The 72,089-nt window shown below is 36.7% G+C and overlaps 1 protein-coding gene and 1 pseudogene across 1 annotated transcript in view; one reads left to right on the top strand and one right to left on the bottom strand.

The window, feature by feature from the left end:
* TMEM47 (transmembrane protein 47) overlaps window positions 1-9,510 on the top strand; it is a 30,478-nt gene extending 20,968 nt beyond the window's left edge. The window contains exon 3 of the mRNA XM_040468980.1: window positions 6,131-9,510. Coding sequence (XP_040324914.1) covers window positions 6,131-6,309 — 179 coding nt within the window. The 3' untranslated portion in view covers window positions 6,310-9,510. The remainder of the gene's footprint in view (window positions 1-6,130) is intronic.
* Window positions 9,511-21,125: 11,615 nt separating this feature from the next.
* Window positions 21,126-67,812, bottom strand: LOC121025997 (40S ribosomal protein S2-like; annotated as a pseudogene).
* Between the last annotated feature and the right edge of the window lie 4,277 nt (window positions 67,813-72,089).

The following is a 72,089-nucleotide window of genomic DNA, read 5'->3' as shown; positions in this document are numbered from 1 at the left end:
TCACTAAACATTTAGTGAAATTAAAGGAGTTGCATCATTCTGAGTCCTCCTCTTTTATTGTCTGGTTTTGCAGATCTTTTTTATTCCCCAGGGGGACTTAGGATGATTGTTTCCATTTTTCAAAGGACTTTAGTACAAATTGAGAATTCTCAGTCTTATAATTCAGATTTTAAATAACGGAATCCCCACTAATTTTATTAATGATATTTCCTTTCTGTTTTATGTGCAAAAAGCCTTCTGCAATTAAGTGTTAATACAGAATAGTGATTTCCCCCCTCCCCAGGGTCCTGTAACTGCTTTCCACCTCTGAGTTATATCTGATGAGAGGCTTGTGTTTTGCAGCCCTCCTCACCATCCTGTCACATGTATGAGGTGGCTGAAAGTATTTTCAGTCTAGATTTTGGCAGAAAAATCAGTGTCCAGTTTAGATTTCAAACTAAAAAGGAATTCTACTCACAGATCTTTATCAGTATGAAACTATTCTCTGGCTAGAACATTTTATAGTATCAGTGCAGTAACTAATTTCATATGTACTACAACTCTCAGTAGTTACAGATGAAATTTCAAAAGGAAAAGGAGACGACTTCATATTAACCCTTTATGGGCAAATGTTTCATTCTCCAAAATGCCATTTTCTTTTTGTAAGTTCGGTATTTAGGGACTTGGCTGGTAAGTCCTATCAATTCTGTCTCTAAATTATCTTCTAATTCTGTAGTTTCTTTTATGTACCACAATTGCTGCCTTAGTTGAGGGTATAACTCTTCCTCATGTAGAACGTCTCAGTTCCCAAATTTGAACTTACCCTACTTTATTTTTCAAATTTTAATATCCGACTTAAAATGTGTACATGACTTTCCTTCATTTCCCTTTCCTAGAATCCAGTTATTGAGTTTATCTTTTATCGTCTTTTCTTCCCATTCTCTGACCTGTGTCCATGCGTTGACCAGCCTCCTAAGTGCCTTCCTTCTCCAGTCTTCTTCAGTTTATAGTCTATCTTGCACACAAACGCATGAGGTGTAGTTCTCAAATACAAATCTGGCCTTGTCGCTTCTCCCTCTGGCTTCCCCAGAGGCAGAACCCAAGACAAGAAGACAGTGCAAACACTTAATCTGGGAGGTAAAAGAAGGGAACAGAAGGTGAGACAGCGAAGGGAAGGGAGCCAGTAAAGAGTACATTATCAAACCAGTTGTTGCTGTACACAGCTGGAGCTTCTCTTGGAAAAATTCTGGAAACCAATTTTACAACAGACACCTCAGAGTTCTTTCATTGGAAGGACTAGGGAACTGGGGTATTTAGAAACCAAATTCTGAGAGTCATTGGTAAGGGCTAAGGTGATGCTGGGGAGACAGCAGTGTTAATTTCTCAGAGCACCAGGCTACAATCAGGCAAAGTAGCTTTAGTGGCCAGAGGAAAAGTGAGGCCAAGAAGGGCAGGTGGTGCTCACAGCTGGAAGTTGGGCTGACATGCACCCGGGTGATGAAGATGAAAGTCTATGGGTAGGGTGCTGACAGCATCTACAATTAACCTCTGAGGGGCGCCTGGATGGCTCAGTCATTTAAGTGTATGACTTAGGCTTAGGTCAGGATCTCATGGTTCTTGAGTTCAAGCCTGTCATGGGCTCTCTGTTGTCCTCTTCCCACTCTGCCCCTCCCCTACTCTCTTTCTCAGAAATAAACAAACATTTAAAAAATACTTTATTAGAGGGGTGCCTGGGTGGCTCAGTTGGTTAAGCATCCGACTTCAGCCCAGGTCATGATCTCACAGTTCGTGAGTTCGAGCCCCACATCAGGCTCTGTGCTGACAGTTCATTCTGGAGCCTGTTTCCCATTCTGTGTCTCCCTCTCTCTCTCTGCCCCTCCCCCACTCACGCTCTCTCTCTCTCTCTCTCTCTCTCTCTCTCTCTCTCAAAAATAAACATTGAAAAAAAATTTAAAAATACTTTACTAGAAAAAAATAAAAATAATCTCTGAGATGTCTCCCTATAGAATCCAATCTGTTATTTTTATGACACACTAAGCCTTTTAGAGTCTGAACCAAACATTTCTATGTGAATGTAGCCTTTATTCCAACCCTGTGATGTTTCTATAGGTACATCCTCTTATACTGCTAAGCTTTGTACAAGCTGCTGCTTTTTCCTAGAGGTCTTTTCATCTTTGTCTGCTGACCAAGTCCCATCCAGTTCAAATGGTGCTTCCTCTCGGAAGCTTTCCCTTCTTTCTCCAGGCAAAAATGGTGTCTGGAATATTGAGTTCAATAAACGTGGAATGAATGGATAAGTGAACATGCCTCTACTATTAGTGTTGAATACATTCGTTTATAATTACCTGTGTGTCTGTTTCCACCATAGAGCATGAAATATGACTGGTCAAGGGCCATGTTCTATCTGTCTTACCCCTTTCACCTACTACACAGTGAACATCCAATAAATGTTTGTTGAAATATCCCATTAAAAGAAAATGTTGAATATTTCAATACTGAATGTTTTCTGTTTCAATATTGAAACACTAAAAAATATCCCCTTAAAGAAAACTAGACATAAGACAAAATTAGTACCTCTAAGTTCTTGTCATGCTTCTAGCCACCAATTTCATGCTTAGTAATTTTGTTGCCTCTTTTCAAACAAGTGGAGAGAGGTATAAAATGAACTTCACATTCCCTTCAAATTCTAAAATGCTCCACAACTTTACTCATGTTGCGTCTGACATAGAGCATAGAGAATACCACATACAATGCCTATTATGTTTCATTGATTGGTGGTAAAGTAGAAATATCAGTATGATGATATTTTCTTGAGTCCTGAACTCTTCAGGTTTGTTTTTTGTTTTTGTATTCTTTTTTTTTTTCCACAGCATCTACAAAAGGCAAGGAGGCATTTTTACCTGTGTATGTGTATTTTTATTAGATGGAGAAAGTTATTTACAAATGCAGGCTTATGTATTTTTTTTTCCCTCAGTTTTGCTATTACATGCATTTCAGTGATTCTAAAGAGAGAAAAATAATTCAGAGGCATAAAACATTTTAGGGTAATTTTCATCTGGCTACAACACAATAAAGTTTTATCTCTAAGAAAGCTGCTCAGGAGAATATGACAGTGGAGCCTAATGCAGTTGTATTTCCACTTTTCCACTGGAGGGAAATTATATCATTGTATTATACCATGGAGGCCAAATACTTGCTAAATAAAACACATTGAAATGAATATTAAAAGCAGTCTAGGTAAACAACTCACCCTAGAGACTGGCTGTCTCACAAAAGAACCCATAGAGCCCTTCTAGAATAGAATTCAGATCAGTTATTGCTTCTGTGTTCAAACTCCTTTAGCAGCTGTCCATCACACTTAGAATAAAATCTAGACCCCTGCCCATAGTTCACAGGGCCATGCCTGAATGGGCCTCTGGCTCTCTTTTCCGTCTCCTCTCCTACCAGTCGCCACCGTGTTCTCTGTCCTGTGACCACAGCATCCTTACTGATGCTCCACTGCAACCAGCATGCACCTGCGTCACCGGTTTTACGCTACCTGTGCCATCTACCCGGATTGCTTACTCCTCACTATAGTGGCCTGCACCCCTAACTTCATTCAGGACTGTGTTCAAATGACTCCTCCCTAAAGAGGCTTTCTTCAGCTTTTGATCTGAAAGAGCAGCCTGTATCCCTCGATCTTGTTTTTTTGATTTCTTGTATTATCATGTCTGCCATATCCTGTACTTATTTAACTAATGGGGGTAGCAACTTTTGTTTTCAGTGCCTTAAACTGTATCACTTTAGAAACATTCAAACATTCTTATTGAATGAATGAATTTGTTGAATGAGTAAATGAATTACTATTCCTAATTCACTTATATTTCAGTCACATCCTGGCAGGATCAGGCATCCTTTGACTAGCAACCAGAGTAGAGAAACCTGAGGAGAAATGCCTTTTTTAAAAAACTTAGTAACTTTGGAATTTGTTTTCTGTAGTTCATGGTTGATAGGAATTGACTTCTTGTTCTTTTTAAGACATTTAAAACATGAAAGCACTCTTTCCCTCACAAAGACACAGAGCCTGCTGAATTTTTTAAAGTTAGCACATATTTACACATATTTAGCACTTACTGGCTGTAAGTAGAGGAAGTGTGGGTTATATAATGGGTTGTCAGTTGTCCTAACATGGACTTAAAATCTTTTCTGAGATTTTTAAACTATAAACAAGGTGTGGTTTCCATTTTGGATGTCAAGAGATTCTCCTTTTATACGGACCTACTTGTCCATCCACTCTCCATGGTGTGGAAGTGTGGTAGGCCACTGCTGATCTGGAGCAGTGTTGAGTTACATGGCAAAAATGTTTCAAATTCTTATACCCAGCTCCAGAAAGGTTACTTGACCCCCTAGTCAGAGCCTTAGAGAAAGTAATGATTGTGTGGAATCATGCTCTCAGGGGTTTTCTGGAGTTCATAAGCTTTATACTAGAAATAGAGGACCATTAATGTAGAGTTGCTAGGAACATTAATCATATTGGTAATAAAGATATTTTATAGGTTCTGAGAATTGATGAGCATAGACTTTAAAACGCAAAAGTCCAGCTTAATTAAACACACTATCCATCCTATTGCTTTTTAAAAAATTTAATAGTGTATCTTTTTTACTATATCAAATTTTATTCTTGTCTCAGTTGTTCACATTTTTGTTGTACTTTTGGAATTTACAGCATCTTTAAGGTGACTTAAATAATAATCATTTTAACCAAACATTTATTTTATGTAGCAGGGTGGCAAACTTTGTTTTATAAAGGGCAAGATAGTAAGTACTTTGGGCTTTGTGAGCCACATGGTTTCTATTGCAGTCACTCAAGTCTGCTATTGTAGTGCGGACAATACATAAATGAATGAGCCTGGCTGTGTTCTGGTAAAAGTTTTTTTCAGAAACAGCAAACCAGATTTGGTAGTTTGCCAAGCCCTGTCACATATTACATAGTACCCCAGATTTTTTTAAAGATTGTAACTTGAGGGTGGAAGCTGTCATATGGTAGAGAATGAGGCAGACACATCCCATAAATGATAGTTAAGTTGATTTAAATACAATAGAAATTATATAATATTTGATCCCACATGAAGTTATGATTTTGAGTGGAAGACATCATCTCTTGTGTAATCCCATGTCTCCCATATAGAAATAGCCACAGGATAAATACCACTTTAATTTTAGATATATTAAAAAACACCCTTGCCTTTCCGGATTATTTGGTTTGTTTTATTTTATTAGCTATGACTCATCACAGTTTCTCTTTAGCCCTGACTGACAGCCAACTAAATTAAGATTTAGCTAAGAACTAAGAGCTAAGTTTTGTGCTCTACTGTAGTAGCCATCATTAGTTTATGTTTTCAGTACCATCATCTCCCAGGCCTTCATTGATTTCATTCTGTTTTGAAAGTAGGTGAAGAATGAATATATAGATGTCATCTGTTATATCTCATGCAAAGGTATTATTAAATGTCACTTCTTGAAAAAAGATGACTTTTGAGCCCCTTTTTAAAGATGAGAGGAAAAGGATGGAAATAGTTTTTGAACAGAGGAATATAAGTAAAGACATCCACAGTAGGAGTTGCTGGAATGGTCAGCTGAGTTACATGGTATTGAGAATCAGCAGCAAGAAATAGCATGTCTTGAATCACAGGTTGACCAGTTTCATCAGTACAAATGAGTTCAAATTCCTCAACTCCTCAAGAGCTTAAATAAATCACAGGCATTTTAGCTGGCATTTGGGGTCACTGCTCTTGGGGAGCTATTTACAAGTTTGGTATAGTGGAACAGTTTAGTGTATGGGACTACTGTATGCCATAACAGTGATAATTATACATGTATGTTTGTAAAGTGCGAATCACTACTTTGCTCAAATAATTATATTGCACTAATTATTTCATCAAATACCATTATACTGAGGTACTAATTATTAAGAGTAATTGCTACTATATTGTGAAACAGTGTTAAAAAATTGTTAATGTTTTGAGGTGTGCCATCTGGAAATAAGCAGTGTTTCAAATTTTTTGGCTTTTATGTTTGATTAGAAAGTAATTCTCATATATATATTTATATGTTATATTATTTTATTTTCTACAAATAACATTTTTCTAATTTTGACTTGCTTTCCTTTCAGTTGTTTTACAGGTTTGCAGCCTGGTCCTTTACCCAATCAAGTTCATTGAAACTGTGAGCTTGAAAATTTACCATGAGTTCAATTGGGGTTATGGCCTGGCATGGGGTGCAACTATATTTTCGTTTGGGGGTGCCATCCTTTATTGCCTGAACCCTAAGAACTATGAAGACTACTACTAGAACCGACAGTCTCAGATTTTCAAAACAACCAACTATCCAACAAAAGGATTACGTCTGTATCTTTTCTAACTCACTGTTTTCTAAAACACTTGTGGAGCATCAAACAGTTTGCTCATTTGATTTAATATCTTTTGCCTTTTGGCTATCAACACTGTAACCAGCTTTTACATTCATTTTAGGGACCTGCACAAATTAAGAGAGCTGATTAGACATAGGCAAATGCTGCAAACTTGCAATATGTTCATGTCATTTTTCTTGACAAGTGAAGGGTCTATATGACAGCAACCATTGTGAGAAGCTAGTTGGAATGAGAAATGCCTGAATCTCCTATTGCCTGCAGGGGAACAGCTGGCATAAGCAACATTTAGAGGTTCCTTTGCTCTGACAAGGATTCCTCTGTTGGAGTCCTTTATCACCTGCTTACCCCGCCCAATGACTACATTGGCCATTGGTTATTTGCTTGAATGAGCTTTTGAAAAGTGAACTGCCCTTCAGCACTTAATGGGAGTTCTGAATGTAATTGGTTAATGGTACAACTTCCACCTTTAAGAATACTCTATTTTAATGCGAGGCAATGCTTTGGCAATCAGCAGCTCCCTGTGAAGGGAGTCAAGACTTGGAGACACGTGCTTTTCATTATGTGGTTAGAAATTGTGCCTCATCCATATCTAGAATAAGGAAAATTGGGAGTCTTTACTTTCCCTGGGGCAACTAGAAAGAAATATGCATGAGTTGCTTTTGTCCTAAGTACCCTTTATGTCATTTACCAAACATGACAGCAAATAATTGTGCGTATGTAACAAGCTTGAATATTTTTATAAAGGTGAACCATTAGTATAAATGGTAATAAGTTGTTCCCTGGCCCTATACATGCATTTGCCTATTACACGTAAAAGTAATATTTGCTCTAGTGAAGTGATTTGAACACTAACCTTGTACACGTTAAGAGGCTTAGATTGGTATTCACACTTACTTACTGTACAAAAGTACATATACCTTAAAGCTTTTGCTCTATGTTCTCTACTGTTTCACTGGAAAGTTTTAATAGAATTGTATAAGAAGAAAAACTGAAATGGTGTTACTCTGAAAATTCATGATTCTTCTGTAAGCACTGTAGTTCAAAAGAGAGTAGCAATTAGAATGATCGTTTTGTTAAAAATTCAGTAAAATAGAAGGCTGCTTTTTTTCAAGTACTTTAAATGTCTTTATTAAAAAAATAAAAGAATAGCGATAGATTTCTATAAATGTCTAACTGTCTCAGTAGAGGAGTAGAATTCATCTGGTTATCACCTGGTCCTCTGGGGTTAACTAATGGGCTAACTGATTTGTGTACACAATTATGATGGATTTATGTCAAAGGAATCATTTGTTGGCTGTTCAAATGGAAGGAAATATCAGTAATAGGGAATGAGTTTGCAACTAATCTCACCCTGCAAACTTGTGTTAATCCTGTTGAATATACAAATTTGGATAGTTTAATTATAAACATATTTTTATATCAAATATACAGTTCTAATATGAAAGTTATAAATAGTTATTTTTGTTAACAAAAACACTAAAACAGTATGTTCTGGTTTTGGCCCTTTTGCAGAAGGAAGCATTGGAAAAATCATTTAAAACGTACTTATGTTCTATTGTATTGCAAAATCCGTTAAGAGCAGGACCTCATCAATAGTATTTAATAATTTGCTTTACCTCCCAAAGCAGAGTTCTGCCTTCAGTTTGTCTTAAGAACTGTTGCCAAAACAACAGAAAAAAAAACTATTTTATTATTCAAATGCTTAAAAAAAAAAACCTTATCTTGTGACTTTTCTATAGAATCACAAAGTAAATATCAAGAACCAGGCTTAATCTTATTTTAGCAATGACAGGCAAAAGGAATTAAATGCATCCTAGAGAGAAACCTTTATTAAAGTATATGATTCTTTATAGAATCATGAGAAACTATGGGTAGAAATTTTGCAGAAAGATATTAGTATTATAGAATCTTTTGAAGCAATTTTCTTGAGAAATAATAAAATCTGGGCCAGTCTTGCAGTTAATTGCGTATTGTCAGGGCAGCATGAGAAATACGGTATTTGTCGAATGGGGATTTCATCTCCTACACCCTCTCTATTGTGAGAGAGTCTCTTTATTCCTGAATAATGGAAGAACAGTACTTTGGTGCTGACATCAATGAGGCACTTTTCTTGGTTCTAGTAGAGGATGCAGTGTGCTGTTAGACCAATATCACATCTCCAGTCTTAGCAAGTTTTCATTGTCTGTCAATATGACAGGCTGGAAAATGACAGAATACGTTATAGGCTTAAGGCACACGTATTTGCAGTTCACTGAAAAGTAGATTTCTTATATGACTTTTTCCCCCTTCCCAGTGAAGAGCCCTATGCTATATTTCTACTGTCACTAATATTTAAAAGTATTTCATTGCTAACAGGCTCAGTACAACATGAAAGGTGTTGATCATCCAAAATACTGTTTTGTCTATCAGAATAAACACAAGTGAATTTTCACCTACATTATGTCGTTGCAGCTTTAGGTTTGTTTGATGTTTTCTTACAAGCAAAACTGTTAAGTACAAATCCATTGTTTATCTTAGATACATACACATACACACATAGAGCATAAAGTACTCAGCAGGGCTAGTTATTTGGATTTCTTGCACAACTATTTAGCTTTTTGTAAGTTCAACATGTAAATTTTAAAAGACAAATATAGAGAGACCTATGTGTTTGAAATATAAATGATATATATGGATTAGCATGTACCTGTATATTATTAAACATGCAATGAACTGACTGGTAAGTGACGTCTAATTGTATGGCTAGCAATGTAATTTATTCAGACTGTATTTTTGTACAGAGCAGCGCACACTAACCTATGCCTCTGTGTCCTCTTTAATGCCTAAAACTGTGCCTAGAAATTTCATCTGTCTTAATAAAATTATACTTCATGCTGTTGATGCTATAGTTTCTCTACTGCTGTTCTATATTTATTATTTTTAAATATATGACATGTTTACTACTTAAATATGAATCCATGGTATTCTGGTTATTTTTTCTAACAGTCCTCTGGGGGAAACCTGTTTATCACTCCAGTGGTTTTGAGTTTGCAGTTTCACGAATGGTTCTTCATTTCATGGTTTTTGTAGCTGACATGAAATTATCTATGTGGAAAAAATAAAAATAAAAGTGGTTTCACTGATGTGGTGTGACCTGTGTCTTCTCTACTGTGTAGACCCATTAACAGGTTCCTAAATTACATGTCTTCAGTTCACATTTTCCTTTATAATATATACTTTTTCAAAAACAGAACATAATATGACATGTTTATTTATGTAAGACTTTTTAAAACTAGTTGTTTTCATATTCTCTCCCAAGATTCTTTTCTGTCCTCTGCAGGTGAGTTATATGAACAATAAAAGAAAGAATGTTGACTTGAAACTTTGTTTTGAAATGCACTGGGAGGAGATAACAGATTAGGCTATCCTTTTTCCGCCTCTACTGACACAGTTAGAAACAGGAGTAGCAAGGGGTTGACAATTCTATTTTGGGTTTTGTTTCATTTTCAGCATTTGCAATGTATGTTAAAACAGCCTTTCCTGCACTATTTCTAATTTTTAATTAGAGAAGCACTTTGAATTTTCAGTGCACATGCACATGTGTATGTGAAGGAGTTCATAAAGTCAAAATTTTGCATCAGCTTTACATATAAATGGTGAGTGTGCTTGGAAAGAAATTTAAATTAAGTGATAAAATTCACTTGTATGATTGCCAGAAATTTTTCTTGAGGATAGAAATAGAACCACATATAATTGAATAAACTTTCTTGTGTTGATAAAATCAGTTTGAACATGAATTACATATATTTGTAAGGATATCCTTTCATGTGTCATATGAACCCTTAAATTTTGAAAGGTTCTCAGTATTTTTTCCTGCCAAAAAATATTGTAAATCATCTGCGAGCCTATGCTATATTTAATATCAAACTTCCAAAACTACACATATTTAACAACTATAAATTCTAACATTTTCACAAATTTTCTATCATCTTGGAAATTTGCCTTTCAATGGCCTTATTCTAATTTGATGGAGTAGCATCATTCATTTGATGGATTAAAATTTCAATATAAATTATTTTCATTTGTATACAGAATTCTCCTGAGCAAAACATGTTTACAAACATGTCCTGCCTGGTAATTATCCATGACCCACTTTCTCTGAATTTGGAAGACATGGAGACATAACTTCATTCTGATTTGACAAGGGAATATCCTTTGCCTTCAGGGATTTCATTGTGTACATGAAACAGGAAAGTAATTTCAATTTGCTTTGCCATAATGGCCATATAGCCTGTTAGCAGTTTCTTTTATTAAATCAGGCCCATCCTATGTCAACACGGTGTCCCATTTTGAAGGTTTTCAAGTCATTCAGGTTAGAAAATAAATTGGTAGTGAAATTACTTTCTATTCTGTAGAATGATCCACCAAATACCTGGATTTCTGGTTTACCAAATTCTCATGACCTTCTGCTAACAGCTTTTCAGGAGTGCATTCGTAAATGAGATTAAAAGAGCAAATAAAAATTAGAATTATGTGCTTAGCATTTTCACAGGAAGCTCTAACTTACTGAATAACATCTATGTCAACTATTGGAACATGGTATCATAGCTACTTAATGCCAAAGTTAAAATCACACTAAGTAACAAAATGCCACCTAACAAAATGCCAACAGTTTTTCTTCTATGAGTTAGGTCTTCAGACTGGGAAGTCCTCAGATTTTGAACAACTGAATGTTGCTATGAAGAGAGAGTCCATATATCTATACTTGGAAAATCTGTTTTCAAAGAGTCACCAGCTGGGTGACTCATACATTTATATTCCAGCAGTAAGTCTAATGGTTCCAAAGTATAACTAAGAGAACAGGAGCTGAACTGTTCAAGTGGGAAGAATAATATGTATTGTTTCTAAGCCAAGATTAACAGCACACAAAGAATGGTGTTCTTTATAAAACTAAAGCCGTGTTGAGTGGTTCACCAGAGAAACTCAGTTTTGGCAAGCAATGATTTCCAAGTTGAATGACTTCATAGGAATAATGATTATAAAAGAAACTTGGAACAGGTACGTGGAAAATCATGTCATCAAACCAGCAAAAACCTTGAATACTTCCATTTCTGCATGTGACAAGAATTAATGAAGAAAATAGTATCTAAACATATATATACTAATTATATATTGTATATAATTACACATTACATAGATGTGATGATGGTACTTAAGAGTGCCCCTTGGTTGCTTTGAATTTATCATTATAAAGGTAAAATACGAAATATCACACAGCCTATTTATTTTTTTTTATGAAAATGTGGTTCACAAGAAGAGTTCAAAGATATTGTTTCAAGTCTGAACAGACTTAAGATTATTATGAATGGGGAGTTAAATTTTTAAGGGTTAAATGGAGAAGAAACACTACTTTGCTGGTCTTTGGTACCATATGTTAACTGAAAAGACATAATGTGCTCATGCTTGGCAACCTCTCCTAGACAAACTTCTATATCAAAGTGTTTTTGGAAAGTAAGTCCCCCTTTGTGGCCATATCACTGCTCACTGGTAGTGTGGCAACTCCTGACATCAAGAACAAGTTTTCCAATTTTTAATATTTAGGTGATTCTTCTTAAACATTATCTAGCTATTACAAGTATGTTAAGTATTTGCATAGTGATGTGTCTGAAAGAAGCAAAGTGAGAAATTGCAATTGTAGGGAAGGAAAATTTTCCTCTACCATTCAAGGTTTGTCCCCCGCCCCGCCTGGTCTTAAGAATTAAATTGACATGAGACAGATAAACAGGAGAAAATCAAATTTCATTACGTACATATGGGGACTCTAAAAGACTATGACACCAGAGGCAGTCAGGCAATTGAGGCTTATATGCCCTCGAGAGCTAAGGAAAAGTGGGTAGGGGTCTGGGGATACAAAGGGAAGGAAGGAAGTTCACAGGAAGATGAGAAAGTAAATGTTTGGTAAACAAATATTTGCTGAGCCACCCAGAAACAATGGGACAGTCTGATCAAACAGGACTTGATATGGTTCCTCCCTGTCCACCACACCTAGTTCATATTATACTGTAGTTATGTATGGGGACAGCTCTCTCCTGAAGCATATCCTCTAAATCCTTTTAGGCAGTTATGGGGGAGTCAAAGAAGAAAACAACTTGAGTGTTCTATTTCTTAAAAACAATGAGCCTAAAGTAATCCACAAGCCAAAAGGCACATTTTGGGGTGGGAAATTTTGCTTCCCTAAATGATAAAACTTTTAACATTCATGATCATGAAAATTATGTTTCTCATTCAACTGTGAATGCTGTTCACTGTTGGAACAACTTTGGCATAAATTTGACATAATACAGAAATCCTTATGTATTTCACATAAAATTTCCAGTTAAATTTTCTGAAGACCTTGATATTTTTAAATGCTGCTTAATGAAGCAGAATTTCGGGAAATCTATTCTCAGAATATTTCTGTGCAAACCTTAATATTTAGCACATACCCTTCTAGCCAATTTTCAAGATATGGAATACTGTGAGTTACTTTCTCCCATTTTTTTCAGGCATGTATAAAATTATCTTTTCCCCTATGTGTATCAAAAGTCATTAGCATATAGTTAGCCAGGTATTTGAGCTTTAGGAAGCTCAAGTATGATCCTAAACACAGCAACCTCTTGCTGCCAGTGATTGCATAACATTTTTGAATTAGAAATGCTCTAGAAGTTGAGGCAACAATTAAGACTTCTCATGCCCATTCAAACCAAAAGCACTGTTTGGCCTCAGATTTCTTTGACTATTGTGCTATTTGGATGGTGAAAACATGTGTAACATGTTAGGAAAACATGCTGTTTTCCTAAACTAAGCCTGGTTTTGATTTCTTAGTATAAACATGTACAAATTTCATGCATTTAGATGCTTAGGATGGTTTGCATATTATCTATTTGGGAAGTGGTACATTTTTAGATTTACAATTTAATGGAAATACAAAGTTATAGTCAGAGTAAGTATTGGGGAAAATTATCTATAAGAAAAGGAGATCAAACAGTTTGATCTTCCAAGTTTTACCATTTAGTCATAACTGTGTGGTATAAGTCTGTGTAGATATGAGAGTAGAAGCCTGACAGGTTGGTGTAATTGATTAGCTTTGGAATCTATGCTCCACCCATAATGATTTTTCTGAGAACAATAGTGGACTTGGGAGGCGGCCGTATTTGCACCACATGACCCTGCCCCCCTGGTCAGAGGTAATTACAGCAGAGATGGTTCCTGCCTTAAGCTAGACTCCTCTGTTTCTCTTGCCCATTAATGTGGAATTGGTCTCTGCATGTAGCTAGTAATAAAATGCATAAACCATGGGGTTTTGGGGTGTGTGCAGGGATGCAAAGAAAAACTACAGAGAATAAAGGAAAGAAGTAGATACGCAGAGAGAAACAGTCAAAAAGGACCATGTAAGACACAGAGATATGAAGGAGTACCAGTTCCTAGTGAGATCAAGCTGACTTGTGTTCCATGAAATACTCTGTGCCCTTCCAATAATTTCCTGTTTTGATTAAATCAGTTTTAGTTGGAAACAATAGAACTTCTATTAGACAAAGCACCCTTTATTAGAGGGTTCAATATTCGAGTTGTGCTAAATGTCCAAAGAAGAATTGGGAAGTACATGAAGATTTCTTTACACACTTCCCATCCCAACCCAGGGTTCCCAACACTCTATTTCCCTGTCAAAATTTGCTTCCAGTTGTCTCATTCACAGTACAATGTCTTATTCACAGTACAATGTAGCTCAGGGAAAATATTTTAATGTGAACTCTCTCTTCTCAGTATATATTTTTTTCCAGGATCAAAGTCATATGCTGAGAGCGAAAGACCGATAATTATCAGATGGCATGAAAGCTGCCCTGGAATCTCTGAAGCCACTCATGGTAATTTCTCCTCCATCTTACATCCAGAACGCATTGGTAATCACCATTAGCCCATAAGGGCTGTTGCACCTCACAACTCCAGATTCACATGTGTTCTCCATGAATGTCAGTCTTGCTGACTTTGCCTATTTCTTTGCACTTATGGCTTATCTTGAGGATTTCAGAGTAATACCGCACACACAATAACATCAACCAAGGTTTCCATTACCTTCACTATAGTGCTGCTGTGGGCTCAGGTAAATCAAGCTCAAGTAGAATCAAGCATGTTGCAGCAAACCCATTAATTGCTGCGTAAGCAAGTCATCTTAATGGTTACAGTTATTCTTGGATCACCCTTTGGCTACAAAGTGGCTCCACACATGAAAAAGTAGTTATATACAAGCACAGACAACTAAACCCAAGGTCAAAGACTAGTCTCTCTCACATTGGTGTTCCCAACTCAACCTAGGATTAAACAAGGGATGGAGAGTAAAACCTCCCTCATTCTTGCTATTGTGTCCTCCTAAATGCAAATCCCTGTCTCTGTGTGTGTATTTTAAGAAGAAGAATATTCTTGTTCATGAAAATCCATTGATGAAATATGTATTTCAATATCAGATGCACTATGATATAGATACTAACACCTTCAAGAGGAGGCTTGTTCCTTCATGCAATGAGATAAAAAATATTTAGGTGTTTAAATGACATACTAGATGATATTTTAGTTCTTGGTGCAAAATACTATAGGCAAATTATCTCTCATCTTCACAGCTGTCGTTCAGGGACTAAGTTATCTACTTAGAGAGTTTTTTTTTTTTTCTCCTATTTAATTTCAAAATTAAGTTCTATTGATGGATGTAAATTTCAGCTGTGATGGACATTTTTTTCTATGAGTCTGGATGACAGCAGATGGCCTCATGCCCTTAAGACGAACTGAGTCAGAACCAGAAGCATTCACCGGTCTAATACATGATCCCTTCTTTCTGTGAACAGTATCTTCAAATTATCTGGAGAAGCCACATGCATGCAGAACATGAGACAAAAGAATGGTACTGACAAAGGGTACTAATGCAAAAGGGGACCCTTAAGACTAAATTCATAGAAGACTTCAGGGATATGGCAGGACTTTCTCTGGGCCATTTTAGTTGTTTTAGTATCTGATATCACAAAATACTCTACATCATCATTTTCTCATTTGTTTAAATTTCTCAGGCCTTCGAAAGATCCTCAAACACATTTAACAAAAAGTCCAATCCTTTAGCACAGTCTTTTTTCCTGTGGTCTGAACAGCAAAAGCCATTTGTTTTTGAAATACCAGGCAACTGTCCCATTTCCTGGGTCAAGGGAAAATGCATGCCTTGTTATTTTCCATTTTTATTTGGATCTAATAATGCAAGGCAAAATCATTTTACATTCCTGACTCCTTCATCAGGAGAATGACATAAGAATCCACATAACAAACATAGCACAAGGCAGTTAGGAGTGCTGTATTTTACAAACTATATTTAAATGCTGCAGGAATAAGAATAGGGTCTTAAAAATACATCAGGTCAGGACTTGCTTCCTCCTTTTTCCAGTCTTTAAATGCAAACGCATGCATACTGACAACTCTCAGAAGAATAGCCCTAATGAGAATTTCTCCCTTTCCCAAGGGGTGCCCTCTGCCACCATCTATTTATGGAATAATAGTGGGCTCCCTCCTTCATTCTCACATCGTACATTTAAAAGAGCAATTTCCATTTTTAAAGTATTGCTGAAAGGAAAGAAGTCGTCTTTTATCACAGTCAGGAAAGGTCAGCAAGTCAGTAATCCTCCATTCACTTACTGACAGAAATATCCTTTCCTCCCACAGCAGACCAGAAAAGTGATTTATTTGAGATTGGCATTAATACATAAAATGGCCAGTACACCTAGCTATGCCTGGGCAATCCCTTACATGGTCCAGAGGCTTCTTTTATTACCTGCTAACGCTGTGAATTGAATCTGTTGGAGCAAGCATTGTAGATAGGATTCTCAATACCCTCCCAAGCGCTCTTCCATAATATCTAATCCTGGCAAGGCCAAAATATTTTCATAATGAAGACCAACCAAGAAGCTCTGTTTGCTTCTGTGCCCAGATGTTGACCTTTCCTTTGCATTTGCGTGCACATACACACAGATGACCCTATTTACAGAAGTTTTCTTTGTTTGGCGCAAACTGCGTATTTGTTTTTAGTCCTTCAAATATTCAGTAAGTTTTATTGTGTTTTTAGTATCGGCCCAATATTGTACAAGGCAATGGGACATTACTAAAGGTATAATCTGAGAATTCACAGGTTTTTTGATTCAAGGAGGGAACACAAAGCATTTCACATAGAAACAATAATTCTGCAGTATATTGTGGAATATTTGCAGTTCTCAAAGTAAGTTCACTGATTTTTTTTTTACAACCTAATACTTTACAATATAGAGTATATAGCAAGATTTTGACCAAAATGAATACATGGTTAAACAAAATGATATATGTAAGAATCAGTCTGAATTTTCCTGTCCAGTCATAGGCTAAATATTTTCTTGCGGAAAACAAAGCAAATCTCTACTTGTGACCTGTATCTTGTATAAACTAAGACATCACTGATTGTAAGATTGTAGGTACCAATAAGAAAGGAAAAACCGGGAATGGGTGGAAGGGTGGTCTAACAGGAGTCCTCCAACTAAAACTGGGTCACCAAAGGCTATAGCTTCAGTATAAAACTAAACATTTCAATAGAGTGGCCACAGAGAAAGGTACAGCAAAAGAACCGTAACATTTCAACCTCATCACTGGGTGGCAAATTTGAACAACTGGTCACTACTCGCGCAAGTTTGAGATCTGAATTCACACTTTCAGTGTGGTCCAAGAAACCTCAAGCAGAGAATTTAATTTAAAATGGTCTCAGATGGGTTAGTGCCTCAAGTTGGCTGGCAAAAGCAAATGAAAATTCTCTCTGGAAGACCTTAATTTTGATCGAGGCTGACAAAGACTGAGGATACAGTTGATTATAAGATGCACTCTGATTTCATAGGTGTGAGGAAATATGTTTTAGGATTAAGGAAATATGGTTATTACTTATTTGTAAGTGATTAAAAGACTTTCACCTCAGAATTAGTTCTTACTTATGATTAAAATATTGGAGATTTAAGAAGAGTTGCTATATATCCTAGTTATTATTTTTCAGTGTCTTTAATTTTAGGAGACTTATCTATCTTCTGAGATATATTTCCAGCCTAGCAATTCCAAGCTAATATGTCCTTATTCACAAAATAATAATGGTGAAAGTATTAGATAAGACTTTAAGTAGTTTATTTGAAAGATATGGTCTCTATAAGCAACGATTTTAAAAAAAAGCACAATGTTTAATGGTAGCTTAGGCTAAAGGAATTTAGATAAAACAGAAGATAATCAAGGTGCTTCCATACATGATGTTCTAATTAATATTGTTTGGTTGTTTTTAAATCTGTTTTTATTGTGAAAGAAAACACATGCAAAAGTGTACAAATACATATGCAGAGCTCAGTAATTTATCACGGAGTGAACATCCATATAACCATAACCAAGATCAAAAGCCAGAAATTGTCATGCTTCTTTCATCACTTTCTTCCCACTTTCCCTCACCCTAGAGATAATCATTTCCTTGTTTCCTTTTTTTTAAAAAAATAGCTTGACTACATAACTATTCATCTGGTACATTACAGTTTTATTTAGTCTGCTTTTTGAATTCAGGAAAATGGGCATACACAGTAGTTGTTTTGTTTCTGTCTTAGTTCGTTCGACATATGTCCTTGATATTTATCCATGTTGCACGTAAACTGAGTTTGCCCGTCTCACTGCCTTATAGTATTCCTTTATATGAAGATGCCACAATTTATTTATCCAGTCTACTGTGGCTGGACATATAGTTTGCTCTCAGGGTGGACTATTACAAATATTGATGGTATGATTATTCTTGTCCAGATCCCTTGATAAACTGTGCATACACTTCTGTTGTGTATTTATAATTTGGAATATAATTGATGGGTTATTAAGGATTCACATGTTCAACTTAATAATCAAGCAGTTTTCCAAAGCAGTAGTATCAATTTATATGCCCAGCAGCCATGTAATAGAGTGCCAATTTTTTCAGGCTTTTTTTTTTTTCTTTAGTCATCTGGCCTGTGGGAAATTTTGTCAATGACTTTTAAGAATACATAAATATTGGCATATAGCATTGTATGTTTAAACTGTCAGGATTGAAAATTATTGACAGGCTAGGACACTGAAGCAATGACAGTAAGGTAAAATTCAGCAGGAATTATACAAAGTGACATCATCTGATCAAGTACATTATGAAGAGACTCAGAACTTCACTTGAAATGGGAGGTCACGAAGGTGTAGGGATTAGGGGGAAAAAAGTGCTATCCAAATCCATATTAAGCAGGGTGAGTTTTCTCTCAGCCTACTTGTATATGCCCGTCCCTTAATGAGGACTTATCATTTCTCTCAGTAGATGTTTGTTAGTTAATGTAGAAGTGAATGAATGAATGACTGAATAGTTTGTGTTGAAAACTGAACACCAGAGAAGGACACTCAAGAGCAAAACTCTTCTGAGTGTTCTCCCTCTTTCCTCTTTCCTATTTCAGAGGACAGAGAAAAACAGGTGACAATTATCAGAGAAACAAATGGTTAAAATAGGAAATGGCTAAATCAAGCCTAGGATTTTTTTGGAGACGTTGATAAAGCAATAGGCTTTGTATAAATCATTTAAGTCTTTAGTTATGCTTTCTGGAGAACTCTCTTTTCCTGTTATGTTTAATCTATTTTTTTGGTTCTTTTTCCTTTTTTCTTCTCTGTTCTTCCAAGTTCACATTTTCTTTCTTTCTTTTTAAAAGTGTCATTTCTGTGTTTTATTAAAAAAAAGACTTGCAGACAAAAGCCTCCCAAATCAAGATGTCCCTCTTCCTATTTCTCTTCAGTTCTCCCCATTATTCATTTCACCCAGTATAACATTCTAGTTGTATTTTTTGAAGAAAATAATAATTTGGGGGTTGACATACATAAAAATGAAAAATCAAATGGAATTTTAAAAATTCATGCCCATAGAGAATCTTCCATGTAAATAAAGTCACACCTCATAAACTTAATGCCTATTAGCATCTCCAGACTTTTCTTTTTTATGTTTATTCCAATTTCCAGGAATAATCAGCTTCTTGTTTTGCACCATTTGTATTTGCATGCCTCCTTGAAGCTGAGGAATAAATGCCTGTTTCACTGCTATTTCCCTAGGTTATTTTGGTTCAGTGGACTGATGTGTGTAACGCTTCATAAAATTAAGAAATATGTTATTAATGCCTTCATTTCCCCTTCAGGTTTTTTGTATGATCTATGCTACAGATTGCATTTACTGTAAACTTAATCTATTTTTAATGACACTTGCCAAGAAAACCATAGCTTTATTTTTCTGTTTACTTGGTAGTTGCCTAGCAAATAGCAGCGGTCTATCACCGATTCGGAAGGAAGGTGGCATGTTAAATTTCACCATTTATCAGTTTTCCCTGTGTAACTGGCATATGAAAGAACAGTGCATTTTAAATCATCTTGTGCTTGCCTGGGGTTTCTTTTTTTATGAGACAAAGAAAAAACTTAGTTGAAATTTTACAGCATCTTTGAAAAGGAGTTGCAGCTTCATAATAATGACTTATATTTTTAGTGTGCTTTAGCATTGACAAAGCACTTTGAAAAAAAAATAATCTCATTTCATCTTCACAAGAACAAAGCCATTCAGTATACTGGTTAGAATATGGCCTCTGAAGCCAGACTCCCTAATTTCAAACCTCTCCTCTGTTATTTACTGTGTTCAGTGTTCTGAGCCTGGGCAGTTTACTGAACTTTTCTCTGGGTCACAGTGTTTTCTTTTGTCCACTGAGGATGATAATAGTGCCTAAAGATTTGTTGTGTGAATAAAATGAATCGTTTGTATCTGTTAGTTATTGCCACAATAATAGGTGTACTGATATAAATCTTCTGGGGTTTATAACTGAAAGTTTATAGCTGGAGGTTGGCTAGAGGTTGGCTATACTAATCATGCCTGGTCTCCTGAACAGGTGTGGGAGTGGGCTGTATGTCAGTTGATCTAGGATGGCCTAGGCTGGAATGACTGGAAGTCCTTAACTCTGTCTAGATGTGTTTTATTCTCTAGTGGTCTATCCTGGACATATTCACATGGCAAGAGAGGACAAGCCCCACTGCTGAAGTTCACTTCAAACCCCTGCATTCACTCACCCATGCTAACATTGACAAAAATAAGTCAAGTTGTTGAGCCCAGACTCAAGGGACAGGGTAGATCAGCCCACTAGTGATGGGAGGACACTAAAAATGGATTATTGCAAAGGGCCCGAATAGAGCGAGGGGTAAAAAAATGAAGTTATTATAATCTACTATAACATGTCAAACAGCAAAGTGCCTATAAGACAGAAGATTCAATAAATGTGTAACTCTTACTACTAGGTTGATCCAAATGAAATTATCATTTTTGTAGATAAAAATGATCAAATATCAGCAATTTTATATGATTCAACCTCAAATTACCATTACAACTTCCCGTAAAAAAAGAATTACCATCTACAATTTTCAGTGGAAGAAATTGAAGCCTAATTAATTTTCAAGGTTACTCAGCTAGTAAATTTTAGTTCTTTTATTTCAATGTAGTCTTCTGACTCTAAATCCAGGTGTCTTCTCTTACATTACAGCTGCATTACGAGATGCTTGGTGATAGATAAATTATTGCAACTATGATATGAGTTTATATATAACATAGAGTCATAATTTCCCAACTTTTTAAAAAACGGGTTTTAATTCACTTTATTCTTTTCATATAAAACTATGTAGTGACCACAGCTGGAGCCAGGGACCTTACAAGATGGTCAGTGAATTCATCATTGAGAGACTTGGTGAACAGTCTCTTTCCAGAGGTGGGAGGTGAGATAACTATAGGTCTTGGAAATGGCATCAAAAGTGGCCTTGGTGAAGTTACTCCCCATGGCAATGCAGCCTCTGATTGAGGTGTAGCAGGTGTCATTTCTGGCCATCATCAGTAGCTTCTTGGGCAGTGCCTCTGGGGGCAGCGATGAGGTACACCAGCACAGAGCCACAGCGGCTGGTCACCTTGCATGGGACAGTGTGGGCCTTGCCCTGATCTTGTTCCCCCAGGAGACTCACTGCATGGGGATGATGGGGATGATGATTGCCAGGAGGATGGCCTCAGGGATGGAAATGGCTATCTTTTTGGAGCACTTAACACCCAGACCAACCTGTCCCTTGTAATCTCACATGGCAACAAATGCCTTAAACCTGGTCCACCAGCCAGCGTGGGTCTGCTTTTGCACGGGCATAATCTTCAAAACCTCGTTTTTCAGGGATGCCCCCAGGAAAAAGTCAATGATCTCAGAGTCCTGATCAGCAGGGAAAAGAGAGAGATCTCCTCCAGTGGACTTGATCTTCATGTCCTTGACCAGGTGGCCCAGCTTGGTGATGGGGACCCACTCTTTGTCCCGAACCTTGCCCTGGGGAACCTCGATCCAGACCATAGCTGGACTGGGTCGCAGATGCCACTGCCGACGTCTCTGCTGAAGCCCAGGTGGCCTTTCAGGGCCCTCCAGGGCCTTCTGCAGCACCAGCGTCATCCGCCATTTAGTGTTTTCTCAGAGAAGAGGCTAATTTCTCAACTCTTTTATCCTCATAAAACTCATGCCCTGCTAGTGAGTACAGACCTCTGAAATACCTGGTCTTTTGCCAACAATAACCCTGTAGCATTCCATCTCCTGGTTACTAGCTCCTAGAAATAGAAACGAAGCTGGTAGTAGCTAAATGCTATATTACTACTCTTAGAAAAGCCATGTCAAAAGCACTTGTGAATTTGTGAGTTATAGCTAATTACATTATTTTATGCCTGTCTCACTTATAGTTTCCTAAACACGGTGGCTATGATATTTTTTCACATTTATTTCTTGTTTGTATATCTAATTATATTTTAGCCAGTTAAACAAATACATTCTGTATAAATATACATTTGGATTATTTTTACATATGTGCCTATAACATATTTAGCATTAAACTATGCATCACAATGTTTCTAGAGATGCCCTGTGTATTGTCTTTCACATGGCCTGTACTCAAATTGACTAGATTAGTAAATAGACATATAGTTACAAAACAATTGATTTCCCTGTGTGTGGATTTGGGTCAATCAATTAAATGAACACCCAAATCAAATTATCCTTACATTTACAAATCATGTTTCATATAGCTGAGATGGAGAGAATATTTATAAAGAGTAATAAACTATTAAAGCTCCTCATTATCATATATTACTGCTGAATTAAGTTTCCTTATCTGTCAGTTAGTATCTTATTTACAATACATCCAATTTCATTGCCCCCCCTTCCTACTCCCACTTCAAGATTATTGAAGGATTCTTCATTCTCTGAAAAACTGGTAATTTTGTGGCTCCAGAATTGTTGCTTAATACATTTTAAATTAAATGATTATGCCGATTTATTTTGTTGGTGTTGTCAGATCAAGAAGGACATATATTTATTACTAGTGTGAAAAGCCATCACATGTTATCAGCACTAGTGATGCACTAAAGACTCACACACTCCTTAAGCACTCCTTTTTTTTTTTTTTTTCTGCTCTGAGCCTGAAAAATGTGTGTACATGGAACACCTGCCATATGCCACCTAATGGAAGTGACAGAAGAGGCCATCACAGGGTCTGTAACTGATTCTTATTTCTGTCTTGTACTAGTTAGGTGACTTTGGGAAAGATATTTAAATTCTGCATTCTCTCTCTAATATTTGTATAAGCTCTAACTCAGTGTTACTTGGTATCAAATGAGATCTTGTGTACATTTAAGTGCCACACAGTAGTTGGTCAGGCTCTGAACTGCAGAAACCAGAGAGTCATCTGAGAGATATCTGCCTATACATCTAGTGAAAGAGAAAATGAAAAGCAGCCCACACAGCCTGTAAAGCTAAGGAAGTTACCAGTCAGATCTTCCAGTTACGGTACTTTATTTTAGGGGGTTTCTTTTTTTACATATTATAATTACCACGGATTATTTTGATTTGAGAATGTAGACTGCAGTATTTTTTAAACTTCTTTTTTACTGTGATACAGCAAGTAATGCATTTTTATTTTAGATCATTACACACATGCTGCACACATACATACACATCTGAAAGAAAAGTTTCAAAAATTGTTGCTACCTGTGTTCCTGTCTAATACTTTCTACACTGCCTTGTTCTATTGTAATTTTTTTATTTAAAAAAATGGCTGATCAGTGTCCCAGCAGCAATGTGTTACAATATATGTTTTAAAATACTCTGAAGTAGGACAGGTCAGAATTTAAATCATCCCAATCATGCACTTACTAGCATACTGACTGTGAATAAATTAAACTCTCCGATTCCTCATTTTTACAGTTTTATAAGAATTATAATAATTATATATTATATATATATTATATATATAATATATAATTATATATTATAAGAATTATAATAGAAATAAACCTTATCTCATAGAGACATAGTGAGGATTATATCAGATAATTAATATAAATCACAAAGTATAGTAGATGCTCATTATTTGCAGGTTTCAAATCACTACCTTTAATTGCATTAGAAATAAAGCTGTAAAAATGTATCTGACTGTATTCTATTAAATTCAGAAAAGTCAGAAAATAATCTGGATACTTCAGATTCTCAAATTTATTACTCCCTTGACTATGTCATGGAGAGAGAAATCAAATATTACTTTAGGATGCTTAATATCCATGAAGACCAAACTTAATATCCAAACACTGCTGACCTAGTTCAGTAGGAAAAGCCATGAATGCTTCGGAAGCATCATTCTGGAACTTGACAAGTGCCTCACTGCACAGAGCCATTCAGGGCACTGGCCTGGTATAATTTAACTCTGTTCCCAAAACCTCTAAATTCAGGCCAACATTTGTAAACACCATTGCACAACTGATTGCAATGTCACCCTACTTTCTCTTTTCCCTCCTCACCCTAATTCATTTCCCCAAGATGACTCAGAGTTTAAATTTATCTGAATCTTCCAAGTGTGTCTAAGAAAAGTATATCATTGTTAGTCACCTCTCTTTGGGCTTAGAATACCTGGCCAAATCAGACGTCTCTCTGTTTACTACTAGTGTGAGAAGCAGAAATTCACCTTAATTTAATTAGTATTTTCTCTCTAATTTAGTAATGCAAATGATTATATTCTGCCCTGTAGATGCTACAATGCACAGTGCAATGAGAACCTTTTGGCTAGCAACCCAGAAGAGTGAATCAATGGAAATGTTTAAGCAAATGACATGCTTACTTAAAATTCATTTCTCTTTAATGACAAGAAAATTTATTTTCAAATTGCAATCTACAGGTGTTTGCTACCAGACCCTTTCAGTAATTTTGGCTTTTCTTAACACCCACCCTCTTTTGCCATGCCTAGTAAATATTGTTGACAATGGGTTTCAAAACATTATGCTGGTATGTTATGTTTCTAAGTCCTATGGATTGCATATCATGTCTTCTTGATATCATCTGAAACATACTGTGTTCTTATGAGGAAACTGGATGATTACTTAATTGCAGTGTTTCTGTTGTCACTCCATGTGCTACTGAATAGAAATGAGAGGAATATGGTTTCCAAAATAGAATTCCCTAGCTAAGCTAGAAATCTGATTTTCATATCTCACTCATCAGGTGAATATAAGCCAAAAAAAAAAAAAATCCTCCATCTGAATGGAAATATCTCATGCCTAGTCTCTGATGAAAGGTGAAGCTTATTTTGATCCAATCTATTTCAGTCACTTTTCTATTAAAGAATCTTAAAAATATTTTTGTGACTTGTGACATGTTCAGGTAACCTTAAAAATAGAGTAACTTTAACCTTGCAGGAAATCAAAGAGGAGTTAAGATGGTGGAGCAGTAGGGGGACCCTAGGCTTGCCTTGTCCCTGGAACACAGCTAGATAAAGACCAAATCATTCTGAACACCCAAGAAATCAATCTGAATGCTGAGAGAACAAACTGCAGAAACAGGGGGAGAAAAGAAGCCATTTTTTAGAAGGTAGGAAATGAGGAGACATGATTCCTGGAAGAAAAGAATCCCAGGTGCTGCAGAGGGGAGGGGGCCTTGATTTCAGAGAGAGAGAGGAGAGAGAGAGATGGAGAGAGAAACAGAGACTTCACAAGAGAAACACTTCCCCAAAACCACTGACTGGGAGAATGAGAGCAGCTGATTATTGCAAATTTTTATAAGCAGTAGCACTAAAAGTCTCAAGTTTTAAAAGTCGTGCTACTGCTGGGGCCTGGTGGGCATAGTGGTGCTTCTGTGGGGAAGGAGGGCAGAGGCCTGGGGGCAGCCAGTGTGGTCTGAGGATCCCCTGGGTCACACTGGGACAGACAGCTCCCCTTCTTGGAGCACATTTGGGAGAGGTGGCATGGCCTATCAGGGGACAAAAGAGCTGGCCTGTACCAATGTGCTGTCCTATTCATTAGCATAGGAACAGAGACACCTGATGAGGGCAGCAAACCTTGGTGCCAGCTTTTTGCTGTGCTTTACCGTAAACTCCAACCCCTGTGCAATCATGCAACTGCCTTTCTGGAACTAAATGACACCAGCTGCAGCATGGCAAGACCCTTCCCCAGAGGATCAGTGAGGGTCCACACCATACCGGGTCCCTAAAATTCAGAGTTTTGAAACTCAGCTGAGTGCTTGAGATAGAACACAGGAGTTCTGTGCTGTCTGGCAGGCAGACAGCCCAGACATAGGGTAAAGGCAGAGATCTGATGGAAGCCAGAGACACAAGAGGGGAGACTGTTCACTCTTCTGTGACAGCTTTCTGGACAACAGCAGATGCGAACTCCCTTCTCTGTGGACAAGAGAGCTGGGGAACACCATTTTCTGGCCCATCAGCACCAACACCCTTCAGTGAGTAGCACAGCACCACCAAGTGGAGGCTGGACCCACTTACACCAAGTCCTGCCTCCCTGCGCCCTACAGGTATATCTTTACTAGGGCAAGTTGGCCTGAGAATCAGCACAGCAGGCCCCTCCCCCAGAAGACTAGCACAAACCCCTCACGCATACCAAATCTATTGATCATACAGTATTGCAAACCTTCAGCTTTAAGGGAAATCATATTTATCCTCTTTTAACAAACAGACAAAAACATACCTAGTTAAAACTTGCCACACAGTGGACAAGGTCCAAACACTCCTCACTGTAGGCAAGGAGAAACTGCAGAGGACTGACCTGAGGGAAAGAGCAACCAAAACACAACAGCAGAGTGTACACTTTGAAACACTTCCTGAAGCACCAGGCCCTGGACAGTATAGGACCTCTTCTTAATACAGCCATTACTCTCAGGAGCAGGAAGTAAAACAGGCTATGCTAACACACAAAAAGACAGTGACCTAGACAAAATGACAAAATGGAGGAATTCACCCCAAAAGAAAGCACAGGAAGAGGTCATGGCCAGGGATCTAATCAAAACAGATATAAGTAATATGCATGAACCATAATGCAAAACAACAATCATAAAGATACTAGTGGGGCTTGAGAAAAGCATAGAAGGCACTAGAGAACCCCATACTGCAGAGATAAAAGAACTAAAAACTAGCCAGGCCAAAATAAAAAATGCTATAACCAAGATGCAAAACTGATGGATGCAATGACAACAAAGATGGAAGAAGCAGAGGAACAAATAAGTGATATAGAAGATAAAATTATGAGGGTACCTGGGTGGCTCATTTGGTTAAGGATCTGACTCTTGGTTTCAGCTCAGGTCATGATTTCACGGTTTGTGAGATGGAGCCCTGTGTCGGGCTCTGCACTGACAGAGAGCAGTGTATAGAAATACAAGCCTATCTCAAGAAGCAAGAAAAGTCTCAAATACACATCCTAAACTTACACTGAAAGGATCTAGGAAAGGAATAACAAATAAAACCTAAGGCCAGCAGAAGGGAAATAATAAAGATTAGACCAGAAATAAATGATATGGAAACAAACAAATAAATAAACAAAAACTCCAGTAAAACAGATCAATGAAACAAAGAGCTGGTTCTTTGAAAGAATTAATAAAATTGATAACCCCCTAGCCAGATTTATCCACAAGAAAAGAGAAAGGACCCAAATAAATAAAACCATGAATGAAAGAGGAGAGATCACAACCAACACAAATACAAAGAATTATAAGAGAATATTATGGAAAATTTTATACCAACAAATTGGATAATCTGCAAGAAATGGATGAATTCCTAGAAACATACAAACTACCAAAATCAAAACAGGAATAAACAGAAAATTTGAACAGACCCATACCCAGCAAAGAAATTCAATCAGTAATGAAAAATTTCCCAACAAACAAATTTCCCACGCACCTGTCCAGGGCCAGATGGCTTCCCAGGGGAATTCTACCACGTTTAAAGAAGAGTTAATACCTATTTTTCCTAAACTGTTCCAAAAAATAGAAATGGAAAGAAAACTTCCAAACTCCTTCTATGAGGCCAGCATTACCTTGATTGCAAAACCAGACAAAGACCCCACTAAACAGGAGAATTATAGGCCAATATCCATGATGAACATGGATGCAATAGTCTCAACAAGATACTAGCAAATCAAATCCAAGAATACATTAGAAGAATTATTCACCATGATCAAGTGGGATTTATTCCTGGGCTGTAGGGCTGGTTCAATATTTGCAAATCAATCAACATGATACACCACATTAATAAAAGAAATGATAAGAACCATATGATCCTGTGAATAGATGCAGAAAAAGCATTTGACAAAATACAGCATCCATGTATTTCAATTTATTGCTTTATTTGGGGGGAGGGCAGAGAGAATGGGGAGAGAGAATCCCAAGCAGGCTCTGCACTGCCAGCATGCTCCCAGTTTGGGGTTTGAACTCACGAACTGTGAGATCATGACCTGAGCCAAAATCAGGAGTAGACACTTAACCAAGTGAGCCACCCAGCACATCAGCATCCATTCTTGATAAAAACCCTCAACAAAGTAGGGATAAGGAGGAACACACCTCAACATCATAAAGGCCATTTTTAAAGATCCACAGCTAATATCATACTCAACGGGGAAACACTGAGAGCTTTACCTCTATTGTCAGGAACAAGATAGGGATGTCCATTCTAACCATTGTTGTTAACATAATACTGGAAGTCCTAGCCTCGGCCATCAGACAACAAAAAGAAATAAAAGGAAGCCAAATCAGCAAAGAAGAAGTAAAGCTTTCACTATTCACAGATGACACAATACTCTATGTAGAAAACCTGAAAGACTACACCAAACAACTACTAGAACTGAAATATAAATTCAGCAAAGTTACAGGATATAAAATCCATGCACAGAAATTGGTTGCATTTCTATACACCAATAATGAAACAGCAGAAAGACAGAGAAATCAAGAAATCGATCGCATTTACAACTGCACCCAAAACAGTAAGATACCTAGGAATAAGAGGTAAAAAGATCTTTACTCTGAAAACCATAGAACACTTATGAAAGAAATTGAAGAGGACACAAAGAAATGGAAAAACATTTCATAATCATGGATTGGAAGAACAAACATTGTTAAAATGTCTATACTGCCCAAAGCAATCTACACACTTAATGCAATCCCTATCAAAATATCACCATCATTTTTCACAGAGCTAGAACAAACAATCCTAAGTTTTGTATGGAACCACAAAAGATCCCGAATAGCCAAAGCTATCTTGAAAAAGAAAAGCAAAGCTGGAAGCATCACAATTCCAGACTTCAAGTGATATTACAAAGTGGCAATTATCAAGACAGTATGGCACTGGAACAAAAACAGACACATAGATCAATGGAACAGAATGGAAAACCCAGAAATGGATGCACAACTATACGGTCAACTATTATTTGACAAAGCATAAAAGAATATCCAATGGAAAAAAGACAATCTCGAACAAATGGTGCTGAGAAAACTGGAGCAACATGCAGAAAAATGAAACTGGACCACTTTCTTACATTATACACTAAAATAAACTAAAAATGGATCAATGTGAGACCGGAAACCATCAAAATCCTGGAGGAGGGACGCCTGGGTGGCTCAGCTGGTTAAGTGCCTGACTTAGGCTCATGTCATGATCTCGTGGTTTCTGAGTTTGAGCCCTGCGTCAGGCTGTGTGCTGACAGCTCGGAGCCTGGTGCCTGCTTTGGACTCTGTGTCTCCCTCTCTCTCTGCCCCTCCCCCACTCTCACTCTATCTCTTTCTCTCAAAAATAAATAAACATTAAAATAATAAAAAAAATCCTAGAGGAGAACATAGGCATCAACCTCTTTGACCTCAGCCACAGCAACTTCTTACTAGACATGTCTCCTGAGGCAAGGGAACAGAGCAAACATCAACTACCGGGACTTCGAGATAAAAAGCTTCTGCACAGCAAAGGAAACAATCAACAACACTAAAAGGCAACCAATGGAATGGGAGAAGGTATTTGCAAATAACGTATGAGACAAAAACGTCAGTTTCCAAAAGATATAAAGAATTTATTAAACTCAACACCCAAAAAATAAAAATCCAGTTAAGAAATGGGCAGAAGACATGAACAGACTTTTTTCCAAAGACATTTGGATGGCTAATAAACACATGAAAATGTGCTCAACATCATTCATCATCAAGGAAATACAAATCAAAACCATAATGAGATACCACCTCACACCTGTCAGAAAGGCTAAAATTAACACAAGGAACAACACGTGTTGGCGAGGATGTGGAGAAAGGGGAACCCTCTTACACTGTTGGTGGGAATGCAAACCGGTGCAGCCACTCTGGGAAACAGTGTGGAGGTTCTTTGAAAGGTTAAAAATAGAACTATCCTACAACCCAGAAGTTTTACTACTAGGTATTTACTTAAAGGATACAAAAATACTGATTTAAAGGGGCATGTGAACCTTGATGTTTACAGCAGCACTATCAACAATAGCCAAATTATGTAAAGAGCCCAAATGTCCATTGACTGATGAATGGGTAAAGAAGTAATGGAATATTACTCAGCTGTCAAAAATAATGAAATCTTGTCATTTGCAATAATGTGGATGGAGCTAGAGTGTATTACGCTAAGCAAAATAAGTCAGAGAAAGACAAATACCATATGATTTTGCTCTTATGTGGAATTTAAGAAACAAAACAGATGAGCATATGGGAAGGTGAAAAAAAAGAGAGGGATGCAAACCATAAAAGACTCTTAACTATGGAGAACAAACTGAGGTTGATGGAGGGAAGTGGGCAGGGAATGGTACTTGGATGATGGGTATTAAGGAGGGCATTTATTGTGATGAGCGCTAGGTATTATAATTAAATGATGAATCACTAAACTATGCCTGAAATAAATTGTACCATATATGTTAATAAACTAGAATTTAAATGTAAACTTGAAATAGGGGCACTTGGGTGGCTCAGTGGGTTAAACATCTGACTCTTGATTTTGGCTCAGGTCATGATCTCATAGTTCACGAGTTCATGCTGCACTGACAGCATGGTGCCTGCTTGGGATATTCTCTCTCCCTCTCTGTCTGCCCCTTTTCTCCTTCCTTCTCTCTCTCTCTCTCTCTCTCAACATAAATAAATAAACGTTAAAAAACTTGAAATAAAAAAAAACTACCAGAAATTATCATTAATAAAATTATTTAGGGGCGCCTGGGTGGCGCAGTTGGTTAAGCGTCCGACTTCAGCCAGGTCACGATCTCACGGTCTGTGAGTTCGAGCCCCGCGTCGGGCTCTGGGCTGATGGCTCGGAGCCTGGAGCCTGTTTCCGATTCTGTGTCTCCCTCTCTCTGCCCCTCCCCCGTTCATGCTCTGTCTCTCTCTGTCCCAAAAATAATAAATAAACGTTAAAAAAAAAAAAGACACTTCATTAAAAAATAAATAAATAAATAAAATAATAAAATTATTTACCTGCTCTGTGTTTAATGACAAGCTTTTTGGGAAAAAAATACCACTGTGGAATAAGATATACTCAGAGATTTCAATGATACATATTTTAGGATTTGATATCTTAATAAATTTATTTTTTTCCAGAATTTTTTTTTTCAATGTTTATTTATTTTTGGGACAGAGAGAGACAGAGCATGAATGGGGGAGGGGCAGAGAGAGAGGAAGACACAGAATCGGAAACAGGCTCCAGGCTCCGAGCCATCAGCCCAGAGCCTGACGCGGGGCTCGAACTCACGGACCACAAGATCGTGACCTGGCTGAAGTCGGACGCTTAACCGACTGCGCCACCCAGGCGCCCCAATATCTTAATAAATTTAAACTGAGGAAAAAAAAAAACAGGAAAGGTTAATCATTCATAAAGTAGTGCCTGCATTATTTGTAGGCATTCTGTATTTTTATTATTTCATTACATCTTTGTATGTTTATAAAAGGTGCTTAGTTCCAGGGTCTCTGGGTGAATGATAATGACCTGTCTCTACTTAGGTCCACTGCCTTTTGTATCAGGTAAATTTTTAGGTTTGACATTTCAGTGAGATTGTGATTATGCCATTGATATGTATGTGTAATCTTAGGATACTCCCAGTTTGCCCAAATACAATGAAAATAATCACATCAAGAATAAGAACTAGAATTTGGACCAAAGGACCAAACAAACAAAAAGCACTAAATGGATGGAAAGGATATGACCACAGTCATGAACTCAAGTACCTGTGTGCCTGCAGAGAAAACATAAATGGATGAAACTGGTTGTATGCAAGACACATTGGAGAGTGATGGGGTCTCTGTGCAACTGAAGTTGTAAAAGTTTACTGGGTCCTAAGCCCAAAGGCTAGGCTTATTTGAAAATGTGGATTCAATGTTTCCAGGTCTTCCCATTTTCTTTTTTTTTTTTTTTTAATTTTAATGTTTATACATTTTGCAGAGAGAGAAACAGAGAACAAGCAGGAGAGGGGCAGAGAAAGAGGAAGAAACAGAATTGGAAACAGGCTCCAGGCTCTGGGCTGTCAGTGATGCAGGGCTTGAACTCATAAGCTGCAAGATCGTGACCTGAGCTGAAGTCGGACACTAAACCTACTGAGCCACCCAGGTGTCCCCTGGTCTTCCCGATATCTATAAAAAGACAGAAACACAGATTTCTAAGTTGAAAATGTTGGCAGCCATTTCAAAAAATTGCTTAAACATTAATTTATAAAAACTTACGTTAGTTTTTTTTTTCACATTTTATTCTTTTCATTTTGGTACCTTGAATCAGAATCCAATAAGGTCTTCACTCTGCAATTGTTTGATAAAGCTCTTAAAACATTTTTTAAATGGTTCTTTTTTTTTTTTAAAGTAGTTTTCGTGTCTAGCACTGAGCCCAACGTAGGTCTTGAACTTATGATCCTGAGATCAAGACCTGAGCTGAAATCAAGAGTCAGATGCTTAACTGACTGAGCTACCCAGGTGCCCCAAATCTTTTTTTTTTTTTAAGGAAGGTCCACACCCATTGTGGGGCTTGAGCTCACAATGCTGCGACCAAGAGTCACATGCTTTCCTGAGACAGCCAGTTGACCCAACTTTTGTTAGTTTTTTTAATGTTTTATTTATTTTTTGAGAGACAGAGTATGAGCAAGGGAGGGGCAGAGAGAGAGAGGGACAGAGGATCTGAAGTGGGCTCTGCGGTGACAGGCTGACAGCCCAACATGGGGCTCAAACTCACAAACTGCGAGATCATCACCTGAGCTGAAGTTGAATGCTCAACGGACTGAGCCACCCAGGCGCCCCTGTTAGTTTTTTAACTTAAGGCTGTCATTCTTCCAAATGTTTAGATATAATTTACACGAAAATTAATTATAGAGACTTTAAAAATATAATTTAATAAGTTTTGATAAATGTATATACTTATGTCACCTTTACCCTAAATAATTTGTAGAATACTTTCATTACTCAAAAGCAATTCCCTTATTCTCAGTTCCAGGCAACTGCCTGCCAGGAAGGTGACAACAGTTTTGATTTCTTTTTTTTTTAATTTTTAAATTTTTATTTTAGAGAGAGAGAGAGAACGCAAGAGGGGGAGAGGGGCAGAGGGAGAGAGAGAAAGAATCTTAAGCAGGCTACCCACGGGGCTTGATCCAACGACCCTGGGATCATGGCCTGAGCTAAGACCAAGAGTTGGACACAAAACCGACCTAGCCACCCAGGAGCTCCAACAGGTTTGAATTCTATCACCATAACTTAAATTGGCCTTTTCTAGAACTTAATGTAAGTGGAATGACACAACCAATTTAGGTTTGGCTCTTTTTGCTCAATATGTTTTTGAAATTCATCCATGCTATTACATTTATTGATAGTTTGTTGCTTTGAATTGCTTAGTAGTATTACATTCTGTTCATCTTAAAGTATTATGTGGACAAAGTCTTAAGATAGACTTGGCCTGCAGGAAAATAGTAGGTCATTTCTTGTTTGGAGAGAAAGTAATGGGTGAAGGCAAAAACCAAACCAAACTAAACTCTTAAATGCAGAAAGGATGAGAGAATAGAATAATTACTGTGCTAGGAGAGTGTTAAAATAAAACAATGTAAAATAGTGGAAATGGAAGAACTGGAAGGCAGAAGAGAGCAAAAGACCCCTTAGGGAGTATTTCAAGAATCTGGATGTGAAAGGGATGTAGATGTGACAAAAGAAGTGAAGAAAATCGCTCACCCTGTGATGTGGGTATTTTCTTTTTCACCCAGTATGTAGGAGTTGCTCAGCCAGTTTCTGGATTTCTTTTAGAGAGATTTACTCTGTGTGTAGCTGTAGATTCTATGTATTCATTAGAGGAGGTGAATTCTGGAAGCCTCTTACGTCACCGTGTCATAATGGAACCCTTCTTATGGATTCAATAGTAATCTTGATATTCTGTTACACAGATAAGACATATTGTGCTTTTTTTTTCTTTAGGACTTTGTTTCTTTTCCATCTTCCTTTCTTCTCATCATCTCACCGTAGTCTGAATCTTCAACTATTTATCAATGATTATCATTTTCCTAATTTGTGAAGGTGAAGTTCACTTTATAAAATTATCTCTGTATTGATGATAGTTTAATTACAGGTCATATTTTTCCTATTTCTCACACTTAAGAGAAATAATCTCCATTCTGTTTTTCATCAGTATCTCATGCTGTGCAATGAAATTAAATCACAATTCCCTAACAGTACAGAAAACTTCAATAAGGCCACCACCATCTATGATCATCCAATAGTCAGAGAGTAGAAATAATAGAAATTAATTCTTGAATCTCAATATTCTAAAATTACTGTACTTTAGTCCAATTATCTTTGGTTCAGTTCATAATTCTTTGCCTCTGTGTATTTTGTGTGTGTGTGTGTGTGTGTGTGTGTGTGTGTGTGTATGTGCTTTGACATTTTAATACTTGAGGGTTTTTTTTCAGTCCTGAGGTGTTCCATAATTTAGAGGATTCGGGAGTCTCAGCTAGAAACAATGCTAAATTCTGACATTCCTTGAGATGGTTTGGTAAACGCTTTGTGAATTGGATTACACTATACAAACCAAAATGTGGGCACTTATTTTCTGTTGTTTACAATGTAGACAAGAACCATTAACTTTGAGTATCCTATTCTAGCCTAAAACTCAGTCCAGCAACAAAATATTTTACTATGAGTCAAGGCCAAACTGGAAAGAATGACATATTCCATGTTGTTTAGAAGAATATTTTTGATAAGAGATATTAAGTTAAACTTTCCTAAACAGTAAGGAAATATATTTTCTTGCATACCAGGAAGACTAGAGATAGTGCAGGGTCAAGTATAGAAACAGCAGTGATTCCATGATATAATAGAATATCCATCTCTTTGCTTTCCTTAACAACAACTTCTTTCCAAGAGAATGCCAACAGCAACTGTGTGTACTTATTTTCTTGTTTAGTAAAACAAACAGAGCAACTTCTCTTCAAAACATGGAATAAAATTTATTCTGATTAGTCACATGACTAGGTCATATGACCTTTGTGGATCAAGAATAACCAAGAGAAATTCTATGCCCTTATTCCTTTGGCAAATAGGAACTCCCTCTGGAGCAGTAAGTGAAGTACATACCTAAACAAAACTGAGGTTCTGTTAGGAAAGAGAAAGTGTGGCTTCAGCTATTTTCCACTCTGCTTTATTTTCTATTCTAATATCTCTGGAGATTTTATTTATGACACATGGGCATTTAATAGCCATTCATGCCATTTAACATGTGAAAAGGTGAATACTGAAAATGCATTAGAGTCCAAGTAGAAAGTGGTTCACAAAATGCAGAGACTGAATTTTTATATTGAAGAAATTATTCATAACTTTCAGAAACAAAAATCTTTCCAAATTGTTAATTTTAATTGGGTTTGTTTCCTGGCTGCAGAAATAAATAAAAACTTCTTTCAAATTCGTGTGATATGCCTTCACATCAGAGATGTGCTGAGTCATTGATAAATAATTCAGTTAGCCTGGCAACAGATAAACCAATTTCTGAAAGCTGCAGATATCTGAGTTTCCCCATACTTTTCCTTGTTGAGATTAGCTAGACCAGATGATGGCATTCTAATCAGGACAAAAAAGGGTATCCCCTTTAAATTTTCAGCAACCTGCCATGGTGAATTACTGATCTCATGCCTAGTCACATTATTTATGTCAACAGTCCTTTGGTCTGCTGCATCTAAGTGCTGCAAATAGTTCTGAATAGTTGGTATTTCCTCCAGAAAGAGCCACACAAACAGGGAAGTGGGATAATTCTACTTCAAGTAATTTAAAAGTTGGATTCATTTTACCCAAACCATTAATGTAGTTCAGGATTTTTCTTTAATTTTTATCCAACACTGTAGATTACAAGGTATTTTAGGGAGCATTTATTCAATAATTTGCCTGGTGTGTTCTCCCATATGCCTGAATAAGAAAAATTAATCTTTCTCCCCCCAAAACCCAATAACTTTGATTCACAGGAATAATAGGAGTTTTATGGTTTATATAGATTTTAGTTAAAAGCTAATGTTGACTGCGGAATCAATAAATGTGCTTTGGTGACCTTGAATAACTTTTAAGAATAGAGCCACAGAACAGAAGGTTGTTTTCACTGAGGTTACACAAATACATATCATAAAACATTAGTAAGTCAAACAAACTGGATCAGAAAAGAAAAACAACTATATGCTGAGCCAATTTCCCCTTGTATTATTCAGCTTAAATTATCTTTCCTCAAAGAATTAACTTGTAAATTTTTTAAATTACTGAATTAAATGTATAGACAATGAAATAAACATTATCACAAGTGCACAATTCAATGGCATTTGATTGTATAGGTGCATTATTTTTTATTGCTAAATATTAGTTCATTACATGAACATACCAGTTTACTATCTTGTTAATAGGCTTTGGGTTTTTTTCCCAGTTTTTATTTATTATGAATACGACTACTATAAACATTCTCATATAAGCCTTTAGGTGGCCAAATTTTTAAATTTTGTTTAAGTAAAGACCAAGGACTGGAATCACTGGATCATAAGGGGTGTGTGTGTATAATTTTTTAAGAAATTGCCAGCCAGTTTTCCAAAGTGGTTTTACCACTTTGGTTTTAATTTCATTTCCATCATGCCTAATGACACTGAGAATCTTTACATGTACTTATAGGCTATTCACATATTGTCTTTCATGTAGTATTTGTTCAAGTATTTTGTCCATTTTTTCTTAGTTATTTTTGAGAGAACTTTATATATTCTGGACACAATTCCTTAGATATGTGTGTTGTTAATATTTTCGACCTCTCTGTGGCCTGCATTTTTATTTTCATAAAGACAATTATTGAAAAAAATTAATTTCAAAGTCCAGTTTATCATTTTAAGTTGAGTATTTTTTTTGTTTGGCTGCTCTAAGAAATATTTGCTGACTCCATGTTTGCAAAGATATTCTGCATTCTTCTTTTTAAAACTTTTATAGTTTTAACTTCTACATTTATTAATCTATCTCAAATTAATTTCTGTGTACCATGTAAGGAAGGAGTCAAGGTTAATTTTTTTCCCGTATGCGTATTATACCCAACTTGTTGAAGATATTTTCCTTTCTCCTTTGAATTGCATTGAGCTCTTTCTTGAAAATCAATTGAGTGTATAAGTGGGAGTCTTTTTCTGGGTGATGTGTCCTGTTCCTTTGAGGTATTTGTACATCTATTTATAATACCACAATATCTCAATAACTGTAGCATCATCATAGAAAGCCTTGAAATTAGGTAGTCTAAGGCCTTTAAAATAGAAATTGAGTCACTGATTTTATTAATTTTTAAATTTTTATTTGAATGCTAGTTAACATACAGTGCAATACTAGTTTCAGGAGTAGAATTCAGTGCTTCATCACTTACATACAAAACCCAGTGCTCATCACAAGTGCCCTTCTTAGTGCCCGTCACCCATCTAACCCATGCCCCCACCTCCCTCCATCAAACCTCAGTTTGTTCTCTATCATTAAGAGTCTCTTATGGTTTGTTCTCCTCTCTCTTTTTTTTTTTAATTTCTTTTTTTACCCTTTTCCCATATGTTCAGTCACTGATTTTAAATCTTATTTCTAAAATAAGCATGAGAAGGTAAAAATTTCCCTCTAAGTGTTGCTTTAGCAATATCCCACAAACTTAGGCATCTTGTTTTCATTTGAACTCAGTTTGATGTATTTTCTAATTTCCTTTGTGATGTATTCTTTTACCTATGGATTATTTCAAAGTGTTGGTTAACTTCCAAAGTTTGGGGCATCTTCTAAGTATCTTGCTATTATTGATTTTTTTAAAAAATATTTTTTAATGTTTATTTATTATTGACAGACAGAGAGAGACAGAGCATGAGCATGGGAAGGACAGAGAGAGAGGGGGAGACACAGGATCTGAAGCAGGCTCCAGTCTCTGAGCTGTCAGCACACAGCCCAACAGGGGGCTCGATCCCACGAACTGTGAGATCATGACCTGAGCTGAAGTCTGATGCTTAACTAACTGACTGAGCCATCCAGGTGCCCCACTATTATTGATTTCTAATTTAATTCTGTTATGCTCAAAGAACATACTCTGTGAGTGTTTAAACTTTTCTATTTTTTTTAAATTTTATGTTTATTTATTTTTGAGAGACAGAGAGAGACAGAGTGTGAGTGGGGGAGGGGCAGAGAATGGAAGACAGAATCTGAGGCAGGCTCCAGGCTCTGAGCTGTCAGCACAGAGCCCAAGGCAGGGCTTGAACTCACAAGCTACTAAGTCGTGACCTGAGTCGAAGTCAGGCACTTAATTGACTGAGCCACCCTGGTGTCCCATGTGAGTATTTAGCCTTTGCAAATTTATTGGTACATATTTACTGCCCAGTATATGGTCTTTCTTGATAGAAATTCTATGTGCACATAAAAAGTGTGTTCACTAACTGTTGAGGTGATCTATAAAGGTAAGGTTGAGTTGGTTGATAGTGTTGTTCAGTCTACAGTCCTAAGATCTTTTGTCTACTTGATTTATCGATTACTGAGAGGGGCCACTATGTGGCCTTTTGTGGTTTTTACTTTAGTTCTGTCAGTTTTTACTTCCATCTACTTTATAGTTCTGTTATTTGGTCCATTCACTTTTAGGATTGTGATGTCTTCCTAATGAACTAACAGTTTTTTATATGGTTAAGTTTAAATCTACCTTCTAAGCTAATTCTTTTCTGTGTGTCCCGTACATTGTTTTTTCTTTGTCCTCATTGACTGCTTTTTTTGTGTGTTATTTGAGTATTTTAGTCTTTTATTTTATATCCTCTATTGGATTTTGATTGATATATTTATCCTACTTTTATTACTTTTTCTTGAGATTATAATATTTATTCCAATTTATCACAGTATACTTAAAATTACTATTATACCATTTTGTGTAAAATTCAAAACATTTAAAAGAGTATAATTCTAGGGGCTCCTGGGTGGCTCAGTCAGTTGAGCGTCCGACTTCAGCTCAGGTCATGATCTCACAGCTCATGAGTTTGAGCCCCGTGTCAGGCTCTGTGCTGACAGCTCAGAGCCTGGAGCCTGCTTCGGATTCTGTGTCTCCCTCTCTCTCTCTGCCCCTAACCCACTCGCATCCTGTATCTGTCTCTCTCAAAAATAAACAAACATTAAAAATAAAAGAGTATAATTCTATTTTCCCTCCTATACTTTGTGCTATTTTGTTATACAGTTAACTCCTACATGTTAACAATCCCCAAATAAAATATTATGTATGCTTTAAATATCAGTTTTTTAAAGAAATATGGAAACTAAAAGAAAAAAGATAGGCTTTATGTTCACCCACATATTTACCATTTCTGTTACTTTTCTTTTTTTTTTTTCATTGTAGATTTGAGTTTTCTTCTAATATCATTTCTATTTGGCCTGAAGAACTATCTTTATCATCTTTCAGAGGTTAGGTCTGCTGGCAACAATTTCCTCAAGATTTTATTTATCTCAAAATGGCCATTACACCCTATTATTTTTCATTTTTAAAGGTACAAATTACATACAGTAAAATTAATCTTTTTTCCATGTACAGTTCTTCTAGCTTTGACAAAGTCATAAAATCAAATATCTCTTTAATCAAAATGTAGAACACTGCCATCACCCTAAACATACTCCCATGTGACCCTTTAAAATCATCCCATCCTCCTACTACCAGTCACAAGCAACCACTGATTTCTGTCCCTAAAGTTTTGCCTTTTCCAGAAGATCATATAAATGAAATCATGCTCTATACAGCCATTTGAGGCTAGCTTCTTTCACATAGCATAATGCATTTGCGATATATCCAAGTCATTGCATATATCAATAATTCATTTTTTTATGCTGAGTAGTATTTCATCATGTGGATATATCACAATTTGTTTATCCATTCCACAATTGAGCAACATTTGTGTTGTTTCAAATTTTGGTGACTATGCATGCATAATGCCATGATAAACATATGTGAACAGATTTTTGTGTGAACATATATTTTCATTTCAGTTGTATAAATACCTGGCTTGTACATTTAACTGTATGAGAAACCACTATTTTCCAAAGTGGCTATACCATTTAGCATTCGCACTAGTGATGTTTCCAGCTGTTTCACATCATTGCTAGTACTTATCAGAATTTTTTTTGCCGTTCTAATAGATGAGTATTGATATCTCATCATGATTTTAAATTGGATTTTGCTAATGACTAATATTATTGAGCATCTTTTCATGTACTAATTTGCCATCTGTATATCTTCTTTGGTGAAGTGTCTTCGAAAACTTTTTTCCATATTCTTCATTTTGATTAATATATTCTAGACATAGGTTCTTTCTCAAATAAGTGATTTGAATATATTTTTCCTAGCCTTTAGTTTGCCATTTCATTGTCTTAACAGTGTCTTTTAAAGAACAGACATAAGAACAACCATACACACACGTGCGTGCACGCACACCCACACACACCTCATCTTTTCTTCTGAAGATACCTAACCTAGAGTTTCACTTAAATTGCTAATTGAAACCATTTTTTTTTTAATTTTTTTTTTCACCTTTTATTTATTTTTGGGACAGAGAGAGACAGAGCATGAACGGGGGAGGGGCAGAGAGAGAGGGAGACACAGAATCGGAAACAGGCTCCAGGCTCTGAGCCAGCTAATTGAAACCATTTCAATGCTCTTCCTTCAGCGCCACTTCTTCTTATAAATATTTAAATTAACATATATAAAAAGGGAGACATAAAGAGAGAGAAAGTATGTGCAGTTAAAAGAATTTTGAGGTTGATAATTATGAACTCGTTTCAACATTATGCACTACCTTGACATAAGGTGCAAGTGGGAGAGCCTCAAACAGCCTGTAAGTTCTCCTAAAAGATTCCCTAGTCAAATAGCACCCCCATCAGATGGATCAAGTCCAGTTCCCATTTATTTCAGTAACAAGTTTCAGTTCACCGCCAACTAGCAGAATTATTCAAACAAACCAACGGCAACCAAGGGGCAGTCCACCCTTTTGATACTACAAAGCCTGTCTCCCAGAGCCTCTTGTTTCTGTTTCCACGTGCAACCTCTGTGCGGCCCTGTATGGGATATGGAATCCTCCTCTTCCAGCCTGTGAGTGCATGTGACTAATAAAGTGTTGTTCTCAATCAAAGAAAAGGAAAAAAAAAAAGCAGACACTCTTAATTTTGATAAAGTTCAGTTTATCAGTGTTCTCTGTTTTGCTTTTGGTGTTGTATCTTAGAAATCTTTGCCTAACCCAGGGTCACAAATATTTTTCTTATGTTTTCTTCTATCACTCTTTTTTGAAGGAGATTTTCAATGGGCATAGAATTCTGAATTTACAGTTTTTTTCTTCTCTTTTTCTTCCAGCATTTTATTTTATTTTTTATTTAATTTTTTAAACTCTACCCACAGTGTGGGGCTCAAACTCACAACCCCAAGATCAAGAGTCACACGCTCCACCTGCTGAGCCAGCCAGTCGTCCCTCTTCCAGCATTTTAAAGATATTGTTCCATAATGTTATGGCACCCACTGCTTTTTGTAAGAAGTCAATCACCATTTGTATTGTTTCTCCCCTGTTAGTCTACTTAGGTTCCACCTCCCCATTCTACCTCCTGAAAAGTGGCCCCAGACAGAAAGCCATATTGAAAAGTGACTCGCCTCATGTGTTTCCCTTCTCTTAAATATTTAAGTTTTGAGTTACCTATGCTCAATGCCCAGACACAGTTGCCACAAATAATTTGTGAAACGTTATATTACTTCATGATAAGAGGGTAAGTCTGATACCAGATACTCCATAATAGAGAATTCTAGCATGTTTACTGTTTTTACTTATTTCTCTAATCCATGTATGAAGCAATCAACCATATATTTTTGGACACCTACTACGAAAGTGTGCTTATTATTAAAGAGGCAAAGACACAGTCTCAACCCTTAACTAGCTTATAATTTTGTAAACTAATATATAATTTTTTCATTTTTTTCTTTTTTTAAATTGAAACATAGTTGACACACAATTAGTTATATTAGTTGAATCAACATATTGATTCAACAACTCTACACATTATGCTATGCTCACCACAAGGGTAGCTACCATCTGTCATCATACAACACTATTATAATACCACTGACTATATTCCCTATGCTGTACTTTTCATCCCTGTGACTTATTCATTCCATGTTGTAGGCTTATATTGAAGGAGAAGACAGGACAGAAAATACTCATGAGTTTTCACAAATTGTTGTTGAAACTCATCTATATCAAGATTTCCAGAGTCATGAACTGATAATTCCATAATGAATGCATGATTGAAAACCCCATTGTTGCTCAGAATTACCTTCTATTATCCCCAATCCTAACCCTCACCCGTTTCTCACAGTAATTCCAAAGTTTATCTCTCTAATGCTGGAACAGTTAAGGGTCCCTACTAGAGACCCACTAGTAGTATGATTGAACACCTTCACAGCTACCTTCTCTTGTTCAAATTCAGCCCAAATGTGTATATTGAGACCTGCATAAAACTGGCCATTTGGGACCATTCTCCATTTCATAAATACCAATGGAAGGGATGTGCTTATTTGCTATTAGGTTGAAGTCCTACTAAAAGGATCTCCAGAACTTGTTCATATTTGTCTTTAGTCAAATAACTGCTTTAGTCTTTGAAAAACTCTTTGAGTTTGGAAATAACTCTTGAACACTTGTTTGACCTTGGCAATAAATATTTCAAAGGAATTAACACCTGTATTCATGGCTTTAATCACTCAGAGAATAATCAGGAAAAACTACTTTATTCTAGGTCATGTGCTAGATCCAGGGGGGCAGAACACAAACATGCATAGGACTCCTTTTTCACCCATGAGCAGTGCACAGTTTATCATGAGATAAGGACACATTAACAAATTATGTTAATATAAATAAACTATAGTGCAATTATGTGTTTTTGTGTGCAAGAGAGAGGGAGGGAGAGAGGAAGAGTGTTGGGGGTTTGGAGAGGTGGGAACACGTTCTCTATCTTGGTAATGAAGGCATATTAACTGACCTTTTGGTTTAAAACATGTATAGGAAAATTCAACCTAACTCACTTAATTTAGGAAAATCTGTGGGCCGGGCATAAAACTTTGACAAAATCTCTTCATGTCAACATTTGAGACTATAATATTGATTGAAACAGTTGCTCTGAGATTCTAGAGCCAGAAGTTACAAATCTCTTTGCAAGCAGGATGTAGTCTGCAGTTTGACATGTGAGCAACTCCATCTCATGATAGTGAGTGATTGATGGAAATTGCCTGATCTAGGCTCAGATGTGGCCAAATGCAAAAAGGCCAGAGACATGACATGTATGTGCCATATCCCAAGAAATATGCAATTTGGAGTAAGATTGGTGAAGCAGCCAAAGCTGGAGCTGGAAGGTGCTTTGTCAAACAAGCCTGAGCTTTAAGATCAGAAAAATCCAAGGCCAAGGTGGTAGCCAGGCAACAAGGGAAGGCTTTAGGCAGAAACACCAGCAGGTGTTAAGTGAGGGGTGCCTTATTGAGTGTGACACTAAAGGAGGCTGGATGCCTGATGTGTCAGTCAGCAAAGGGAAGGACAGTAATGGCATTGAACAGGACTGATACAACATTGTTAGTGTAAATACCAGTATTTTGTAGCTTGTAAGATGATTTTGTTCACAGGGAAAAGCTCCAATCCCCACCACTACATTGCAATTTTAATGGAAGCAGGCATTCCACCAGTGTTCCTAGAGAAAAGGCAAATTATATTAAAAATTCAACTTGCTTCTCACAAGAGTGACCAATGCTAAGATAGGGAGGCAACACAAGGCCACAAATTTTCAATGCAGATTATATCATAACTTTGTATACTTAAAGGAAAGCACTTAGTTTCTCAAATTACTGCACAAAGTAATCTATGAAATGAAAATCCTTGCAAACACCAAGTGCATTCAGAGAGCACTTGAAGTACTTGGCAATCATTCTGGAGCTCTTTATTAAAACCCTAAAGCTCACTAAACCCAGCACTGTCAGATGAAAAAGAAAAAGTCATTTTGAATTATTCGTGGAGGGCACAGGAATTGCTTCAGTTGATACTTCTTAGTTTTCCTCTCTTCTCCACTGCATTAATGACTATACTTGAAAAAGACATTATTGCCCATAGACTTGTATCAGTGATTTGGTTTGAGTAGAATATTTCTGCTAAAGTTGTCTCATAGAATGCATGAACCTCTCATACATGTGAGCAAAGTTTTTGCTCTCTCTCCAAGCTTCAATGCCCTTAATATGTAAAATGAGGATACTAAGTGAAAATTCAGAAATCTGTTCTAGTGAGTCTTACACATGGGCAAATGATTATACACCAAAGATGTTTATTGTCATTGAATATAAAATATTGGTATTTAGAAAAAAATCTAAATGTTCAAAATGAAATTAATTGTGGTATAGTTGTTCAATGCATTATTACACAACTATATAGAATCACATTCACAAAGAGCTTTAATGGCCTGTGAAAGTGCCTGTGACACAGTGTGATCTTTTTTTTTTCAATATATGAAATTTATTGTCAAACTGGTTTCCATACAACACCCGGTGCTCATCCCAAAAGGTGCCCTCCTCAATACCCATCACCCACACTCCCCTCCCTCCCACTCCCCATCAACCCTCAGTTTGTTCTCAGTTTTTAAGAGTCGCTTATGCTTTGGCTCTCTCCCACTCTAACCTCTCTTTTATTTCCTTCCCCTCCCCCATGGGTTTCGGTTAAGTTTCTCAGAATCCACCTAAGAGTGAAAACATATGGTATCTGTCTTTCTCTGTATGGCTTATTTCACTTAGCATAACACTCTCCAGTTCCATCCACGTTGCTACAAAGGGCCATATTTCATTCTTTCTCATTGCCACGTAGTACTCCATTGTGTATATAAACCACAATTTCTTTATCCATTCATCAGTTGATGGACATTTAGGCTCTTTCCATAATTTGGCTATTGTTGAGAGTGCTGCTATGAACATTGGGGTACAAGTGCCCCTATGCATCAGTACTCCTGTATCCCTTGGGTAAATTCCTAGCAGTGCTACTGCTGGGTCATAGGGTAGGTCTATTTTTAATTTTTTGAGGAACCTCCACACTGTTTTCCAGAGCGGCTGCACCAGTTTGCATTCCCACCAACAGTGCAAGAGGGTTCCCGTTTCTCCACATCCTCTCCAGCATCTATAGTCTCCTGACTTGTTCATTTTGGCCACTCTGACTGGCGTGAGGTGATATCTGAGTGTGGTTTTGATATGTATTCCGCTGATGAGGAGTGACGTTGAGCATCTTTTCATGTGCCTGTTGGCCATCCGGATGTCTTCTTTAGAGAAGTGTCTATTCATGTTTTCTGCCCATTTCTTCACTGGAGTATTGGTTTTTCGGGTGTGGAGTTTGGTGAGCTCTTTATAGATTTTGGATACTAGCCCTTGTCTGATACGTCATTTGCAAATATCTTTTCCCATTCCGTTGGTTGCCTTGTAGTTTTGTTGGTTGTTTCCATTGCTGTGCAGAAGCTTTTTATCTTCATAAGGTTCCAGTAGTTCATTTTTGCTTTTAATTCCCTTGCCTCTGGGGATGTGTCAAGTAAGAAATTGCTATGGCTGAGGTCAGAGAGGTCTTTTCCTGCTTTCTCCTCTAGGGTTTTGATGGTTTCCTGTCTCGCATTCAGGTCCTTTATCCATTTTGAGTTTATTTTTGTGAATGGTGTGAGAAAATGGTCTTGTTTCAATCTTCTGCATGTTGCTGTCCAGTTCTCCCAGCACCCTTTGTTCAAGAGATTGTCTTTTTTCCATTGGATATTCTTTCCTGCTTTGTCAAAGATTAGTTGGCCATACTTTTGTGGGTCTAGTTCTGGGACTTCTATTCTATTCCATTGGTCTATGTGTCTGTTTTTGTGCCAATACCATGCTGTCTTGATGATGACAGCTTTGCAGTAGAGGCTAAAGTCTGGGATTGTGATGCCTCCTGCTTTGGTCTTCTTCTTCAAAATTACTTTGGCTATTCAGGGCCTTTTGTGGTTCCATAGGAATTTTAGGATTGCTTGTTCTAGTTTCAAGAAGAATGCTCGTGCAGTTTTTATTAAGATTGCATTGAATGTGTAGATAGCTTTGGGTAGTATTGACGTTTTAACAATATTTATTCTTCCAATCCATCAGCATGGAATGTTTTTCCATTTCTTTATATCTTCAATTTCCTTCATAAGCTTTCTATAGTTTTCAGCATACAGATCTTTTACATCTTTGGTTAGATTTATTCCTAGGTATTTTATGCTTCTTGGTGCAATTGTGAATGGGATCAGTTTCTTTATTTGTCTTTCTGTTGCTTCATTATTAGTGTATAAGAATGCAACTGATTTCTGTACATTGATTTTGTATCCTGCAACTTTGCAAAATTCATGTATCACTTCTAGCAGACTTCTGGTGGAATCTATCGGATTTTCCATGTATAATTTCATGTCATCTGCAAAAAGTGAAAGCTTAACTTCATCTTTGCCACTTTGATGCCTTTGATTTCCTTTTGTTGTCTGATTGCTGATGCTAGCACTTCCGACATTATGTTAAACAACAGTGGTGAGAGTGAACATCCCTGTCATGTTCCTGATCTCAGGGAAAAAGCTCTCAGTTTCTCCCCACTGAGGATGATGTTAGCTGTGGGCTTTTCATAAATGGCTTTTATGATCTTTAAGTATGTTCCTTCTATCCCGACTTTCTCGAGGGTTTTTATTAAGAAAGGTTGCTGAATTTTGTCAAAGGCCTTTTCTGCATCGATTGACAGGATCATATGGTTCTTATCTTTTCTTTTATTCATGTGATGTATCACATTGATTGATTTGTGAATGTTGAACCAGCCCTGCACCCCAGGAATGAATCCCACTTGATCATGGTGAATAATTCTTTTTATATGCCGTTGAATTCGATTTGCTAGTATCTTATTGAGAATTTTTGAATCCATATTCATCAGGGATATTGGCCTGTAGTTCTCTTTTGTTACTGGGTCTCTGTCTGGTTTAGGAATCAATCTTCATAGATCAATCAATCAATCAATCAATCTTCATAGGCTTCATAGAATGAGTCTAGAAGTTTTCCTTCCTTTTCTATTTTTTTGGAATAGCTTGAGAAGGATAGGTATTATCTCTGCTTTAAACGTCTGGTAGAACTCCAGTGGGAAGCCATCTGGTCCTGGACTCCTATTTGTTGGGAGATTTTTGATGACTGATTCAATTTCTTCGCTGGTTATGGGTCTGTTCAAGCTTTCTATTTCCTCCTGATTGAGTTTTGGAAGTGTGTGGGTGTTTAGGAATTTGTCCATTTCTTCCAGGTTGTCCAGTTTGTTGGCATATAATTTTTCATAGTATTCCCTGATAATTGCTTGTATCTCTGAGGGATTGGTTGTAATAATTCCATTTTCATTCATGATTTTATCTCTTTGAGTCATCTCCCTTTTCTTTTTGAGAAGCCTGGCTAGAGGTTTATCAATTTTGTTTATTTTTTTCAAAAAACCAACTCTTGGTTTCGTTGATCTGCTCTACAGTTTTTTTAGATTCTATATTGTTTATTTCTGCTCTGATCTTTATCATTTCTCTTCCTCTGCTGGATTTAGGCTGTCTTTGCTGTTCTGCTTCTATTTCCTTTAGGTGTGCTGTTAGATTTTGTATTTGGGATTTTTCTTGTTTCTTGAGATAGGCCTGGATTGCAATGTATTTTCCTCTCAGGACTGCCTTCACTGCATCCCAAAGCATTTGGATCGTTGTATTTTCATTTTTGTTTGTTTCCATATATTTTTTAATTTCTTCTCTAATTGCCTGGTTGACCCATTGATTCTTTAGTAGGGTGTTCTTTAACCTCCATGCTTTTGGAGGTTTTCCAGACTTTTTCCTGTGGTTGATTTCAAGCTTCAAAGCATTGTGGTCTGAAAGTATGCATGGTATGATTTCAATTCTTGTATAATTATGAAGGGCTGTTTTGTGACCCAGTATGTGATCTATGTTGGAGAATGTTCCATGTGCACTCGAGAAGAAAATATATTTTGTTGCTTTGGGATGCAGAGTTCTAAATATATCTGTTAAGTCCATCTGATCCAATGTATCATTCAGGGCCCTTGTTTCTTTATTGACCGTGTGTCTAGATGATCTATCCAATGTTGTAAGTGGAGTGTTAAAGTCCCCTGCAATTACCAAATTCTTATCAATAAGGTTGCTTATGTTTGTGATGAATTGTTTTACATTTTGGGGGTTCCCATATTCAGCACATAGACATTTATAATTGTTAGCTCTTCCTGATGGATAGACGCTATAATTATTATATAATGCCCTTCTTCATCTCTTTTTCCAGACTTTAATTTAAAGTCTAGTTTGTCTGATATAAGTATCGCTACTCCAGCTTTCTTTTGACTTCCAGTAGCATGATAAATAGTTCTGCATCCCCTCACTCTCAATCTGAAGGTGTCCTCAGGTCTAAAATGAGTCTCTTGTAGACAGCAAATAGATGGTTCTTTTTTTTTTTTTTTTTTTTTTTTTTTATCCATTCTGATACCCTATGTTTTTTGGTTGGCGCATTTAGTCCATTTACATTCAGTGTTACTATAGAAAGATATGAGTTTAGAGTCATTGTGATGTCTGTAGGTTTCATGCTTGTAGCGGTGTCTCTGGTACTTTGTCTCACAAGTTCCCCCTTATGATCTCTTGTAGGGCTGGTTTAGTGGTGATGAATTCCTTCAGAGTTTGTTTGTTTGGGAAGACCTTTACCTCTCCTTCTATTCTAAATGACAGACTTGCTGGATAAAGGATTCTCAGCTGCATATTTTTTCTGTTCATCACATTGAAGATTCACTGCCAGTCCTTTCTGGCCTGCCAAGTTTCAGAAGAGAGATCAGTCACGAGTCTTATAGGTCTCCCTTTATATGTTAGGGCACGTTTATCCCTCGGTGATTTCAGAATTTTCTCTTTATCCTTGTATTTTGCCAGTTTCACTATGATATGTCGTGCAGAAGATCGATTCAAGTTACATCTGAAGGGAGTCCTCTGTGCCTCTTGGATTTCAATTCCTTTTTCCTTCCCCAGTTCAGGGAAGTTCTCAGCTATTATTTCTTCAAATACACCTTCAGCACCTTTCCCTCTCTCTTCCTCCTCTGGAATATCAATTATGAGTAGATTATTTCTCTTTAGTGCATCACTTAGTTCTCTAATTTTCCCCTCATACTCCTGGATTTTTTTATCTCTCTTTTTCTCAGCTTCCTCTTTTCCCATAATTTTATCTTCTAGTTCACCTATTCTCTCCTCTGCCTCTTCAGTCCGAGCCATGGTCATTTCCATTTTATTTTGCAGCTCGTTTATAGAATTTTTTAGCTCCTCCTGACTATTCCTTAGTCCCTTGATCTCTGTAGCAATAAATTCTCTGCTGTCCTCTATACTGTTTTCAAGCCCAGCGATTAATTTTATGACTATTATTCTAAATTCACTTTCTGTTATATTGTTTAAATCCTTTTTGATCAGTTCGCTAGCTGTTGTTATTTCTTGGAAACTCTTTTCAGGGGAATTCTTCTGTTTGGTCATTTTGGATAGCCCCTGGAGTGGTGTGGAACTGCAGGGCATTTCCCCTGTGCTGTATTGAATAACTTGAGTTGGTGGGCGGGGCCGCAGTCAGACCTGATGTCTGCCCCCAGCCCACAGCTGGGGCCACAGTCAGACTGGTGTGTACCTTCTCTTCCCCTCTCCTAGTGGCGGGATTCACTGTCGGGTGGAGTGGCCCGTCTGGGCTACTTGCACATTGCCAGGCTTGTGGTGCTGGGAATCTGGCGTATTAGCTGCGGTGGATTGGCAAGATGCACAGGGGTGGGAGGGGCAGGCTCAGCTCGCTTTTCCTTCGGAGATCCACTTCGGGAGGGGCCCTGCGGCACCGGGAGTGAGTCAAACCCGCCACCGGAGGGATGGATCCGCAGAAGCACAGTGTTCGGTGTTTGCAGGGTGTAAGCAAGCTCCCTGGCAGGAACTGGTTTACTTTGGGATTTTGGCTGGGGTTGGGCAAGGGAGATGGCGTTGGCGAGCACCTTTGTTCCCTGCCAAGCTGAGCTCTGTCGTCCGGGGCTCAGCAACTCTCCCTCTAGTTGTCCTCCAGTCTTCCCGCCCTCCGAGCAGAGCTGTTAACTTATAACCTCCAGATGTTAAGTCCTGCTTGCTGTTGGAACACACTCTCTCCGGCCCCTACGCTTTTGCCAGACAGTCGGGGGCTCTGCTTGGCCGGCGGGCCGCCCTTCTGCCCGGCTCCCTCCTGCCAGTCTGTGTAGCGTGCACCGTCTAGCCGCCCTTCCTACCCTCTTCTGTGGGCCTCTCTTCTGCGCTTGGCTCTGGAGACTCCGTTCTGCTAGTCTTCTGGCGGTTTTCTGGGTTATTTAGGCAGATGTGGGTGGAATCTAAGTGACCAGCAGGACGCGGTGAGCCCAGTGTCCTCCTACGCCGCCATCTTCCCCTATCTCGGTGTGATCTTTTCAAATTAGGAAATAATACTATGTTAACAGAATCATGTTAATTTTTGTATAAATTTCATGCAGAGGCTGAGGGAAATGGGTATTCTGATAAGTTGCTGGTGGCAATGCACAATGATATGACATCAAATGGAGGAGAATTTGGTAATATCTAACAAAACCACAAAGGCATTTACCCTTCAATTTAGCAGTCCCACTTCTCAGAATTAACCCTACAGATATGACTCCACCAATGTGAAAATACATCTGATCTAGGTTATTTATTGGAACATTACATATAATTGCTAAAACTGGATACTACCTAGATGCCCAAGGTTTCTACCCTTGAATAAACTACACTACATATAGTTTCAATAAAGTATATTACATATGCACAAGTATTACACAACTGTGAAACAGAATGAGGAAGATCTGTGAACTAATATAGAGTGATTTCCAAGGCGTTGATATCAAGTAAAAAGGTCAAAATGCAAAAAGGCATAAACATATGCTACCATTTGTGTGTACAGAAAGATGGAGACATAAGAAAACATGCATATGTCTGCTTATCTTTACAAAAAGAAACACAGAAAACAATGAATTGGTTACACATACGGAGGAATAGTGTGGAAAAAATACAGAATGGAATGGTACTTCTTTGAATGTATCTTTTTGAATATATTTAACTTTTGAATATATGCTAATGTTTTACACGTTCAAAAATGAAATTAAATCAATAAGAATGAGGAGGGAAAAAAGCTAGAAGTGAAAGCAAGTGACTTAATTTTATTTCAAATGATTATATCCACATTGAGGAGAAAGAAAGACTAGTTTAATTAATTTAGGAATGAAGCTTTTGACTGTATATTCTCAGTGTTGGGCAGGGTTGTGGAGGGAAGAAATTTGCACACAAATTTTGATTTCTTTGTAAAGGGTTTGTTTATAGTGGTATGGAGAAAGCAACTCTTAAAACTATTTTACACGTATTACAGAATTGAGCATATGAGTGAAACTTACAATGTTGTTGGGAGCCAGTGTTCTCACTGTGAAAGAAAGTACATAAAAGTATGGAATATGGAGAAGGCAACAGAAATCTCTGTGGAAATCGATTAGAACTGGAGGTGCCACTGAGAATCCATGATTTCTAAAATGTGTATATATGTATATGTACTAATTTATATGCATGTGTATATGTATGTGTGTATATGTTTGGATGTATATTTAGCTACATGTGTATACACAGGCATATTTTCCCAGCTCTACCCAGTAAGAGGGCCACTGAGCAAAGTTAGCCCAGGAGTAATGAACACACATGACATCTAGATCTAGGTCTCCAATACCATTTCTCAGGAAAGAGTCAGGACTCCTTGGAGAAATGGTTGATTCTGGGAATAAGGCAGGGTAGATACAAGATGAGTCTGGAGTGTCTTCTTATGTTTGAAAGTAAGAAAGAGTAAAGAAACAAAGAATTGATAGGTCAGTTCATAGGGGCATAGGAACTAACTAGACAGGGCTCCTACTGACAACTTGACCATCAAGATAATTAAGACACATAATGAACCACTGATAAAATAGAAATTCATGGGTTCATAATCATAATAAGTAGATAATAAATAAGTGGGTATGAGGTGGGGTAGGAGAGCCCTTGCTTATAGTAGAATTCTGAGGACTGATTGGTAAATCTGAAGGGAATACTGGAGTTGGAAAATCATTATTTTGCAACTATAATGATAAAAATCAGGTCATTTAAGAATCATTAACAGGTGATAAATCTAGGGTGAAGTTTTAATGAGGAACAGGCTATCTTCATGACCTTCAAGTGCCTACTTACAGATTTCCTATGAGTCTCAAGGTAAGAAAAATTAGTAATTATACATCAAAATAATTGATAAACAGTTGACAGAATGATCAAAATTAACATTACCAATGTAGGGCAGATGGATAAGACATGATACCCACTGAAGGCTGCAAATTGGAATCTAATCATAAAGAATACCAGAAAAACCCTAGGTAAGGAACAACTAATATAAAAAGATGCACGGATATGAATGTTTATAACATCTTATTCATAAGAGCCCTTAACTGGCTATAACTGAAATGTTCAACAGTGAATGCATAAAGAGTGTGCTATATCCATACAATGGAATACTACTCAGTGATAAAAACTGCCAACACATTCAATAATGTGAATCAATCTCAAGAGTATTTTGCTGAGTAAAAGTCAGACATAAAAGAGTACCTATTATATAAGTCCATTTATATGAAATTTGTGAAGAGGAGCTAGTTTATGGAGATAGAAAGTAGATGAGTGTTGCCTGAGGCAAGAATAGTGGTGGAAATTGACTATAAATATGCATAAAGGAACTAGTCAGATGTGATGGAAATACTCTATCTTGAGTGGGTGGCGGTTACATGCAGGTAATAATTGGACAAATATATTGCACTGTTTACATAAAATTAATGTATTCTATTGTGTTTAAGTTATACTTTAATAAAGCTTATTTAAAAAGGTGAAGGGAAGGAGTACTCAAGGAAAAAATCTGCAAGGAAATACAACAAAATAATCACACTGGTGACTGAGTGGTTGTTTGTGTTTAAAGGCACTGTATTTTATTTTGTATATGACAATAATGTATGACACTTCAGATTCTTCTCTGTGACATGTGCTGTAGTGGCAAACATATCACTCAACTGAGAGACGTGTGCTCTCATTCTAATTATTATGCTGAATGCTATACATTTTGTGAAAGTCATTTAACCCCTCTGCGTTGTTTCTTTATCTACAAAATGAAGGAAGTTGATGTACCTTTGCTCAAAATTTTCATGATACCTTTGTTACCAATTTAACAACATAATATGTGCATGTTAATCGGAATCTTAATAATATTGGCAATGCATTTATATATTAAAATCCTTTGAACTTTGCATACATATTATGTTTTTCCTGTAAATTATTACAACATAAATACCCAAAGGCCAATTTAGAGGGCCTTCTAAATTCTTGACAGAAAGTACACTTATTGCTATATTAAGGTACTACTGATTTTGTTTATTAAAGAGGAAAATTAGTCTTTTCCTTTAGTATTTTCTCTGAGCACTGAAAATATTACAAGCCTGTGTTAGAGACAATAGTAACCTTCACATGTATAATCACATTAACAACCTTTTTCCTTCTCCAGTGAAATAATCATAGACTATAAAAGTTATATATCCACTTTTTCTTTATTGAGTGAAATTGGCTTTTGATTCCTGATTACATGATAATTGAATCAGAGGGCTGCTTCTAAGCGATATGTTAATATGTTTCTTTTGCTTTTCCATTTGTTTATTGTTATTTGTATTGCTGCAAATGCATTAGAACTGAATACTGATGAAAGGAGCTGAATTCTGACTGTCAGATGGGAAGAACAAGTTTTCTGGCTGCAGATGCCATTTTAAGTTAGTCTTTCAAGTGTAGATTCTTTATTTGTCTGTAGTTCTTTCTCTAAGACATGCTTTTCTCCTCAAATCAGATAATGCCTTTCAGAAGGTAGACATGAAGAGGGAAAGGCTTTTTTTTTTTTTTTTTTTACATCACCACTATATCAGAGATGGCTGCATTAATGCCATAAAATAATAGGGAAAAGTTCTAAACTGGATCTAGCAGCACTTTATATCACATAAAGCAGAGTTTTAGCTGGATCTTTTATGATTTCTGCCAATTATTGAAGGAGCCAGGAAGAATATGGTTCAGTATTTTGTTATGTTATGTTTTCATAATACCCCTATATAAGGCCCAGGAATCTCATTGATGTAACAGGAAGTGACTTAATAAGTCCAACTCCTAATGACAATACATTCTGGGAAATGTACACTCAACTATGATCTTTACCTTCAAAAATTTACAAATGAGTTTAATATACCCAAGAGGGCCATTCTCTATTGATAGTATGTGAAGACATTGTTCAGTGTAAGAAAACGGAAGCAGATGGTACTATTGTGTATGCTTCAGATCACAAGAAAATGAGAGTATATCCTGTTTCCACCTTATCCAGAAAATCTCTATTGAATCTCACAAAATCAGGAATCAAATTATTTTGAAGGCTTTTAGTTTCTCCATATTGTAATGACATATAATAGGTATGACTTGGAAATTTATTTCATTTCTAGAGATTTCTGTTATTTGGGAAAACTAGTAAGAAAGCATTATTAACACAAAAACAAAACAATATGGCAATGATCTGAGCTATAAACAATCATGGTTCTCCTACCTTCTCTTTTAGTGAAACACAGATGTTACATTTGCAACAGACCTTCTGTGGTAATGTGTTTGAGAATAAACACCGGCAGTTTCACTAAAACTAATTTACCTGCTGTGATTAGTAATGCTAATGTTTCAAGAGCCTGGGAAGAAACATGGGAAAAAGCAATCATCCAGTCAGTGTTACTTCACAGACATAGCAAGGAAAATTACTTAAATTAAGGTCTATACCCACATCTGTTCTCACACATCCCAATAAATTTCTTAGTGAGGCCCTACAACCCAGCTAAGGAAGTAGCCTGGTGTTTTGTTAAGCCAGAAAATCCACAGGAGATGCTTGATGGCTAGTGAATTATTGAAAGAAGATGTATAAAGAAAAAAACTAGGGTTAATATTTTAGCCTCAGTTTCTTTTTTAAAGTAATCTCTACACCCAATATGAGGCTCAAACCCATGATCCTGAGCTCTACTGACTGAGCCAGCCAGGCATCAATTCTTGACAGAGTCCAACATGGAGCTGCAATTTGACTTTCTATACACTGAGTCAAAAAAGGATAATAGTAGGGGCACCTAGGTGGCTCAGTCAAACATCTAACTCTTGATTTTGGCTCAGGTCATGATCTCATGGTTGTGAGACTAAGCCCCACCTCAGGCTCCACACTGAGCATGGTGCCTGCTTGGGATTCTCTCTCTCTCTTTCTTCCCTTCCCCTGCTCTCTGTCTCTTTCTTTCAAAATAAATAAATGAACTTAAAAAAAAAGGGATAACAGCATTTGGCTGACTATTCTTAGGTCAGAAAGCTGGTAGAGAAGGTTAAAGAAACCATAGGTAGTGGGAACAAAGTCAGACTCTCTGATTAACTCACATAAGCTAGAGTTACTCAATCCTAAACCCACATTTAGCATCACTTGGAGAGTTAGTAATGTCAGTTGTCTGTTGATACAGACAAATAAATCCATATACCCAGAGATGGCCATGGGCATGTACAGCCATGGTTGAGAAAAACTGATTTAAATCATAACTTTTTTTAGAATATACTTTTCATAAGCAAACTTTAAATTGAGACTATTTAATTAATAGCTTAAAACTATTTTTCTCTACTCAAGGAGGATTTGCACAGTTTGAGTGTATTTATAAGAGCAATATTACCCTAAAACATACTTAAAATACGTCATGTCTGGTATATAATATAAACTCAATAAATATTAGTTTTCTTTTTCTTTTTCAAATATGTCTATGTGTTTATAGATATGTGTACACACACACATACATAGTAGTTATAGGACACTAAATCAGTGTGACAATATTTTCATGGAAATACGGAATCAATCTTACTTTCTATTATTTGAATGACAACCAATTGTTTTTCCACAAAGAAAAAATACTGATTTAAGTTTTAGCAGTCTTTTCTAAGATTTTCTTATTTGCAGTTACAAAAAGTGTAAGACATTTGTATTAGAATATTTTTGGTTGCAAGTAACAAAGAAACTTTGACAAAGATGACATTTATTGGCTCAATTTTCTGAAAATTCCAAAGTGTATGTGTGGTAGGTTGGTGTGGATGGCTTCAAATTAGAATTAATTCAGCAAAGTAAAAGTGCCATCAAAAGCAAATTTCTCTCTACTCAGTCTTTCATGGGATTGGCTTGTTTCTGGGCCTACCTCTCCTAGATCTTTCAAGATGGTTTCCAACATAAGCTGCACCACAGGCTTCTTACATCCTATTCAGTGAGCATGTGGGAAATTCTGTTCTTCCAATCATAAAACAGAGACATGACTTACACTGTACTTAGACCAACTAGGTCACACCACATGCTCATCCTTAACCAATAATCAGTCCAAAGGGGATGGGGCTATGTTGATTGGTTTAGGTAGGTCCAGAACTGGAGCTATAGGGATATGTAGGATGGGGTGGGGATGGCCAGCCTCACTCAAAAGACAAGGTTTGCTCATGTGTATGTGTGTGTGTGTGTGTGTGTGTGTGTGTGTGATGGTAAGCAGGTAGATTACAGGGAAAGTAATCATCAATGTCTACTACACTGCTTAAAATAACATAAACAGTTGATCAAAAAAGCATCAATAAATCAGAATTTATGAATGTACATAAACACCTTTGTTGTCCAACATGTATGGTTATATCATTAGATGGAATTAAGATGCAATAAAAGCTTTCTTCTTTAGACTAATGGAGAATGTAGGGTATCCAGCACAACACTATCTTATATACATTTATAAATCCATATCATCTATGGTTTTGAGTTATTTGAAACAAATTCTCCACTGTAACATCCCTGTCTTATTCAAATAGTACACTGGAAATAATATATATAGTTTAGGGGTTCCTAAACCTTCTCACATTAAGATGCTTTTAGTGTTTCAATAATATTTTCATGTAGGATCCTAGACCAGAATAAATATGTAAGAGTTCTGTTTATTGAGTTGTTAGGTGTAAGCAACTTAATACATATTTTTGTACTGATGATTTAGTAGCCATTTGGAAAAAGATAATACATATAAATTGAAAGAAAAAAATAGAACTTTTTATTTCATTCTTTAATAATCACAATATGTATTTGCATGTTCAGTATTGCACATCTCAAACCTTGGAATCACTTTGGATACCCTCACTTTGGATCACTTTGGAATCACCCTCATTTCTTGTTCTATATTGATTTTCATACACTACTTGCTTTTTTATCATGGCAACTGCCAAAATCCAGCCTCGCAAAGATAGAATATAATCAAAGGGAATTTCATATGATCTAATGGTGAAACTGAACTACTTTGTCCTAGTAGTTTGAGACTGTGTCTGATAAATGTTACTGGACCTTTTTTTGAAAATTTAAAACATCTCTTAATGTCCTAGGGTACCTTGATACACAGTCTGGGGACTGCAGTTATAGTTGTAACAGAAGACAAAATAAATGTCAGAATTGGAAAGCCAGGTTTCCAAATTAAAAATATGAGGAGGTGATAGCTAGTATTAAAAAAAGGAAGTTACCATATAAATCTTTTAAGTATCTTCTTGAAAAGTTAAATATTTGATTTGTATAACAAATTTTTTATTTATATACCTTTTCCCTAAAAACACTTTAATGGAAAAAAGTACATTATATGATATAAATTAATCTTTGGATTTAAAAAACCTTCTACAACTTCAGTAAGTTAGTTAGTTCTATGCTCAGTATTACCATGGAATTACAAACTTGAATTCTCATGAAAAATGGGAGAAGACCAGTCCAATAAGAGATACAACCTAATATTAATGTAGATTTGAAATTTTAGTATACTTCTAACTAAAATAGTACCAGTACTTATGGCAGTTATTGCTTGGACCAGTCAATGTTCTGAATTAATCCAATGGCCTTATCACCTTATCTCACATTTATGTCCAGGGAGATATTAGAACATAAAAAAATCATCCCCTCTGGATTTCCTTTTACAATGGCTGATTATCACAGAATTAGGGTGGATAGAGTGCTATTTTTTTCCCTCCTAAAAAAAAAAGAGCAGTAAAGACTCATAGGCTAATGTATCACAGTAAGATTTTAGAGGGAGAAAAATCAATTGTCAGTAAAATACTTGGTAATAAATCTTATAGTACTGACCTTGTTTGGCTGTTATATACTGAAAAGAAGAGAAGCCAATCAAAATAACATGAATGATTAATGCATTTCATACAAAACCCACAATATCCTTAGAATATATTTGCTAAGGTGCTGCAGTGATAAGAAAGCAAACAAATGACAGAGCTCAAGTAAGGAGCTTCAGAAGGAGTTCTTAACAGAGACACATGCAGTTAATTTCTTAGTTTCTGTTGACTGTATAAACTGAAGTACTAATACCAAAATACATGTTGTAAGGAAAAAAATGACATTTGGATTCTAGGTTAAAGGTGTAAAACTTGGGCTATATAGTAGATTTTATTATTGAATAATCCTATAAGAGGATTATGTATTCTGCTCTGTTGACATAAATTTAGTCATATGATTTGCTTTCGCCAAATGCTGTATGTCACTTTTTAGCACAAATGTTAAGATTGAATATGTGGTTCACCATATGTTTTTCCCTCTGCCACAATGACCAACACTATTCCAGGCTAAGGCTGTTCCCTCAGTGTAGAGCAGAGCTGCATCTAACCCTGGATAAATATGTGGAATGACCGAGCCACTGAAATATTCAGAGTGTTTGTCACTGCTACTGAAAGGGCAGACCTACACCGGCCAACTCCATCTTGTTCTGTGTCCTCCACCTTGACCACGCCTCCTCCCCTTGAGTAACCTAACCTCCCGCTCACCCGTTCAAACTTCCCGATCAAAACACGGCGGCGGCGACCTGCATAACAGGACTCCCACCCTTCCCCAGCCAATCGGCCGAGGCCAGGACCCTTCCCCAGCCAATCGGCTGAGGCCACAGCCATTACCTCACCAACTGCCCCTAGACCTCAATAAAACCTTTGTGCTTTTGAAACTCGCTCTCTCTCCCCAGCATCTCACCGCTACGTCGGTGCAGGTAGGGGATTGAGCTCGAGCTAGCTCGAATAAAGGCTCTTTGCTTTTGCATCGGACTCGGCTCCCTGGTGGTCTTTGGGGATCACGAATTCTGGGCATAACACTACATAAGTTAAACCAACTTGACTGATAGAAGTTATTAGCCATTAGTATTAACATAAGGCAAATGTGAGGACATAAAAAAAAGAACAATAACAATAAAAACAATTGCTTTCATAAAGGGTATGTCAAGGTTTCATAAGTGGCTGCAAAAGTCAGGCCTTGGAAATGGAGAGAGGAGGAAAGAATCCTTGGAATCCTTGGTAATAATCCCATTGTTAGAATCCAGGGCCTGGGACTATCACATCTCTCATGATAATCTTGGAACAGCCATTGTCATATATTTTCTCTAAACTTAGAGAATTTCAGTTGTTTTCTTGTAGCTATGTTTTCATAGCTAATAAGGGATAGGCTCAAAAAGCATTGCTTTCATTTATATTACAGGGTCACTTGAGTACCTGGCTAGGTATGGCAGCTCCTCAGATCTCCCTGAAAGGGATAATTTGCTGTGGGGACTACAATAAGTTTACAGCCTCCATTTGCAGTGCTTTCAGGATTCCACATCCATTGCAGGCATTTGAGCCTAGGATACACTATCCCCAGGAAGCACACCCGCGGGGGGGGGCCGGGGGGCGGCGGCGAATGACTGAACATGATAGGGGTATTTGGTTCTGCCGTTTCTGCCCAATGTAATATCCCCTCTATGGATAATCTTCATTCTGGGGCTCTCTGTTGGAATGCTGAGGTTTTCTCAGAGCTGCACTGTGGTCTGAGGCTCTTCCAATCTCCTCCTCCTAGCTTCCCCCCCACTTCACAGGTGTCAGACCTGTACCATGGTCTGAAGGCTTTCCTTCCTACTCCTTAGTCCTTATCTTACATAGGTTTCACCTGTGTAACAACATTCTGACATGGGTCACAATGGCAAGGAAGACTTTATTTGGGACCTTTGTGATAGATGTTAACATTATCATAATAGGGAGAGCTCAGGCTCAACTTTTAATACAGCAAAGACAGCTGGGAATTAGAGTCAATGAGAAGAATAAGGAGAGTCAGTGGATGGAAAATTACTAAGACATCAAGGCTAGGAGATTTCTTGCTAAACTGACTTAATGGGATTCTTGCTGGAGGTAGGCCAGGGTGATCAGATACCAAGGTGGGGTGGGTGGGTGGGAGAGATTCTCACTAAACTGGCTTAGCAGGATTCTTACTAAAACTGGGATGGGCAGGCCAAAGTCAAGGCCCAAGGTTGAGATCTGGTTGAAAAGTGGATTCAGAGAAGCCTATCTAAAGTTTGAACAAGGAGTCTTTGTCACATCCCAATAAATCTCTTCTGCTTCTTACTCCATCTTGGCACCTACTTCCCGGAGGTTCTGAATTTTCACACTAGATGAACTGGGAAATCTGATTAGTACTCTGTTTTGTAGCAAAATATGTAGACCCTTAGGCCTAGATTACTATGGCTTAAAGGATGAAGTTCCTCCTGCTTAAAAAAAAAAAAAAAAAAAAAAAAAGAAAAAAAGGCTTGAGTGCTGGTAATGTGCTGCCATCTATGGGCTATTTCCTGTTTGTTAAGTACTGCAGGTAGGAGTTCATACAGACTGTCTCATTTAATGCTCATATAATGAGGCCAGCTAGATATTATAACTATTTTTATTTTCTGCATGAAGAAACTAAAGCTTAGGTGAAATGACTTCAGTAAGATGTTTCTTGCAACGCACAGTAGAGGCAAAGTTCAGGCTCAGAACTATCATATTCATATTCTAAACTATCACTATTTACTCACAGTTAACAACTTAGCTGATAAATTACTGTTATGCAGGTTTGCTAAGTATGGTGAAAGAGGTATATATTTGGAATTTGCTTTATGGTAGGAAAGAATTGAGAGAAGAGGCTTTGTGAGTATAACATTTTATATATACTGTTCCCATTTAGGCCTGGCCCCGGGAAAATAAATCCCGTTGGGCTAAAACAGAGAGTCACAATTTGGGTATACATCTTCTTGAATAGGGAGTTCTATGGCTAACATAAATCTGAGAACTGTATAACAAAATAGAACACAGAGGGAAAAAAAATGACTCTAAATTCACATTACATTCAGAGTTATTTTGACTTCTTTGGGATAAAAAGAATCTGAGAATGCTTAGCCCTGTACCCAGATTGTGACTCTCAGCTCTCTAGATGAGGAAATGCTTGCACCAAGTGCTATTCCTTCTGTACATGTTCCTTTGCAGCACCTGTTTTAGCCAAGAGTGGACAGTGGGGAGAGTTGCTGATCATATAATGGAAATTAAATAAGGGAGCAGCAGATTAAGAGAGATCAATGTCAATAGTCTAAGTGGCATTGCTTGCTTCTCATCCATACCTAAACCCTGACTTCTAGCGCATTGGTTCTTCATGCAACCTATTCCAAGTGCACAGCACTGGTATGAGTGAAGAATTAATTATTCACTCTTTAATTCATGAAATATTATGCACCATAGCTGATAGTATCATCCCTGTGCCCATATCTCTCTAATTCCTTTTTACCAGCTACATGTGTAACTTTGTGCCCTTTGATGTGCTTTTGCTTCCAACAGCCAGCAACTTTGGGTCTTTTCCACAGGATTGCCCCTGGGCTATTGGTGCTTCTTTACTTTAGCTCACACACAGAGCTGGAAGTGCCTGGGGATTTATAATCTGTTTGAGTGGCAGGGCATGAAAAACCCAGTTTCTTTTCCTGGATCAAGATAACCCTGAGACTTAACTTTCAGTCCAGAGTTACCCTATGGGATCAGGTGAAGTTTTACTTTCCAGAGGAATTTCCCTAAAATCACATCCTTATTTGTCTTCCTCTCTTTGCCTGTCCTACTTGCCCCACTCCCCTACCAGTTTCCTCTGATTTGGATACACTACCTTAATAAATCACTTACACAAGATTCCTTGTCTCAAAGTCTGTTTCTCAACCTAAGAAAAACATTTGCTAAATATAAGTCATGATGTTAAACAATAACAATAACCCTTGCCTTCAAAGATGTAATTGAATAGTCACAATATTTTATGCTATAACATAGCCAATGTATATTATGAAGTGATACTACTAAGAAGGGAGTGATTATCATTACCAAGTCTTGTTACAGAAATAAACATTTAAGCAAATTCTTGAAGTGTGAACAAATGAGTAGGTATTCACTAGGATGAAAAGAAATGAAGGGCATTTTAACCAAAGAAAACAGACTCTACTTTGCTAATAGTTTCCCTGGAAAGGGACTTGGTAGACTTTATTTTATTGTGGAAGAAGAGCTCCACTGTGAACTCTGGAGAAGGGAAGGATCCTTTCCGAATTACAGGACTTAAGACAGTGTTTAAAACATTTTTTAACAAACAAGCCCATTTCCAGAATGCATTTTGGCCTACTCCATTTTCTGCTATTTTCCTCAGATTTAACAATAATTACAAGAGAATCCTTGACCCATAAAAAAAAAATGACAGGAGTGATTTAAATTACCTAGCCCATCTGCACGTAATAGGAAGCTACTTAAGAGACTAAGACGTTCATTCTCTTTTAATGTACTAATTCATAAAAGTAGCATTTAATCACTCTCACTTAATATTCTAAAGTTCCTACTGTGTTTCAGGCACTCTGCAGTGTTCTGATTATTAATCATAGTCATTATAAACTTAGGATTTAGAATTTGGGTTTTAATATACACTCAGATGGTTAACAATATGACATTGAGCAAGTTACTTACCTTCATGAAAATGCCCACCCTGTAGGGTGCTGTGAAGAGTATATGAATTAATGCACAGAAAATTCAAATCACAGTGCCTAGCACACACTAAGTGCTCAATAAATGTTAATTGTAACTAGTGTTGGTGTTATGGCTGTGGTTGTTTTTTCTGTTATTCTGTCATACAACAGATTCGCACAGGTTCTGTGACTTTTTTGGTGTAAAGTCAATTTATACTATGTTCCATTCTTCTGAAAGATTGAGAAGAATGGATGACTACAGCATACATTTACAGAAACCTTGACATACCAATCAGCTACAGAACGTTTAGTTTCCTCATTCATCTCAAAAGCTAACGATTAACTCTACATCTTGGCAAGACAAATTCATATGTAATCGGTTGGCTTCCATTTGGTGAATGACTGTGTAGATTTTCAGTGTAACCAAAGGCACTATTATGTGCTGAAACTTCTTCCCTGGCAAACAAGGAAAAACAAATGCTTTTTACATATAAAAAAACCCCTAACTTTAAAGCTATTCAGGTAAACAATTGATAAATACTTACATGTTGCATCAGCCATTGTAAACCAATTAGAAAAGATTAGAAGTTTTTAATTTCAAAGTTGGCATGTATGCATTTTGCACATCTAATTATGTTCTGTAATGCTAAAAATCATTGCTCAGGTTATTTGAAATGAGTAATCAGGGTTTTCCCATTGGTAATTTTTTTTTTAGAAATATAACTCCCCACTTAATATGTTTTAATTATTTTCAGATTAAAATGTCTAATTTGACAAATTAAAATTAGGACCTCATAATAATTATTTATCTAAGACTTTAGTATTAAATACATGAAATAAGAATTTGTTTTATTTTATTTGGGATAAGTGATATGTCAGTCACTTGTCAACCACTTCAATATCATTTTCTGAACATAATGACTGGCAGAAGACACTGGGAATTTTAAAAAGATAATTTGAATATCAAGTCCAGTGAGGCCTGGTATTTCTTACTGCTTGGATAAGTAAAACCTGCATAAAGACTTAACTGTGAAATATCATATGCTCCTTGACACCTATACTTCAGACATAATAAAGGCATCAAAAGAATGGTTATTAAACCCGAGAGTTTTTGTCTCAATTTATCCCTTTGTATTTATAGTTGAAAGAATACAATTAAAAATCAGGTATGATATTTTACACTTCTTTTATGCACTTAGCTTATTCCAAAATAAAAATGATACACAACACATACAATTTTTATTCAGCTCCTCACTGTGGTGTAGGAAATGGTGTTTGTTTTTTAGTATAAACTTGAAAAATGGCTCTGACAAGTTTCCAATACTGTTCACACATTGCTTTGAAAATTTCCTTTAAGGGTCTTCAAATCAATATTTTTTCATTTGGTTCCAACAAAGATAGCCTTCCCTGCTATTGTGAAAATTACTTCCCTTTGCAAGTAGAATGGCAAAATCTAAATCATGAACATCAGAAGTTCATGAATTTCTAATTTACATCGAAAAGCCCTAAAATATTCTTTACACAATGAGAAATCTTTGTAATTCTCACAGTATTTTTAACAAAGTTAAAATATCACCAAAATTATTCTTGGGAAACTTGGGAAAGTGTTATGTGAAATTCTACTGTAATGCTTAGGTACTTTATTGAATTTTGTCCTCAAGAGCCATCAGTTTTTACAACTCATCTGAATAATTTCTTATACTATCAATCACTCTTATCAACAGATATTTATCTGACTCAAAATTTCTTTAAGTGTTCTATCAGTGCAAAATAAACAGAAGAAATAGTTTTTACTTTTAGGAAACCTGGTTCTTATTTGGGAAGATTCACTGAAGAGACATAACTCTATTAGAGAACTATTAAGCCAAAATCTGTATGGCACCATTCTAAGTTTAATAGTTTACTAAAGTGAAAGATCATTAAAGTTTGACATTTATGGAAAAGTGTCCTGGGGGTATTGAGGCTCATGATTGGATCTGAAGAATGACTAGGCTTTAAGCATAAAATAAGACACTATCACTATACTCCTTAGGTTTTCATCTTAAAGAAAATATCTTTTTTTAACATACTAGATTGTTAGTGGAGGAGAGTAAAATTTGCCACCCCAAAATATGCCTCTTCAGCATAAGGATTATCTTGAGCTGGTTATTTTTAAGAAATGCCAGACAAAGGGCATGCTCTGAAAACAGAGAAGTTACCCTTTTATAAGAGACACTTATATGGGAAATCTGTTTATATGGGTGTCATCCTCTCTACTGCAGGAACAGGACGATGACTCTAAACCTCTTGAAATTCTGATCAATTAAGGCAAAACTTAAATCTTCATAACCTTACCCATGTTTTGTTTGTTTGTTTTATTTTAGAATGGGGGGAGCAGCGGGGGAGGGAGACAGAATCTTAAGCAGACTCCATGCTCAGCTCAGAGCCCCATGCAAGGCTCAATCCCATGATTCTGAGATCATGACCTGAGCCAAAATCGAGTTGGATGCTCAACTGACTGAGCTACCCAGGTGCCCTGTTTGTTTTGTATTTAAATTTTTTTATTTTTTTTTTAATTTTATTATTTCTTCCTTCCTTCCTCCCTCCCTCTCTCTTTACAGTAGGCTTCATGCCCAGTGTGGAGCCCAGCACAGGGCTTGAACTCAGAATCTGAGATCAAGAATCAGATGCTTAACTGACTGAGCCACACAGGTGCCCCATATAATCCTACCCTTGTTAACCAGGCTTTTCCTGGGACCTCCCATAACTGGCTCCCCATTTCCCAGCATCTTTTGTCCTTAGCTGGAGATAGTATTTAAGGTGGTGGCTTGGGCCAATAAAGGGAGTTACTCAGTTTTCCTGGGTCTCTCCTATGTTTACAGGTGGTATACATGTTATTAAACTTCTGTTTGCTTTTCTTCTGCTTTCCTTCTGTTTGCAGGAGGGAGTCTCAGCAAGAATCCAGAAGGGTAGAGGGAAAATTGTTTTTCCTTCTCTACATTAGTGAGCAGTATAAATACTAATTAAAATATATATCTTGGAAAACTGGGTGTATAAATACAATAAACATTATTAAAAATACAGAAAGATCATTTATAAGTTTTGTATGTTTTTTTCATATCAGACTATATTTTTTTGGTGGTCTAAGAACTGGATATGGAGTCAGACAGATCTTGGTTCAAATTCTGGCCCTGTAGTTTAACAGATATGTGATTTGGGGCCAATTAATGATCTCAGTTTCTCCATCTACAAAATGGGGATAATATCCAAAACCATGAATTTCTGAGTAAATTTAAAAAAATGTAGACATGTACTCTGTTCATAAGACCCTAGTAAATATTCTAACTATGGTAACTAGTACATTCTATTTTTAAGCATTCTGCTTTATTTCACAAAGGATTTAGAATGGCAGCAATAATTTATAGAATAAAATAATAATTAAAAAAATGAATAAAATAATAATATATAAATTGAGCGATTTCTTTAAAATTAAGTCAGATTTCTGGCCTGTAATTAGTTTTGATCTCATCTCCTACTACTCTCTCAGAATTCATTCAAATATTGCCCCACTGGCCTCATCAATGTTTTTTAAGTGTGCCAGGGAAATTCTTACCTCAAGCTCTTTGCCTTCCATGCCTCCTCTGCCTGGCATAATCTTCCTCCAGCTATCCATAAATCTCCCTAGCTCATCTTCCTTCTGTGAACCCTTCCCAGGCCAACCTATTTAAAATTGAAAATCTCACTCTTGGCTGAGTGCACTTTATCCTTTTACTCTCCTTTTTCTCTATAGCACTTATCACTCTCTTAGTATTATTATTATTATTATTATTATTATTATTTTCCTTACTTATCTCTTGTTTGACTTTACTGCTAGAAGGTAAGCCCCATATGGGCAAGAATTTTGCTCTTTTCATGTGTTGCTGCATCTACAGTGCAAAGAACAGTCCTGGTGCTTAGTAGTTGCTCAATAAATATTGTTGCTGTTCATGTAATTATGCCAACAAGCCCTCTTGCTTACTTATAGACACCAAGAGCTGAAACCAGAAATAGATAAGACCACTTAACTCATGCTCTAACTGAAAACCATTGTACTTATTTCTTATCGCACTTTCTTGGACTGATGAGAATGTTTTTCAATGACCAGAACATTTCAACCACTATGCCAGAAAAGCCCTGATAGCAACACAATGCCTAGAAGACCACACTCCACATATCCCCTTCCCTGCCTATGATGAACATGCTTGCATTGAACACATACTGACCCCTACCTATGATCATGCACTATCTTCCTGCTCTCTTGCCTGTACTCTTCCTGAATTTCTCTCTTTAAAACTCTGGATATCCATCTTGCTGGTGGAGAGGTCAGTTGTTAAGGCTTGAACCTGCCATGTCCCCCAGCTGCTGGCACCCAGAATAAATTTCTGCCTTTCTCTTTTCCAAATACTCATCTCTTGAGTTACTGGACTCTCTTGATGAGTTTACCTGAGGTTGTTTGGCAATAGTATTGGCCAACCCAGCCAGGAGCTATGCTTTTGATTTGGTCAGTCCCCTCAGGATTCCGTAGGATGGAGCAGTTGGCCATGGCAGCATTCCAGACCTCACTGAATAGTTTCCTGAGTTAGTGCCTATGATAGATCAGTAAAAATCACTTGCAAATTTTATGAAATGCCATTTTGTTTCAAATAAAGCTATTTTCTTTTTGGATATTGCCTTTTGTTGAATATATATATTGTGCATTTATTATTGCATTTAATCTTCATAGCCATCTGGTAAGCTAGGTAGAGTAGGATTTAATACTTATTTTCTCACATAATAGGAAACTAAGAATCCAAGAGGGGAAATGACTGATTTAAAGTCACACCATTAGTAAGAAGCAGAACCAAGCTAAGAAATTATTTTCCTTGCTGAACTTTCTTTTATATACTGTTTTCAGAGTTAAATGAATGAAATGAAACTTATGGTATACATCCATGTTGTTGAAGTTGATTTAACATTTTAGATTCACTGGGAATTAAGTATTTCGGGGCTTTCTTCAAAAATCCTTCAGTTAGTTGCAGAACTCTATGTCTAAGGAGCTCAAGAATTTTTTCACTCATTGCCTGAGAATATTTTATACATTCATCTTCTTAAAGAAGTGTACATTTGCATACTAATGAATGCTTATTGCCTGCCTAACATGCATAAAAATACACTTGTTGTTGTATAAACTATTGCTGTTTGCTCCTTCTGGAATGCTCTTTCCCAATCTGAGTGCCTTATCCTTCCTTCTCCTCACTTGGGTCTCTGCTCAAATGTCATCTTCTCAGAAAGGCCTTTGTTGAATTCCATATCAAAAAGATCCCACTGTTTTTCCCTTCCCATTCTCAGTCTTTCTCTGTTAATTTTCTTCACACCATCTGCCATTTCCTAAAAGGGTTATTTATTTAACAAATACTTATTTGTTAATTAACTATTTTAAGGCTTCCTTATTAGGATGTTAGCTGCATGAAGGTAATATTTTTGGAATTGTGCCTCCAGCATCTAGAATAGTGTCTGGCACATAGTTGTAATTTAATAATAAAGGGGAGCAGAATTTGCCACCCCAAAATATGTCTCTTTGATATATGGATTATCTTTAACTGGTTATTTTTAAAGAAACAGCAGACACGAGTGAAGCTCTGAAAACCAAGTAGAAAACTCTTTTGTAAGGGACATTTACACTTTTGGAGTGTCTCCATTTGTATTGGTGTCTCCTTCTCTGTACCAAGAGAAGGTTGACTCTAAATCTTTAGAAACTCTTAAAATCAATCAATCAATCAATCAATATCTAGAATTTCTTAACAATGGAGAAGACAATGACCTAAATCTGCATAACAACACACCCTTGTTTACTGTGCTTTGTCTGGTAGCCTACCATAATTGGCTCTCCTAACCCCCAACATCTCTTATCTTTAGCTGGAGTTGGTATTGAAGGTAGTGGCTTGGGTCATTTCAGAGAATTATTCAGTTTTCTGGGGTCTCTCCCATGTGTACAGGAGTCACTTAAATTTGCTTGTTTTTCCTGTTAATATGTCTTTTATTACAGGAGGTTTCAGCCAAAAGCCTAGAATGGTAAAGAGAAAATTATTTTTCCTCCCTTACAGTAAAAACATATTGATTGAAAGAATACTCATATTGCACTTTGATGCTCCAGAGCATCCATTACAATTGCAATTAATTGTGGAGTTAATTGTATACTTGTATCCATTCTCTCATTGGAATAAAAAAATTCATATGACATGAATTGTATCTTTCTTGTTCATTGCATTTTGGTTAAATGGTTTGAATACCACACAAGTTCTTTTGCTTACTCTCAGGGAATTTGGAGATTTATTCTCTATATGGGAAAAAAATAAAGAAATCAAATGAATAAAATGAAATAAAAAAGAATTTAACAGATCAAGATAACATAAAAGTAAGACATCTGATACATGTTTGGCACTCCAGGTAATATTAAGCTACTATAAATACTATGAGATTAGATACCAAATAAATATTTAGCATATGTTCTTAGAAGTGTTACAAAAACACGATAGGGTGGAGAGGGCAAAAGGAGAAAGAATTCAAATGTTAAAGTTTTAAAAGTAATGACTCTTACAAGGGAATAGAAAAAGTATTAGGAGAACATTGGGACAGATGCAGCTGAGGGTTGCTACTACAGGTTAAGTAGTGACAGAATAGGCTGGAAATTAGGTTGGCAGGGGACTTGAAATACAGTTTTTAGGACTTCAGGCTGATAAAGTTAATTTGCATAAAAGTGTCCCCATTGGCTTGGCCTATATCACAAATCTAAACCTAAATCAGCTTGCATTTACAAGGAAACACCTGTTGAGGAATCCAACCCTATACCAGTCACAATTCTCCAACCTAGCTTTAGTTAGCTAGCTTACCTTACCCTAGAAAATAGGACCTGGTAGTCTTATAAGAAAATCCTCTACCTTCTGGCCAATCCTTTTTCTGTGTTATTTCTTCCAATGCTCTATAAAACTCGATTTTGCCTCAAATCCCTCAAAAACAATGGGGGTTCACCATACAATGGGATTTTTCACCTTGAATAAGAGGCTTCAAACTTGTTACCAACTTGTTTGTTTTGTCATTTGACAGGACTTAAACTTCTGATCATGCATGGGTAAGAGAGCAACAAGGCTTTCAGGCAACTTAGTAAAAATATAAAAGTGATATTTTTGAGATAATTCAAGAAGTGTATTTAAGTATAATAGAAAATGGAGGAAGGAAAATTGGATGGTAGACTAGTAATGATGTAAATAAGCAAACACCTCCAAAAAAAACCTTAAAAAGTCAAATGATGAGGCAAAACATATTTTGCAATCAAGATTGTGTTCCTAAAATATTTTCTGACTTGTGGCACAACGGCAATAACCAATATGCTGTACTCAGAGCAGGTATCATCATGTGCTTCTTCTAATTAAATCACATGTCTACATATTTCCAAACTATTATATCCTATAAATTGCCCAGGATTTTCAGGATATTTCTCTGAAGAAGGAAGTGGGAATATCAGAGCAACCATATCATTTATTAGAAATGAAGCTATTGTTTATGTGCTTCTGGTCAGTAGCACTTATTTTACAAAAGCATGGTAAGCCTTTACCATCTGCTTCGCTGTTTAAAACACTCTTGTTCCTACGTTTAGAAGGGTAAATTCCATATCTGATACATGGGCAAAACTCCAATTAGAGTTAATTGGGATTATATGTGAAGAACACAGGAAAAATTATTCCCAAAGAATGAATAAACCTGTATACATTCATGACCATTTATCATCCTCTTTTAAAAGAAAAAAAAATCAACCTTAGATAATATAACTTACAAATATATTAGACTGCCTTCAAAAGAAAAGAAACATTTAACCTCTCTCAGCAGAAAAGAAATATGTTGGGACGTCAAATGAAAGGGTTTGTTAAGATCTATTCAATTCTAAACAATATATCGTTTGTCTATAATTGATGGTATAAAACAGTATATTTCATTAAAGAGAAAAAACTTAGGAAGAAACGATCCCAACTACACTTCTAATTTACGTTAAAATTGGGCCTAGGAATCTAAAGATATTACTTACGTTGTAATTTTTTAGAGATTGAGGCTGTTACATGGCAAACCACAGACTAATTCAGCCTAGTTAGGGTATGATACTAAATGCCAATGGAACAAAAGGATGATTCACTTCCTGAGGTAGAGTTTGTAATTCCACAGGAGGAACTTCGCAATTTAGCCTGAAATAATATACTACAATGCCTGTTATTATTATATGATTGCATCTCTGCTTGTCATAAATTTTGCTCGAAGGTAAAACATCCCAATGATCGCAATTATTTTGAGTAGCTTTGTTAAAATACTCTTTCAGAAGAAAAAGGAAAAAATTCGCACTGACAGTAAACGTTACCATATTAAAAGCAGTGGCTTTTCGCTAACTGTGAAGCTGAAAGCTGATTTCATTTGCTTTTAATTATTAAGAAAATTATAATAATAATTTCATTCAAAAACTAATTTATTGTTTTAAAATAATAATTATTATTGCTATTTATTATTTTAGGAGCATAATAGAAAGATCTTCTGCTTTGTGAATTTACTACAAATTAATGAAACTTCAATTCAAGAGGTCATGAAACAGCAAAATTATCCTAGGAGGAGAGTAAAGTGCTAGAAGAAATTTAATTTCCTTCTGGTTTTCACCTGCTACTAGCCACCTCATCCCACAATATTTGCTAATGGGAAACCAGCCCCTTGCTGCTCTGAACATTGTCTAAAACTAGTTAAATGGTTTAGTTTAAAACTTAAGTTTATTTTATGACCTCAACTCTGAGGAGAAAATGAATAAGA

This window comes from Herpailurus yagouaroundi, unplaced genomic scaffold, assembly GCF_014898765.1.
Source record: "Herpailurus yagouaroundi ecotype Mexico unplaced genomic scaffold, PumYag 67793, whole genome shotgun sequence".
Classification (NCBI taxonomy): domain Eukaryota; kingdom Metazoa; phylum Chordata; class Mammalia; order Carnivora; family Felidae; genus Herpailurus; species Herpailurus yagouaroundi.
The sequence above is the reverse complement of the archived record's forward strand: the minus strand, read 5'-3'. Positions and strand labels throughout refer to the sequence as shown.